The following is a 72,089-nucleotide window of genomic DNA, read 5'->3' on the forward strand; positions in this document are numbered from 1 at the left end:
TGTATCTCCTCGATCTCCTTTTGTTGTCTAATTGCTCTGGCTAGGACTTCAAGTACAATGATGAATAGGTAGGGAGAGAGTGGACAGCCTTTTCTAGTCCCTGATTTTAGTGGGATTGCTTCCAGCTTCTCACCATTTACTTTGATGTTGGCTACTGGTTTGCTGTAGATTGCTTTTATCATGTTCAGGTATGGGCCTTGAATTCCTGATCTTTCCAAGACTTTTATCATGAATGGGTGTTGGATTTTGTCAAATGCTTTCTCAGCATCTAACGAGATGATCATGTGGTTTTTGTCTTTGAGTTTGTTTATATACTGGATTATGTTGATGGATTTCCATATATTGAACCATCCCTGCATCCCTGGGATGAAACCTACCTCTTCAGGATGGATGATTGTTTTAATGTGTTCTTGGATTCTGTTAGCAAGAATTTTTTGAGGATTTTTGCATCGATATTCATAAGGGAAATTGGTCTGAAGTTCTCTATCTTTGTTAGGTCTTTCTGTGGTTTAGGTATCAGAGTAATTGTGGCTTCATAGAATGAGTTGGGTAGAGTACCTTCTGTTTCTATTTTCTGGAATAGTTTGTGAAGAACTGGGATTAGATCTTCTTTGAAGGTCTGATAGAACTCTGCACTAAACCCATCGGTCCTGTGCTTTTTTTGGTTGGGAGATTATTAATGACTGCTTCTATTTCTTTGGGCGACATAGTGCTGTTTAGATCATTAACCTGATTTTGATTCAACTTTGGTACCTGGTATCTGTCCAGAAACTTCTCCATTTCATCCAGGTTCTCCAGTTTTATTGAGTATAGTCTTTTGTAGAAGGATCTGATGGTTTTTTTGATTTCTTCAGGATCTGTTGTTATATCTCCCTTTTCATTTCTGATTTTGTTAATTAGAATGCTTTCCCCGTGCCCTCTAGTGAGTCTGACTAAGGGTTTATCTATCTTGTTGATTTTCTCAAAGAACCAGCTCCTCGTTTGGTTAATTCTTTGAATAGTTCTTCTTGTTTCCACTTGGTTGATTTCACCCCTGAGTTTGATTATTTCCTGCTGTCTACTCCTCTTGGGTGAATTTGCTTCCTTTTGTTCTAGAGCTTTTAGGTGTGTTGTCAAGCTGTTAATGTGTGTTCTCTCTAGTTTCTTTTTGGAGGCATTCAGAGCTATGAAATTTCCTCTTAGAAATGCTTTCATTGTGTCCCATAAGTTTGGGTATGTTGTGGCTTCATTTTCATTGAACTCTAAAAAGTCCTTAATTTCTTTCTTTATTCCTTCTTTGACCAAGGTATCATTGAGAAGAGTGTTGTTCAGTTTCCACGTGAATGTTGGCTTTCTATTATTTATTTTGTTATTGAAGATCAACCTTAGTCTATGGTGATCTGATAGGATGCATAGGACAATTTCAATATTTTTGTATATGTTGAGGTTTGTTTTGTGACGAATTATGTGGTCAATTTTGGAGAAGGTACCATGAGGTGCTGAGAAGAAGGTATATCCTTTTGTTTTAGGATAAAATGTTCTGTAGATATCTGTTAAGTCCATTTGTTTCATCACTTCTGTTAGTTTCACTGTGTTCCTGTTTAGTTTCTGTTTCCATGATCTGTCCATTGGTGAAAGTGGTGTGTTGAAGTCTCCCACTATTATTGTGTGAGGTGCAATGTGTGCTTTGAGCTTTACTAAACTTTCTTTAATGAATGTGGCTGCCTTTGTATTTGGAGCATAGATATTCAGAACTGAGAGTTCCTCTTGGAGGATTTTACCTTTGATGAGTATGAAGTGCCCCTCCTTGTCTTTTTTGATGACTTTGGGTTGGAAGTCAATTTTATTAGATATTAGAATGGCTACTCCAGCTTGTTTCTTCATACCATTTGCTTGGAAAATTGTTTTCCAGCCTTTCATTCTGAAGTAGTGTCTATCTTTTTCTCTGAGATGAGTTTCCTGTAAGCAGCAAATTTTGGGTCTTGTTTGTGTAGCCAGTTTGTTAGTCTATGTCTTTTTATTGGGGAGTTGAGTCCATTGATATTAAGAGATATTAAGGAAAAGTAATTGTTGCTTCCTTTTATTTTTGTTGTTAAAGTTGGCATTCTGGTCTTGTGGCAGTCTTCTTTTAGGTTTGTTGAAGGACTGCCTTATTCCTTATTGTTTTTTCTAGGGTTTGGTTCCTGTCCTTGTATTGTTTTTTTTTTTTTTTTTTTTTTTTTTTTTTTTTTGTTATTATCCTTTGAAGGGCTGGATTCATGGAAAGATAATGTGTGAATTTGATTTTGTTGTGGAATACTTTGGTTTCTCCATCTATGGTAATTGAGAGTTTGGCTGGGTATAGTAGCCTGCGCTGGAATTTGTATTCTCTTAGTGTCTGTATAACATCTGTCCAGGCTCCTCTAGCTTTCATAGTTTCTGGTGAAAAATCTGGTGTAATTCTGTTAGGCTTGCCTTTATATGTTACTTGACCTTTTTCCCTTACTGCTTTTAGTATTCTATCTTCATTTAGTGCATTTGTTGTTCTGATTATTATGTGTCGGGAGGAATTTCTTTTCTGGTCCAGTCTATTTGGAGTTCTGTAGGCTTCTTGTATGTTCATGGGCATCTCTTTCTTTAGATTTGGGAAGTTTTCTTCTATGATTTTGTTGAAGATATTTTCTGGTCCTTTGAGTTAAAAATCTTCATTCTCATCCACTCCTATTATCTGTAGGTTTGGTCTTCTCATTGTATCCTGGATTTCCTGGATGTTTTGAGTTAGGATCCTTTTGCATTTTCCATTTTCTTTGATTGGTGTGCCGATGTTCTCTATGGAATCTTCTGCACCTGAGATTCTCTCTTCCATCTCTTGTATTCTGTTGCTGATGCTCGCATCTATGGTTCCAGATTTCTTTCCTAGGGTTTCTATCTCCAGCGTTGCCTCACTTTGGGTTTTCTTTATTGTGTCTACTTCCCTTTTTAGGTCTAGTATGGTTTTGTTCATTTCCATCACCTGTTTGGATGTGTTTTCCTGTTTTTCTTTGAGGACTTCTACCTGTTTGGTTGTGTTTTCCTGTTTTTCTTTAAGGACTTGTAACTCTTTAGCATTGTTCTCCTGTATTTCTTTAAGTGAGTTATTAAAGTCCTTCTTGATGTCCTCTACCATCATCATGAGATATGCTTTTAAATCCCGGTCTAGCTTTTCGGGTGTGTTGGGGTGCCCTGGACTGGGCGAAGTGGGAGTTCTGGGTTCTGATGGTGGTGAGTGGTCTTAGTTTCTGTTAGTAAGATTCTTACGTTTACCTTTCGCCGTCTGGTAATCTCTGGAGTTAGTTGTTATAGTTGTCTCTGTTTAGAGATTGTTCATCTGGTGATTCTGTTACCCTCTATCAGCAGACCTGGGAGACTAGATCTCTCCTCTGAGTTTCAGTGGTCAGAGCAGTCTCTGCAGGCAAGCTCACCTCTTACAGGGAAGGTGCACAGTTATTTGGCGTTTGAACCTTCTCCTGGCCGAAGATGAAGGCCCAAAACAGGGCCTTTCCCAGAAGCTGTGTTGCTTTGGCCTGTCCCAGAAGCTGTTAATTTCAGTAGTCCACACTCTCACCTGTGCAGACTACTTTCTGCAGAGTCCTGGAACCAAAATGGCTCCTGCGGATCCTGAGGCTAGGGCCTCCCGGGCTGGGCGGACACCTGACCTCTGGCCGGGAAGGTGGCCGGATGTCTGAAGCCCGATAATGGCGATGCCTCAGAAGCTCTGTGGCTCTCGCCTATCCCAGAAGCTGTTAGCTTCTGTAGTCCACACTCTCACCTGTGCAGGCTGCTTTCTGCCGAGTCCGGGTGGCTCCTGCTGATCCGAGTCAAAATCCTAGCCTCCCGGGCCGGGCAGACCCCTGTCCTCTGGCTGGGAAGGTGGCCGGATGTCTGGAGCCCGAAAAAGGTGCTGCCTCAGAAGCTCTGTGGCTCTCACCCATCCCAGAAGCTGTTAGCTTCTGTGGTCCACACTCTCGTCTGTGCAGACAACTTTCTGCGGAGTCCCAGAGTCAAGATAGCTCTCGCAGATCCTGAGGCAAAAACCTCCTGAGCCGGGCAGACCCCTGTCCTCTGGCCAGGAAGGTGGCCGGGTGTCTGGAGCCTGAAAATGGCGCTGCCTCAGAAGCTCTGTGGCTCTCACCTTTCCCAGAAGCTGTTAGCTTCTGTAGTTCACACTCTCACCTGTGCAGGCTGTAAAGCACACACATATATAACAAATGTTGGTGCACTTGCATTTGAGATATCGACGTTCAGAATTTAGATATCATCTTGGTGGCTTTCCTTCAATTCAGTGATATTTTTCATGTCTTTTGATTAATTTGGGTTGTAATTCTATTTTATTATATATTTGAATGGCTACTCCACTTGCTTCATTGGTTCATTTGCTTGGAAAATCACTTTTCAGGCCTTTACTCTGAGGTAATAGCTATCTTTGATGTTGTGATGCCTTTCTTTTATTCAGCAAAATGATAGATCATGTTTTCACATCCACTCTGAGAGTCTTTTATAGGGGAATTGAGCTCATTATTGTTGTGAGATATTAAAGACCAATGATTATCAGTTCCTTTTATTTTGGTGTGTGTGTCTTTTTTTTTTTTTTTTTTTTTTTTTTTTTTTTTTGGGTTGGCTGATGTGCAGTTATTTATTTCCTGTGTTTTCTTTGGTGTAGTTAACCTCCTTAGGTTAGAGTTTTTCTTGTACTGTATACTGTAAGGTTAGATTTGTGGATAGATATTATTTAAATTTGGTTTGTCATGGAATAGCATATTTTTTTCCATCTAGAATGGTTGAAAGTTTTGCTGGGTATAGTAGTCTGGGTTGGTATCTATGATCTCTTAGAGACTGTAAGACAGTTGCCCAGCCCTTTCTGGCTTTTAGAGTATCTGTTGAAAAGTCCAATGTAATTCTAATAGATCTGACTTTACATGTTACTTGGCTTTTTTTTCTTGTGACTTTTAGTATCCTTTCTTTGTTCTGTATACATTTAATGTTTTGATTATTATGTAGCAGGAGGATTTTCATTTTTCATCCAATCTATTTGGTATTTTGTGAGCTTCTTTTACCTTTATAGGCATCTATTTCTTTAGGTTTGGGATTTTTTCCTTATATGATTTTAGTGAAAATATTTTTCCAGACTCTTAAATTGGTAAACTTCTCCTTCTCTTACTATTAATTTTAGGTTTGATCTTTTCACAGTGTCTCAGATTTCTTGGATTTTGTGTCAGAAACTTTTTAGATTTAACATTTACTTTGACTGATGTATATTTTTTTTCTATTGTGTCATCTAAGCCTGAGATTCTTTTCTCCATCTCTTGTATTCTGTTGATGATGCTTGTGTCTGTAGTTCCTCTTCACTTACCTAGATTTTTCATCTCCATGATTCCCTCAGTTTGGTTTTTCTAAGCTTCTATTTCTATTTTCAGGTCTTGAAGAGTTTTATTAATTTCCTTCACCTGTTTGATTGTATTTTCCTGTATTTCTTTAAGGGGTTTTAAATTTCCTTTTCAAAGGCCTCTATCATCTTTGTAAGATTGTATTTAATGTCATTTTATATATGTATATATGTATGTATATTATATATATTTATATTGTATTGAATATTCAAGTCGTGCTGTATTATGATAGCTTTGTTTTAAGATGTGAGTCAAATTTTCTAATACCTGCTTCCCATGCTGGAGTGTTCTGATGATTCCCAGGGAATGCCTGCTGGAGTTGGGAACTTGGATGACAAGATGTATATTATGGGAGGGGCTATTGGAGGTGATATCTGTGTCATTCTCTGGAGATGAAGGCAGACAGGGAAAGAAAGCTGCAATGGGGAAGGTGCTCTGCAACATAGCTGGAGATGAGACTGGAAGATTGGCTTTGAAGGAGAAGAGAGAGAGGTGAAGATCTGTTGTTTGTTTCCTTGCTCCCCTGCCTGGAACAACATTTTTCTATCATCCCCAAAAATCAGAAAACAGAATTTTGTTCATCACTACTGATAGTAAGATTAAATGATGAAGTAATATTTTCTTTAAAAAAATCTAAAATCAAAAAACCTATAGCATAGATTATACCATACTCTCTGTTTCAGTTAGATTTTGAGTAGGTTGGAGTAATAGTGAAAGAGGAAACATTTGTTCCCCGTCCTTTTTGGCCACTGTAGCATGATGAGAATGAATTCTGCTCCATTAAATTAATAGCCCAATTGCAATTTCTGCATCTCAAATAAATATAAGAACACTAAAGTATAAATCCTATGGGGACTAGATTAAACACTAGTAATACAGGTATCCTTAGCCATATTTTTTAAGATCTACAGAGAAACTGAATTCATCTGCCACTGTCCAGTCTAATAAACTCCAAGTGTGTGAGGTAAGAATTATCTGGTTTTTCACTACCTATTCACAATCTTATCTCGACACACACATCCTTTTTAGCTACAAGTTCAGACACTTGATAGTAACCAGGTATTCTAGTTTGCTCTCTGTGGCTATTATAAAGATAATGATCAAAAGAAACTCAGGGAGGAAAGAACTTATCAATTTACAGTTTATATGTCCCTCATGAAAGGAATCTGGCCATGACCTCAAGGCAGGAATATGAAAGCAGGAACTAAAACAGAGGTCATGGAAAAATGCTGCTTCTGGCTTTCTCTTCATAGATCACACAGCTTGCTCCCTTATACAACTGAGGACCAATTGTCCAGTAGTGACACCACCCATAATAGGCTGCCTCCTCCAGATCAATTATTAATCAAGGAAATGCCCCACAGACATGCCTGAAGGCCAATCTAATGGGGGCATATTTTCAACTGATTATTTTTCTTTCCAGATGACTATAGATTGTGTCAAGTTTGCAAAATGACAACAGTAAAAACTAACAAAGAAGGCATGAAAAAAGGTATAAATGAGTTTGTGTGTTGTAAGTGTTCCAGCTCTGAACAGAAAGGTATCTGGCAATCGGCAGCCAAGGAAGACCACAAAGTCACACCACACAGAAAACCTTACACAAGACATTTATTGGGAGGAAAAATCCTGGGAGGCTGCCTGTCTCTGCTAGGGTAAGAAGACAGCAGGGAGCTGAGCAGTAGGCAGGATTTATATATGATTTCTTAGAGAGGGAGGTTTCCATGGCAAGGTGAGGATTGGTGGGATTTGAAATTCTGAGCTTGGCAGAGTGCAGACATTGGTAGGGTTTCCTGTTTAGAGAATGGTGGTTTTTGTGCTCGGGGACTGATGGGTTTCTGTGGCAAGATCAGGGACTGGTGGGTTTTCCTATTCAGGGACTGGTTGTATTTTTCTAGTAGGGTGGGCCCTGGCCATTCTTCCCTCCTGAGACTAGGAATGACAATTACAGCCTTAGAAAATGATGTAAGCATTATTAGAGAAGTCTAGGGCTTGGAGCAACTCAGGTACATGCACACATGGGTGTGTGTGTGTATGTGTCTTATAGGAGGTAGGCTAATTCCCTGCCTTGAGGATTTACAAAGCTTACAAAGGGAGGTCAGGCCAAGAAAGGCTTTCCCTGCAGCTTGAGTGTGAATAAAATGTACCTGTGTGTTTGTATATATTTCATACACACACCCCCATATTCTTTACCTGATTTTATAAGTTTGTTTAGCACTTGATTCTCTCCTCTTCTTGGCATGCATACAAGCTAAGAGGATGGTTCCCTTAAGGCTGATGATAGACTCCTGTCTGACTTGTCAATCTTCTGTTCAGATTTTGTACTTTTGTACTGTGTGTGTGTGGGGGGGGGTGTTGCTACAGAGAAATGAAATTTGTGGTTCAGGTTCTCATCCCTGAAGATGCTTTCAAGGAATGTGGCATTCATACAGAATGTGAAATTTATGAAACTTGGTCAGCTGCATGACAAAAAAAAAAAAAAAAAGAAAAAAGAAAAGACCTCCTCAAACAATGGAAAAAGTATGTCTAACTTCCCTTGTGCTAATTAACAGATTCTATGTGCAGATTTAGATAAAAACACTTCCTGTCGGCACCTCTGGATTTCTGATTAGTGTACAACTAACTGTCCTTAGGGTATGAAGTTAAATTAAGCACACACATATGCTGTGCATTCTTAAGTATTTTAAGTAACTATTGACAAGCTCACACTCATTCTATCATTTGCCCATGTTGACAATAGAGGTGTGTGCACTGAAGTGAATATTGGTGAGTAGTTTTGAGAAGAAAGGGCTACTAATTAAAAACAAAAGCAAAGTGGCTGAGACTTTGTAAAAAACCAAACCAAACAAACAAACAAAAATATCAAACAAAAAAAGCCCCAAAAACGTTTTATAGTCTTATACCTAGATTAAAAAAAAAAATCAGCATTCAGGGCAGTCTATCTAAGCCAAGAGACACCTTTTAAAATTTATTGCTTTTTTTTTTTAATAGAGTGGAAGCTTTTATTGGGAAATGTCCCAATTCTGTTTTCGTTGTCATGATAAAACATTATGACATTAAGCGACTTGGGGAGGAAAGGGTATCTTTCATTTTATAAATTATAATCTCTCATTGAGGGAAGACAAGACAGGAACCTGAAGGCAGAAGCCATGGAGGGACACTACTCACTTGTGTGTTTCTCTGGCTCACTCATCTTTCTTTTTTTTAGACAGCCCAGAATCCCTTTGCAGGAGATGGCAGTACCTACAGAGGATAGCACACTCCTACATCATTAGTAATCAGAAAAATTTAATTCTTCAGTTGAGCTTCCCTCTTCCCAAGGAAATCAAGTCATCCTCAGGATAACAAAACCTAGCAAGTGCAGAGGAAATGGCTTGGAGGCATTTTATGAATCAGAGCCTGCCTCCCACTTACAATATCTGGTAGTTACAGGGAAGATGAGGTAGGGTAAAAAATTAGTTTAAAAGTTTCACTTAGGAGCCTGAGATTGGCTATTTCTAGGAGTAGTCAATTATAGAATTCAAATCAGTGATGGACATCTTTCCTGGTTGGATTTTATTTACAGTTTATAAGTTAGGGCAATTATGAATATAGAGAAACAATTACTTACATCTAGAAACCAAATACTGTACTCACTGAAAATGTCACAGTTTTGGTCTCATTCTGGCTAACATTTCTGAATTTGCTTATTAGATCCATGAAAGAAGTACACAGTTATCCTTATAATTCTCCTAGGCTGGCCAAGAGTGGGTTCATCATTGAGGGTTCTAGTGACAAGGAATTCTTTTTCTAATATAAGGTATTATTTAACCATTTCCATAGGAAGCTGCAGTCTGTGGGTCAATCAAATTTCTCTTTGTATTTATCATTTTCTGTGTTGGTTCAGGCACTCAAAGGAGTAAAATCTAAGATGGGGTAAGATGTGACAATGAACACCTGAGAATGTTGGAGAGAAGAACTTAGATTCTTTTGGGGGGGGGGAGTTGAGACACGGTTTCTCTGTATAGCCCTGGCTGTCCTGGAACTCGCTTTGTAGACAAGGCTGGCCTCAAACTCAGAAATCCGCCTGCCTCTGCCTCCCGAGTGCTGGGATTAAAGGCGTGAGCCACCTCACCTGGCTAAGAATTTAGATTCTTCAAAGCATGGGCCAGATTTGATTTCTGTGGTGGATTTCAATTAGCAGCAACCTACTTTCAGTGAAGGATTGTTAGTGAGGATTTCTCAACCTCTGTCAGAGTTCCTCAACTCTCAGGAAGTTTGACTCACCTTACCCTTCCTGCCTCTCTATTCTTTGAAGGGAGCAGCCTCTTGAAAGGGTGTCCCTAAGACATAGGCAGTGTTTGGTTCAGCAGAGAGGAGAGATGAACACACACGTGGTGGTTTGGAATGACCACCCAACACCCCCCCCCCCAACAGGCTCCTATATTTGAATGTTTGAGGCCCAATTGGTAGAAGGATTAGGAGGTGTGTCCTTGTTGAAGGGGTGTTTTTGACATTGGGCACTAAGGTTTAAGAGGCCCAAGCCAGGGCCAGTGTCACTCTGTCTGCTTCCAACGTTCAGATAAAATGTATACTGCCAGCTACCTCTCTAGCCCCATCCCTGCTTCTGCCACATTCCCTGACATGATGGCTAAGAACTAACCTGATGCCAATTAAATGTTTTCTTTTATAAGTTGCTTCTGTCAGGAAATCTTTCACATCAAGAGAACAGTAAGACAACACCTCATAGCAGATCTATGAGACATAACTCTTGGCAGATTTTTCCTTTTTAAAGTGCTTGAGAATTATAGCCCTTTCTAAAACCGAGACCACTGCTTATGCCAAATAAGTTTTACAAGAGATTCAAATTACATCTCCTCTTACATGTGATTTTGTAAGTTATTCATGCCATTTGAACACAAATATTCCACATGTAGTTAAAATGTTAATTTGAGCTTAGAGATTCTTGTTAAGAGGACTTGTATGGGTGATTATTATGGGCAACTTGCTTATAATGACTGGAAAACTTTGCAATAAGTGTAAAAGTGACTACACTGGGTGACACATGTCCTGACCCTGTCTCCTGCTAGTGCTGGTTTTAATAGGATACCCGACACCCTTAGTTTCCGTTTTCTCATAGGTAGAAGGAAGGATTTCTCTTCTAGATGGCTAATTCTAAAATTGTATGAACCAAAAGAAACTGTGCTGTCAAAGCAGTGCATGTTAAAAATAATGAGGTACATTAATAAGATTTTTTTCTTCATGTATATGGATTTGTGTCTGGTTAAAACTTTATTTTCATATTCTCTTTCTGTTTGAAAATATATAGAGGCATATTTTATTGAAATTAGTTTTATGATATTTTATTTATCAGCATTCTGTATAATGTTCACTTGACACATTTGTTCCAGAGCTTCATGAAGATACTCATAAACACTCTGGCAACAGTATTTTCTTACTCTAGAGCAATTACAAAAGTCCCAATATAATTATTACAGGGTGTATTCTAGAACCATAATGAAAGAAAGGAATGAAAAATTATATATGAATAGGAAGATTAAAAGATGTTTTCAGTACTACTCAAAATTTATTCTAAAAGTATGTAGACAAACACTATGGAAAAATATGTCGCTTATTGGTAGTTCTTGCCTATGGGTAACAGAATTGTGGATGAATTTATTTTCCTCTTTACCTCTCTTTTTATCTTCCCAAATTTTGCAATAGCCAGTGATAATTAATTGAACAATTATTTTTAATGAGCAGGTACTGGAATGAATGATGAACAGGACCTAAACACTTCTTGACAGTTGAAATATTTTTTGAAAATCGAGCTGAAATAAATGATCAAATAAAGAGTGTGAACTCATTAAAATTTGAATTCTATCTTAGCTATAGCACAGACACCTTAGAAATAACAAAATAAATGAATTGGAGAATTCACATGCATGACCCCTATATCATCTCCCCTAGGCATGCTAGCTAAAACATCTGTTTCATCTACCCAGTGTATATGCGGGGATTATTGAGAAGCTGTACATGAAAGTCAAGTCCCTTGTAAAGAAATAAGCCTAATTAATTTCTTTCTTTATATTTGTTTTGAATAATATGTTAAAAGTTTAAGAGTAGTGCATACTTATAAGACTCTACATGTGCCTTTTTGTTAAATGTATGCAAGAAGTGAGCTTATATATGTATTTATATGTACATATATGTATATATATATATGTATGTATGTATGTATATGTATATACATATATATGTGTATATATATATGTATATAAATATACATCTTCACATTTTTGTCTAGATAAAGGTAAGAAGTTATACTGTGCTATTGCAAAGTTGGTTAGCCATAGACAATGATAATGTGATATATATTTAAAAGACCTAGAAAAGAAAATATTTTCAGTATTAGCACCATAAAGCCTATTTATTTTCTTCATGTTTTAAATTCAGTTTTTCAAGACAGAGCCTTTACCTTTGGATCAACATATTAAGCACTCTGCTTAAGGGAAATTTCATCTACAGTGCAACATTCCATAAATATTTTGAATTTAAATTTCTATTTTAATTCTGTCAGTATTTGATCTGATTTATAATGGTATTTTCCAATCATTTTTATCCAGGACATTCACAGTGTCAGGGGACATTTTAGGACTGATTTTACTCATGTAAAAATTTTGTCTGAAGAAATGCAGTATCTCAATTGAGTTATTGTTGACATAGCAAGCATCCCCGTATGTAACCCATGCTGGCCTAAACATAATCCTCCTGCTTCAGATTACCCAGTGTTGAGATTCCAGGTATATATGGTAATATTCAGGTATAAATTTTTGGCTACACGAGATGAACATTTGTCTGTGAACCATGCAGATTCCTGGTGATGTATTTTGAGAGACCAGGCGGCACTGTCCGTGGTGCTGATCTAGCTCTGCTGTGTAACTTCCAGCTCGGAGTCTTATTGTGGAGCCTACCAAGTTCTGTTCCTAGGCATGTTGGATTTTTACCTGAAGAGAGTTGCCTGGCTCAGAGGTCTCACTTCATGTACAGCTTTTAGCCTAGCCTAGAACAAAATAAGAAGTCAAGTGTAATGGTAACAATGCCACTTAAAATGGTAGCAATTAAAGTGGACAAGGTGTTAACAACAATTGGTGTATACAAAATAAATTGAATACTGAAAATCCTGAAAATTACCTTAAATATGCAGCATTTAGTTACTTGGACTATCACATTGGAGTTTAAAGAGCAATGAATAATTTAGGAGTCATCACCAGTTAAGACAATACCTTAATAATTACTAAATTCTTGGGTATAAGTTAATTTTCTACAGTTTGCGGTCTGTCTTTTCAAAGAATAAAAACCTCTTTTGGGTATAATATGTGGAATTTTACCTGGTAGCTTTTGAGCAGACTTGTGTATACCATATCCCATTTCTCTTTACTGTTTATTTTATCATTTGATTCTGTGTGTGTGTGTGTGTGTGTGTGTGTGTGAGAGAGAGAGAGAGAGAGAGAGAGAGAGAGAGAGAGAGAGAGAGAGGGAGGGAGGGAGGAAGAGAGAGGGAGGGAGAGAGGGAGAGAGGGACGAGGGGGAAGGGGAGAGGGAGGGGGGAGAGAGAGATATTCATGTGAGTTTATGAGCATTTGCAAACATGTAAATCAAAGTGCACATATACAGATGCCATAGCGAGATGTCAGGGATCTTTCTCTGTTCCTCCACACCTTTGATTTTAGAGAGTCTCTCATTAAATTAGAAGCTTGACTTCTTAGTTAATGTGGCTGGGTGGGAAGCTTTTGGATCTCTCATTTACTAGTGTTGGGGTTACAGGCACTCATACCCAAGCCTGGTTGTATAGGTGGATGTCACATGTTTGAACCCAAATCTTTAGGTTCTTGTGCTTGCAAAGATAGTGCTTTCACCCGCGGAACCACCACAAGTCGCCTTTTTGTGCTTGTTTTTAAAGAACAAATTAACAAATGAAGATTTGTTTTATGCTGTTATGTTGCTAGAGATAATGAGGATAGAATCAGTTTAAAATATAGGTTAATGCAGAGCATGACAATTATCTTGACATAGCATGTAGATTCCCATTGCTCTCAGGCATGGCCCCACCTGTCATGTTATTTTTGGAAGCAAAATTTCAAGTACATTTGTAAATTCAAGTATTTTATATTTTTGCATGACATTGTACAGATTTGTCATTAATAGGCATAACAAATAGCCGAGAAATTTAAAATTCAAATCTCTTTTTGTAAGGTGCAGAATAATGGAGCTGCAGTATGCTTGGACCCCACAGACATAGGAAATATAACCGTTTGAATTTGAATATTGGAAAATCTGCTGGTTGGAACCTCTGTTAAAATGATTAAATGATCTCAGACATAGTAGGAAGCTAATGTTCTTCCAAGACACCCTGTATATCACCATACAGCCTTTTTTGCAGCTTTGTGCAAAGCTACAGTTTCAGCTACACTGAATTTAATAAGATTCCCTTTACAAGAAAATCAGCCCCAGTAACTTGTACTAATTGGAAGCTGAAGAGAGGAAGTGCCATTAGCCAGACAGCACTGGATAGACAGGCTGGAAATGACATGAGGGCTGTAAGCAGCATCCAGCCTTTGAGATTACATTGCTTCTCACTTTCAGAAGTACACAAATATAATATAGAGTTAACCCTGCTTTTGAAAATCCATCTAAAAATAATCTTCTTACATTCCAAACACAATGAACTCTAACTGTGTTATTGCCCCAAGGCATTTGAAGGTGTGGAGGAATTGAGCCCTGTTGGCTGTTGCAATTTTTTTCCACACTGTTAGAGCTGATGTCTTTACCTTACCACCTCTCACCTCCTCTACTTCTGCCTGGGTTTTAAACTTAGGCAAACACAGCTGAACTACTAGCTCTGTTTGTTGTTTGGAGAACTCAGCCATTCACTGTACAAAGGGTGCCTGACTGGAGCTGAGCAAAAGCCTGTTATTTGGCACAATACTTTCCCAGAGGGATCCAATATGTAATAAATAAATGAAGAGCACCTAGGTTCAAAATTGATATTTTGGCATAATCTTATCGAATTACTTGCTTTGTATGACTTTTCAATAGACACCATGATTTCAGAGAGGTTGGATAAGAGAAGGGTAGCTTTGTCATTCAGTGGGGTCTTGTAAATCTGTCATATGTTACTCAACTAAAAACCTATAATTCAATAGCTTAAGGAACCTGAGTTTAAAAAAAGGTTCCTATCCTCTTTCATCCAGGAAATCAAAAGGGGAAGAAATAAAAGAGCACAGTGAAACATATTCTTCTCTCCTCTCTTACCTGAGTCTGGGAAGTGTTTAGAAATATTTCTATTGAGTTTCTTTTAAAATCCACTTCTTTTAATCCAAGCCAGCTGTTTCTTGTGAAGAGCAGCCTGGGAAAGAAATATTGTTTAGATAATCCTTTTCCAAGCCCATACATCCTTGGGGTTAGAACTGACTGAACCCATGAGTGATTTACACTCCTGTTTATTCCAAGAGCTTTATAGTTTCCCATTAGTCTTCACCCCAGACCCTACAGGGTTTCCTGAGAGGCAACACACATAACTGAGTATCCAGGTGATTTAAATACATTTGGGCTAATGGGTCATTTTTTGTTTGTTTGTTTGTTAAAGTTTGGTTTTGTTGGAATAGTTTCAGTTTTAGAGGCGTCTTATTCTGTATTGCATTTAGATTTAGATGCTCTAGTTGCTTTCTCTAGAGTGAATCAAATACCGTAACTGTAAATAATCGATGTTTCTCCAGAGAAGTTTTACAGTAAGCCCCCATAGGGGGATACAAGCATGCAGCAGCAGCTAACAAAGCACATGCCTTAATACCACTTCGGAATAAAACCGGCAGTGTATTCTCTAGAGGCTTCAGGCCCCATGGCGATGCAGGGAGCGGCTATATTGAAAAGATGGAGGCAGAGATGGAACGTTTCTATTGAGGCCTACTAATGCAAGTCCTTCCAATTTGTCCACAGAGTTGACCTGTATGGTCCTCAAATGTTTTAATTACTTAGCATGTTCCAAATGAGTTCAGCAAATCATGCTAATTTTGCATACCGGGTGTTGTAATGAAGCTTATATACAACTTAGATAAGTTTTCCACTGCAATAACAATAATTTAAACCCATATGTACAGGTCCTTGGCTGACAAAGACTCTCTCTCAGAGTCTTGTCTCTGACCTGCAATTTCCACTTGGCTGTTCCGACGCCTGTCAAGAAAGCAGAGCTGCAGAACTATGCCCATAACATCTATATCTTCAAAAATATGCACATAGCAAGGGGCACAGTACTAGTATGATTCCTAGTTAAATCAAACACTGGACATCTCAAATTGTAAAAAGGTGATAAAGCTTTTATAACCATCAGTAAATATACATTTCTGTAAGAACTTATTGAAGAAGACAGTCTTTCATTGCCAGTTATTTCTGGCTCCACTAGCTCTGCCTCACAAACCCAGAGCTCTGAGTTTAGAATGGTTGCAGGAAACTCTCTTGCCAGAGGCTCACCATGAGGCATAAAAACATTTGCTTCTGCTTTATATCATCAAAAATATTGGAAAGAGGTTTAAAATATAAATAAATATAAATAATATTTTATTTAACTATTTGATATATACATGTGGATTTTGATCATATTCACCTCCTCCTGCTTTGAGGCCTAATTCACACCCACTTGCAATGCCATGTTCTTTTTATTTTATTGCTCACTAACCCACCCACTCCCCCTTCAGCCTCCTTCTTTTCACCCAGTTTCCTTTTTTTTTTACTTCTTGTCCTCTTTATTATTCAATCAATTAATTAGGAAAAAATTCTTCTATAATATTTTCTTGTTTTTCTTCCCTGACTATGTGAATGCCTTCCATGAGAGCAAACATTTTATGATAGTACACCATTTATGTTGATATTTCTGTCATTTGCCCAACAACAAAAGTGTGTGGACTGGGGAGTGAGTATTACAGTTTTGGCTGTCTTCCTGTCTCTAGAACTTTGATAGCACTATTGGAATGCACGCTCTCTCGTGGCATGCTTCAGACCACCGCATCCTGAAGAACTTCCTCTTTGTGTTTCTTCCTAGGAGTTAGTGACTCTCACCCTGATCTTTTTTGTGTACCAGATTTTTACTACATGAAAAACTTTGTTGTATTGACTCAAAACGTTTTGCCCTTATCTGTAGGTATTCTGCAGGCAAGGGCTCTCACCCTAGCGTTCCACGGCTTTTCCTGAGTTTTTAAAATAGACCATGTAGAAAGAGATCTGTGACTAAATGGTAGCCAATTAGACAACTGAGAAGAGGCCTTTTTAGTACACCATGGAAATGTATGCAATTGAAGGAAACAATTGTAAATGAATTTGCTGACTTAGAAGGATAAATGTTACATATTGTCTCTTATTGTGTGAACCCTGGATTTTCTATAAAACCATTATATACATATACAGTATGATATTTGAAGTGAGAATTTTGAAACCATTATGAAACTTAATACATTGGACAATGAATATATTAAAATAAAAGCACAAACAGCAGCTAATTGTAAAAAAGTAACATAAATATTACTTAAATATAATGAATAGGAATGTTGAAATTGTTCTACAGTTTAAAGAGCTTGCTCAGCAATCTGAGTTTGATGCCTGGGTTTCACATGATAGATGGGGAGAATTGACTCCTGTAGTTTGTTTTTTACCCTTTATGTTCACATTATGACATGTTCTCTCTCTCTCTCTCTCTCTCTCTCTCTCTCTCTCTCTCCCTCTCCCTCCCCCTCCCCCTCCCCTCCCCCTCCCCCTCCCCTCCCCCTCCCCTCCCCCTCCCCCTCCCCCTCCCCCTCTCCCTCTCCCTGTGTGTGTCTGTGCTTCTCACACATGCAAATGAATGAATGAATGAATAAATAGTAATGAAATAGTTTAAGTAAACCAATAAATATATTTTGGACCAGAGAAAGGCTTCTTGCCATTTGTCTAGTTGAGTGTCAAAAAGGGAATGTTTTGGTACCTGTAGTGTCAGAGTCCTCTCTCATTGGGCTTTATCATGTGCAGTAGTCCTTCTGTGTGTAGAAACACTGTTTCTTTGTAGCCATCCTCTACTTCATGCTTTTACACTCTTTCTATCCCCTCTGCCACCATGATTACTGAGCAGCAATAAAAGAAGGTGTTCCATTTATGGCTCACCATTCTTCAGTCTCTCACTCTATTCACCCTGGCTGGACACTTCGCTAGTCATCATCTGCTGCAAATAGAAGAGTCTCAGATGAAGCCGGAAGGTGCTTTGATCTGTGGGTAAAATGATAAGCCACTAGAAGTAAGTTTAATATTTTGCCCATTTACCAGAATAACAGTAATAGATTCTCTCATGGAGCCTATAAGAACCTGTGTAGTCACAGGTTCTTTGTCAGAAAATGATGTCAGGCATGGGTAACATTTATTTTGAAGTAGACTTAAATCCAATCAGAAAGTGGTTAGTTCTTCCCATAATATTTGCGCCACTAATGCAGTAGTGGTCATGCCTTACCAGGCCAGCCAATTTTGAATCTTGCAGGTTTCATAGCAGAGTATGACTGAGGATTACTCTTTCTAGTAGTGTACATAGCATCTCTCCTCCCAACATCACTACAGTAACCAGAAAGCATACAGCTTCCAGGCCAGTAGTAAATTTATTCAAATGTTCTACATTTGAAGTACCTATGTATCTTCAGAATGGGGTCTAACTATCAAGTTCTGGAGGATAAACAAGAGCAATAGAAATAGCTTGTAATGTTTGGGGGTTCTTCAAATCTCATTGGTCAATGACTCCAAGAAAGGTAACCTCTTTTTGAAACTGGACATTTTGTTTGTTACCCTGTGATATCTAGAGGGGACATAACTGTTTATGTCTTATGGTTTCTATTGATATGACGAAACACTACAAATAAAAGCAAATTGATGAGGAAAAGGCCTATTTGGCTTACATTTCCATGTTGCTATTCATCATTGGAAGAAGTTAGAACAGGAACTCAAAAAGGGCAGGAACGTGGAGGCAGGAACTAATGCAGAGATCATGAAAGAGTGCTGTTTACTGACTTGTTCCTTATGGCTTGATCATCCTGCTTTTTCATGGAACCCAGGACCAGCAGCCCAGGGGTGGCCCCATCCACAAAAGGCTGGTCAATCCCACATTAATCACTAATTAAAACAATGTCTTACAAGTTTGCTTATAGCATGATCTCATGGAGGCATTTTTTTTCAACTAAGGCTTTCTACTTGCTAACAATTGTAACTATGTCCAGTTGATATGGAGTTAGCACAGTTCAGTTCAGATGTGAAGCTTCTATATTAGTAGACTTCTATATAACTTTTTCAAAAGAGATTCCTTTAGTGTTATTTATTTCTTACAGTATTCCTCAACCCTGACCTCTGTTCTTCCACTCAAATTTAACCTTTCTTTTTCTGTCATTCACTTTTAACTCTTCATACCAGTTTGTTCCACATAACCCCCACTTAAAAATTCTTCCTCATGGCTTCTTGGTACTATTCATATTCTAAAGGAATCTCATATAACTCAAGATTCAAAGTTGACATCCAGACATTGTGGGTTTTGAGGGATACTTTTTCTTTTCTCTGTGTTCCTTTCCCTTCTTTTCCCAACCCTGCTTGTGTTTCTGACTCTCTAATCTTTTCCTGATTTCTTGTTCTTCTTGTTCTTATTCTCCTTGTTGTTCTTCTTGTTCTTGTTCTTCTTCTTGTTCTTCTTCTTCTTCCTCCTCCTCTTCCTCCTCTTCCTCTTCCTCTTCCTCTTCCTCTTCCTCTTCCTCTTCCTCTTCCTCTTCCTCTTCTTCTTCTTCTTCTTCTTCTTCTTCTTCTTCTTCTTCTTCTTCTTCTTCTTCTTCTTCTTCTTCGTCCCCTTCCCCTTTCTATCTGTCCCTCTCATGCTCCTTCAAATTATATGGGATGGAAATAAATGTGAACATTCCATGTCTTTCTGTTTGTCTTAAGCCATGGTTCCACCACTTCCCAATGTGAGTTGAACCTTCCAGAAAGGACTACAGACCCTTTTTCTTTACATTTTGATTTCTAGAAAAGTTTCTTTGGTATTGAAGCCACTGCTTTTCTTCAAATACTTAATTCATGGGACAGCAGCTCTTAAACTCTCCCTCACCCAGTTTCTAAAGGCTCTGGAAAGATATGCCTGGCTTGCCCTCTGCCATCTTCCAAAAATCTGTGAATAGTTTCAGTGGTGAGGTCTAACAACACATATGTGTCAGTTTAATGTTTTTAATTAGAAGTTTTCTCTAGGTTGCTGCCTGGAAGGACTCTAACCGCCAGAGCAGGTGAGGGAGCCATCTTGGTTCCTGGGTCCTTCAGAGACCAGTTTGCACAGGTGAGCATGCAGACTGCAGAAGTGACACAGCTTCTGGGAAAGACCCTGTTCTGGGTTCTAGACATCCTAGCACCTTCCCTGCCAGAGGAGAGGTGGCCACCTGGAAGGGCTCTGACCTCCAGAGCAGGTGAGGGAGCCATCTTGTGTCCCTGGTTCCTTGGAGATAGTCTGCACAGGTGAGTGGGCAGACTGCAGAGGTAACACATCTTCTGGTACAGGCCCTGTTTCAGGCCTTCATCTTCAGCCAGGAAGCAGGACTGAATGCCAGACCTGTGTGCACCTTCCCTGCAAGAGGAGAGCCTGCCTGCAGAGAGTACTCTTACCAGTGAGACTCAGGAGAGAGCTGGACTCCAAGGACTACTGACAGAGGCTAACAGAATCACAGGAGAAAAAAACTCCAGCCAGAGACAACTATAACAACTAACAACAGAGATTACCAGATGGTGAAAGGGGAATGTAAGAATCTTACTAACAGAAACCAAGACAGTTCACCATCATCAGAATCCAGCACTCCCACCTCAGCCAGTCCTGGATACCCCAAAACACCGGAAAAGCAAGATTAGGATTTAAACTCATATTGAATGATGCTGGTAGAAGACTTTAAGAAGGGCATTAAAACTGAAAGCAATACAGGAGAACACTGCTAAACAGGTAGAAGTCCTTAAAGAGAAAACACAAAATTCCCTTAAAGAATTACAGGAAAACACAACCAAACAGGCTATAGAATTGAACGAAGCTATCCAAGACCTAAAAAGGGAAGTAGAAAAAAATCAAGAAAACCCAAAGTAAGACAACTCTGGAGATAGAAACCATAGAAAAGAAATCAGAAACCATAGATGGGAGCATCAGCAACAGAATACAAGAGATGGAAGAGAGAATCACAGGTGCAGAAGATTCCATAGAGAACATGGGCATAACAATCAAAGAAAATGCAAAATGCAAAAAGATCCTAATTCAAAACATCCAAGAAATCCAGGACACAATGAGAAGACCAAATCTACAGATAATAGGATTAGATGACAATGAAGATTTTCAGCTTAAGGGGCCAGCAAATATCTCAACAAAATTATGGAAGAAAACTTCCCTAACCTAAAGAAAGAGATGCCCATGACATACAAGAAGCCTACAGAACTCTAAATAGACTGGACCAGAAAAGAAATTCTTCCTGACATATAATAATCAGAACAACAAATGTACTAAATAAAGGTAGAATATTAAAAGCAGTAAGGGAAAAATGTCAAGAAACATATAAAGGTAAGTCTATTAGAATTACAGCAGACTTCTCACAAGAGACTATGAAAGCCAGAAGATCCTGGAAAGATGTTATACAGACCCTAGAGAACACAAATGCCAGCACAGGCTACTATATCCAGAAAAACTCTCAATTAACATAAATGGAGAAATCAAAGTATTCCATGATAAAACCAAATTCATACAATACAAATGATCCAGCCCTTCGAAGGATAATAAAGGGAAAACACCAACACAAGGAGGGAAACTACACCCTAGAAAAAGCAAGAAAGTAATCCTTTAACAAACCTAAAAGAAGACAGACACAAGAACACAATTACAACTTTAACAACAAAAATAATGGGAAGCGACAATTACTTTTCTTTACTTTCTCTTAACATCAATGGACTCAGTTCCCCAATAAAAAACATAGACTAATAGACTGGCTACAGAAACAGGACCCAACACTTTGCTGCTTATAGGAAATCCACCTCAGGAAAAAAGACAGACACTACCTCAGAGTAAAAGGCTGGAAAACAATTTTCCAAGCAAATGATCCAAAGAAACAAGCTGGAGTAGCCATTCTAATATTGAATAAAATTGACTTCCAACCCAAATTTATTAAAAAAAAAAAGGCAAGGAGGGGGCAATTCATACTCATCAAAGGTAAAATCTACCAAGATGAACTCTCAATTCTGAATATCTATGTTCCAAATGCAAGGGCAGCCACATTCATTGAAGAAACTTTAGTAAAGCTCAAAGCACACATTGCACCTTACACAATAATACTGGGAGACTTCAATACTCCACTCTCAACAATGGACAGATCCTGGAAACAGAAACTAAACAGAGACACATGAACACTAACAGAAGTTATGAAACAAATGGATTTAATATATATCTACAGAACATCCTAAAACAAAAGGATATACCTTGTTCTCAGCACCTCATGGTACCTCCTCTAAAATTGACCATATAATTGGTCACAAAACAGGCTTTAACAGATACAAAAATGTTGACATTATCCCATGCATCCTATCAGATCACCACGGACTAAGGCTGATCTTCAATAACAGCATAAATAATAGAAAGCCAACATTCAAGTGGAAACTGAAAAACAATCTCCTCAACGATACCTTGGTCAAGAATGAAATAAAGAAAAACACTTTTTAGAGTTTAATGAAAATGAAGCCAAAACATACCCAAACCTATGGGACACAATGAAGGTGGTCCTAAAGGGAAACTCATAGCCCTGAGTGCCTCCAAAAAGAAACTAGAGAGAGAATACACTAGCAGCCTGACAGCACACCTAGAAGCTCTAGAACTAAAGGAAGCAAATTCACCCAAGAGGAGTAGATGGCAGGAAATAATCAAACTCAGGGCTGAAATCAACCAAATGGAAACAAAAAGAACTATTCTAAGAATCAACCAAACGAGGAGATCGTTCTTTGAGAAAAACAACAAGATAGATAAACCCTTATCCAGACTAAATAGAGGGCACAGGAATAATATTCTAATTAACAAAATCAGAAATGAAAAAGGAGACATAACAGAACCTGAGGACATCCAAAACATCTTCAAATCATACTACAAAAGGCTATACTGAACAAAACTGGGAAACCTGGATGAAATAGACAACTTCCTAGACAGATACCAGGTACCAAAGTTAAATCAGGACCAGATTAAAGATCTAAATAGTCCCATTTCCCCTAAAGAAATAGAAGCAGTCATCAATAGTCTCCCAACCAACCAACCAACCAAACAAACAAACAAAAACCCCAGGACCAAATGAGTTTAGTGCAGAGTTCTATCAGACCTTCAAAGAAGACCTAATTCCAACTCTCCTCAAACTATTCCACAAAACAGAAACAGAAGGTACTCTACCCAATTTATTCTATGAAGCCACAATTACTCTGACACCCAAACCAGATAAAGACCCAACAAAGATAGAGAGCTTCAGGCCAGTTTCCCTTATGAATATTGATGCAAAAATACTCAATAAAATCCTCGCAAACCGAATCCAAGAACACATCAAAAAGATCATCCATCCTGACCAAGTAGGCTTCATCCCAGGGATGCAGGGATGGTTTAATATACGGAAATCCATCAATGTAATCCACTATATAAACAAACTCAAAGACGAAAACCACATGATCATCTCATTACATGCTGAGAAAGCATTTGACAAAATCCAACACCCATTCATGATAAAAGTCATGGAACAATCAGTAATTCAAGGCCTATATCTGAACATAATAAAAGAAATCTACAGCAAAACAGTAGCCAACATCAAACTACATGGAGAGAAGCTGGAAGCAATCCCACTAAAATCAGGGACTAGACAAGGCTGCCCACTTCCTCCCTACCTATTCAACATAGTACTTGAAGTCCTAGTCGGAACAATTGGACAATAAAAGGAGATCAAGGGGATACAAATTGGAAAGGAAGAAGTCAAAATAACACTATTTGCAGATGATATGATAGTATATATAAGTGGACCCAAAAATTCCACCAGAGAACTCCTAAACCTGATAAACAGTTTCAGTGCAGTAGCTGGATATAAAATTAAACAAATCAATGGCCTTTCTATACACAAAGGAGAAACGGGCTGAGAAAGAAATTAGGGAAACAACACCCTTTACAATAGTCACAAATAATATAAAATTCCTCTGTGTGACTCTAACTAAGGAAGTGAAAGCTCTGTATGATAAGAACTTCAAGTCTCTGAAGAAAGAAATTGAAGAAGATCTCAGAAGATGGAAAGATCTCCCATGCTCATGGATTGGCAGGATCAACATTGTAAAAATGGCTATCTTGCCAAAAGCAATCTACAGATTCAATGCAATTCCCATCAAAATTCCAACTCAATTCTTCACTGAGTTAGATAGGGCAATTTGGAAATTCATCTGGAATAACAAAAAACCTAGGATAGCAAAAACTTTTCTCAACAATAAAAAGAACCTCTGGTGAAATAAGCATGCCTGATCTCAAGCTGTACTACAGAGCAACTGTGATAAAAACTGCATGGTACTGGTACATCGACAGACAGGTAGATCAATGGAATAGAATTGAAGACCCAGAAATGATCCACATACCTATGGTCACTTGATTTTTGTCGAGGGAGCCAAAACCATCCAGTGGAAAAAAGACAGCATTTTCAGCAAATGGTGCTGGCACAACTGGCGGTTATCATTTGGAAGAATTCGAATTGATCCATTCTTATCTCCTTGTACAAAGCTCAAGTCTAAGTGGACCAAAGAACTCCACATCAAACCTGAGACACTGAAATTTATAGAGGAGAAAGTAGAGAAACTGGAGAAACTGGAAGATATGGGCACTATGGGAAAAAAAATCAATAAACAGAACAGCAATGGCTTGTGCTGTAAGATCAAGAATTGACAAATGGGACCTCATAAAATTGGAAAGCTTCTGTAAGGCAAAAGACACTGTCAATAGACAAAAAGGCCACCAACAGATTGGGAAAGGATTTTTACCAATCCTAAATCTGATATGGGACTAATATCCAAAATATACAAAGAGCTCAAGAAGCTGGACTCCAGAAATTCAAATAAACCCATTAAAACATGGGGTACAAAGCTAAACAAAGAATTCTCACCTGAGGAATACTGAAGGGCTAAGAAGCACCTAAAAAAATGTTCAACATCCTTAATCATCAGGGAAATGCAAATCAAAACAACCCTGAGATTCCACCTCACACCTGTCAGAATGACTAAGATAAAAAATACAGGTGACAGCCGATGCTGGCGAGGATGTTGAGAAAGAGGAACACTCCTCCATTGCTGGTGGGATTGCAAGCTGGTACAACCACTCTGGAAATCAGTCTGGTGGTTCCTCAGAAAATTGGACATAGTACTACTGGAAGATCCAGTAATACTTATTCTGGGTATATCCCCAGATGATGTTCCAACTGGTAATAAGGACACATGCTCCACTATGTTCATAGCAGCCTTATTTATAATAGTCACAAGCTGGAAAGAACCAGATGTCCCTCAACAGAGGAATGAATACAGAAAATGTGGTCCATTTACACTATGGAGTACTACTCAACTATTAAAACAATGAATTTATGAAATTCTTGGGCAAATGGATGTATCTGGAGGATATTATCCTGAGTGAGGTAACCCAATCACAAAAGAAGTCACTTGATATGCACTCACTGATAAGTGGATATTAGCCCAGAAACTTGGAATACCCAAGATACAATTTGCAAAACACAAAAAAAATCAAGAAGAGAGAAGAGCAACGTGTGGATACTTTATTTCCCCTTAGAATAGGGAACAAAATACCCATGGAAGAAGTTACAGAGACAAAGTTTGGAGCTAACATGAAAGGATGGACTATCCAGAGACTACCCCACCAGGGGATCCATCCCAAAATCAGCCATCAAACCCAGACACTATTGCATATGCTAGCAAGATTTCGCTGAAAGGACTCTGATATAGCTGCCTCATGTGAGGCTCTGCAAGTTCCTGGCAAATACAGAAGTGGATGCTCACAGTCATCTATTGGATGGAACACAGGACCCCCAATGGAGGAGCTAGACAAAGCACCCAAAGAACTGAAGGGGTCTACAACCCTATAGGTGGATCAACAATATGAACTAAGCAGAACCCCCAGAGCACCCAAAGAACTGAAGGGGTCTACAACCCTATAGGTGGATCAACAATATGAACTAAGCAGAACCCCCAGAGCTCGTGTCTCTAGCTACATACCTAGCAGAAGATGGCCTAGTCGGCCATCATCGGGAAGAGAGGAACCTTGGTTTTGCAAACTTTATATGCCCCAGTACAGGGAACACCAGGGCCAAGAAGTGGGAGTGGGTGAGTAGGGGAGCTGGGTGAAGGGAGGGTACAGAGAACTTTTGAGATAGCATTTGAAATTTAAAAAAAGAAAATATCTAATAAAATTTTTTCTATACTTTAATAATATTCAATTAATTGATTTTATGAGTTAATTTTATTTTTTTGTAAAATCATTTAGGCTTTCCAAGAATATATAGTTCATTTAAACTAGCCAAACAGTTCAGAAAATGTTTAAAAAATAACTATTACAATCTGTATTGATTAGCTTGCAAATATATATATCCTTTATAGTACTATTGGATTTAGTAATTTTACCTATCTGCTGGTATTATTAACTATAATTCAATCAATAAAGTGAGCAAGCATGTTCCAAAATAAGGATCTGCTTATAACATTCTCATAAAATATTATCCCTGTTGTTTATAAGAAAAAGCCTTTCTCACCCAGAACATTAAGACTCTTAAAAGACTTCTCAGTCTTTTAAGTCTTTAGCCTTCTCTCCTGACATTCCTATTATGGCACTTATAATACATCCAGGCTGTTATTTCACAATCATTCCAGGCTGTTGGATCCTTTACCAGAGATAGCCCTCTTCCTCACCTTCTCCATCTGGTGAAACTCTCCTCCTTTGCCATCAGCAGCTTCTTGCCTGTCAGGGACCAGCGAAGATGTCAGTTTTCTAAAAAGCTTGTTCTGATGGCCTCAGGCAAAGTTATTCACTTTCAAATTAAAGCAGCAGTAATTGTATATTATAATTGTCTGGGTTTATACCTATAACCCCACTAAACTGAGCTTAACCTTAGGGCAGTGACCTAGGTGAATATATTTCATCTCCAGCATCTAGCATGAGGCATACATATACATTTGCTCAAGGCATGTTTAACATAATTTAAACACACGCACACATGCACACACACACACGCACACACACACACACACACACACACACACACACACATATATATGAAAATAAAAATAAAGGCATAAATTAATAGATGAATGAATTAATAATATAATAAATGAATAAACATAATAAATCAGTACAATTTATTAAATCATTTGGATTGTTGAAGGTTTCTAATTTCTAACAGGTAAGATGGTATTATGCTAACTTTATCTCTATTCCTGCAAAGGAGTCATTAATTTATTGATACTTTCTCAGGAAAGTTAGTAGATACGTTTTTTAATTTCCTTTTTCATCTCTGATTTAGTTATTTCACTTGTTTTATTTTCCCACTCATAATTTGAGATACTGAGTTCATTTAGTTCAGACATGTTCCAGGAGATAGTACTTATATTAATAAACATCATTTTGTATAAAATAACTTCTATGTTTCTGAACCTTAAGAACTAAAAGTCATAAAGCTAAAAAACATTTGGCCTTTTGACTTGCTAATTGTTATTTATAAAAAATGAGTATCAGTTTTACATTTAATTCCAGGTTGATTGATTAATTACTTATGTGATTAAGACAGTAAAATGGGAAAAATGTATGTTCTATTTATCAAGAAAAAATATTTCATATCCATATGTCAATGAAATTTTACTTAAGTATTTCTCTCTTATTCTACAGCCCAAGGTTTTGGATGATATAAGCCTTCATAACACTTTAAGTCACAATGCAATTCTATATTACTGTCAGCCATGCAGCAGCTGGTCAGCTGTACTGGCTGGTTTTGTGTGTCAACTTGATACAGGCTGGAGTTATCACAGAGAAAGGAGCTTCAGGTGAGGACATGCTTCCATGAGATCCAGCTGTAAGGCATTTTCTCAATTAGTGATCAGGGGTGGGGGCATTGTGGGTAGTGCCATCCCTGGACTGGTAGTCTTGGGTTCTATAAGAGAGCAGGCTGAGCAAGCCAGGGGAAACAAGCCAGTAAAAAACATCCCTCCATGGCCTTTGCATCAGCTTCTGCTTCCTGACCTGATTGAGGCCAGTCCTGACTTCCTTTGGTGATGAACAGCAACAGCAATGTGGAAGTGTAAGCCGAATAAACCCTTTCCTCCCCAGCTTGCTTCTTGGTCATGATGTTTGTGCAGGAATAGAAACCCTGACTGAGACATCAGCTTTTCCACACACAGGCCAGCATGAAGAAACAGTAACCTGAGTTACTTGTTCAGCACTATTTCTGAGGAGGGTGACTTTTACCACAGTATCACATATACTACCTAAGTAGAACATTTTGTAACCATGGGATAGTTTTGGGTTTTTTTGTTTGTTTGTTTTGTTTTTTAGCTCTGTATGTATTTTTTAATCAATTTTAACTCCTTTTTATTCAGCATTTACTTTTCATAGCAATCTGCTACTCAATAGACTTTTTAAAATATTCAAGGGATTGCATTGTCTTCTCCAGCACTGCCTGGATTTCTACATGAGAGTTTCCATGACAAGCATGCACCCTTGCCTCTTGTGGAAAGTGTAATCAAGGGAGGTTATCCAAGAAAAATCCTGACTTTACAGGTTACATACAGGGAAATAACATCAAGTCCCATGATGTCCTTCCTCATAAGGAAGGAAAAAACAACAAGGGGAGACTTCAGACCTGGTCAGCAGCTATCATTCTGAAAATGAAAGGACTCTCTGGTGACAGGCAGGAACTGCACTCACTAAGCACCTACTATGTACCTGTTGTGAAGAGAACACTGCACACATCAATGCCTTTGTTCTTCACAGTAATTCTTTTTTTGGGGGGGGGGGCGACAATAAATTCAGAAAGGCTGAGTGATATGCTGGAGATCACAGGACCTGCAAAGGCAGACCTGGATCTGCCTTCACAGCGGCGAGAGGTTTTTTGTTTTTTGGGTTTGTTTTTTGGTTTTTTTGTTTGTTTGTTTGTTTTGTTTTTTTAGAAAGATTTGAACTAGGAGAGAAATACTGCTGACATGTTCACACGGGCTCCTAGTTATCTGAAGGTGTCATTGTTCCTGGGTATTTTTAGAAGCAGAAACTAACAGAGTTGTATTTTCAGTAGTATCACCTAAACTCAGACCCTGGTTTTCGCACATACCAATTGAATTCTATGTGAGTGAATAAATTATTCTGAACCTCAAATTCTGTGTGCATGACAGTACAGTAGACATGAAGGTAAATGAAATACTATCCCTGTGCTCTGAAACTATGATTATACTACATTAGGGTTCTATTTGTCACTCTGTGTGTGTGTGTGTGTGTGTGTGTGTGTGTGTGTGTGTGTGTGAGCAAATGCAGCACCCAGAGGATGGTGTGAGATTTCCTTGGAATTACAATGATGAGCACTCATCTGGGTGCTGGGAACCAAACTCTGCTTCTCTGAAAGAGCAGGAAGCACTTTTGACTGCTGAGCCATCTAACTCAGTTTTAATTAATAACAACTATTATTATTAATTAGTTTTGAGGCTAGGTTTGAAGTGTAGGGATAATGATTACTGTCACAAGGACATAGACCTCTCATTGTACCTCATTTTCCTCTTACATGACTCAATAATGTTGTAGTTAGAGGTACAGACAACTCATTAAATGTCCAACGACATACTCATAGTCCAGTGCTGACAATAGTTGCCTCTATGCGTTCCTCTTCTTTCCTGAAGACAAAACAATAGACAATATAATGTGAGGGAATTTCAGAGGGTTAGCTCAGTTTGATTGTCATTTGAGCACTTTGGACAAACATCAGCTGCACCATCAAAGGTTGAAACAATGGGAATATCTATTGGGGAATATTCTTGAGGAGGACATAAGCTCTCAACCACAAACCAAGTAAAAAGCAAAACCAAAATCCACATTCTATAGATCTCATACATGATCCTGTTCATAATGCAGAGACAAGTATTTAAGTGATTGTAATGTATCCAAAATATTTCTGTATCAGAGACTGCAGATGAACCTAGAGAGCTAGTTTCACACAAAAGCGGGTTTAATGTGTTTCTGCTGAATTGCCAAGTACTTTATTGCACAGTCTTTTACCTTTAAAACTTTCACAGTAATTTTATAACACAATACCAGATTTTGTACCTTCATTCTTTTATTCAATTCCAGTAACCTAAAATTTCATTCACAACTGATAAACATTTTCCCTCTCCCTCTCCCCGTGTCTGTGTCTGTGTCTGTGAATATATACATAATCAGGAAATTCTTACATTGACTCTTCAAATTTGGTGTCTTCTAGTCAAGACTATGAAGCATCTTTAAGTGAAATTCCCCTTTCAGGCACTTCACCTTAATTACCTACTCGTATAAATCACAGCTTTCTGTCTGTCATTTTTCAAAGGCCCACTGGGAATGCAAACCAGGTGACTGTGTGGCTATGCTGGAAAGTATATTGACAGAACATACCTGAGCTTCCATTTTGCTCAGGGTGGTGATTACTAACGTGCGAAATCCGGAGTGCTGTGAAGTGGCCAGAGTTTCAGCAGAATTTATTGCTTACAGCTTTAGGGTCCCTTGGCCTTTACCAGCTGTTCTACACCTGGACATGGAGAACAGAAACATCCCTCTTCAATTTATCTTTTCTGAACTTGTTGCTTATGGGATTCAGATGCCAGGTGACAGAACTGGGAAGCGGCAGTGAGAGCCTCCACCTGTATAACACCGAATTCCCCCAAGAGCTCTTGTTCTGAGTGAGTGTGGTGTAGATACCAGCTCTAACCGTGTGGAAGAGATTAAGTCTTGGGGGCAGTGAGCTCATGTAGGCTCGTTTTTCTATTGTATGAGCTTTAGTCTTATGTGAGATACATTGATTAAGTGAGTAAGATACTAGAAACTCTTGAAAGGTTTAAGGACTATGTCATCCACAAGACAATTTCCTCCTGCCTTGTAATGCTGTGAGCTTTGTGGCTATTACATTGACCATCATATATGAAGTACTAAGGAAAGGTTGTTCACATACTAAATGAGGAACGAATGAATGAGCTACTGCCTCTTTTACATTTAAGATGTACTACATTTCAGTGGTAGAAAGCAGACATTGGAGGGAAAAGACCTAATATTTAAGTATTCTATCTCATGTTAGTGTTATGACCACACACTCAAGTCTCAGTTTCTACATCTGTGAAACAAAACTGATACTAACCACATTATAACTATCTTTAAGATTAGATGGGATGTTTTCACATGAGGGGGATTTCTTTGGCCCAGTGCCCAACATTAGACTGGCTTTAAATAGGTCAGGGCAGCAAGTAAGACAATTTAACCTAGGAAAATATTGAAAATGTACAAATTAATGCCAATCTTGCAATGTCAAGAATGTGATTTTATTTTGCATTATAAGTAAGCAGCCTTGCTCTTCTCCATTTTTTTCCTTTCACTCTCAGGATCAGCCTTGCTCACTGAGGAAGTCCGTAGATAAGAATGACTGTTTTATTTAGGGGCTTTAATGTGTAGGAGAGAAGTATAGAAAAACCATTTAGGACATTTTCAATGTCATCATGAACTCTAGTTAAAATATGCCACTCAAACTAATGCAAAGCTACCATTTAATATAACATTTTTCTTTGTTAGTTCATCATCTAATCTATCTATCATCTATCTAAATTTGTCTGTCTCTCTGTTTCTGTCTCTGTCTCTTTCTCACACAGAGACATGCATACACACACACACACACACACACACACACACACACCTCTATAAACTCATAATAAAAACCACAAACATATCTACATTCCATGTCATTAATAGTGACTAACTGCTCCATCAGAAGACATTTAATCTTCAGTCTCTTCTCCCATGCTTATGTCTTCAACTGTTCTCTGGAAAAGGGAGGAGACGCTTGCTGTGGTTCGGTTTACCAGAACAATGTTCCTGGACACACACTCAGCTGGGAGGCCTTTTAATTTATAACTTACTTTCAACAACATTGCTTTTTACTGGCAACACAACCGCACCCTAAAGAAACACAAAGAAGGAAAATTAGACCACTTTTATCCAGGACCCTGGTTCTCCTCACTCTGTTGTGAACATATCCCCTAGAGCAGGGCCATGGAAGGATTGAGCCAGGTGACCTGCAGTCTTCTTAATATGCTCAGTGGCCCAGAATTATTTTTGATGTAGTAAACTAGTGACTTAGCTATGGCATCAATAATGACAACCCTAAATCTAGATGTATTGTATACAAAGTAGCACATTTTACACTGTTTTACCATGGAAGGGGGGGGGAAGGGTTGGGTAAAATTTAACTCATAAAGGCTATCTGCCTTTATGTACTAGTGAAATCTATTATTAAAACTCAGTGTGATTTTTCAATATTAAAACACACTGTTTCTTAAGCCAAATAGTGTTCATCTTCAGTGTGAAACTTAACTGTAAAAACTGCTTGTATAATATCAAAAGATTATAGAAACATTATTAATAAAATGGACAGCAGCCTATGATTTTTTTAAATAAAATAATCCTCGATATGTTTTTATTTCAGCAGTAACTTCTTGGTGACATAGGCATAATGGAACCCCATGAGAATGCAGACAAATACTTTGGCTACTTCATCTTGCACAGAAAAAGCTGTGAGAATAAGTTTAAATTGATCAGCCACCTCTTTTTCCTTCCCTAGGTTTAGTGAAACTAGAGACAGATGATTAACTAATCAAACACATTTGACAACATTTTTATTCAAATTAAGAGTAAATGTATTCTGATATTTTATGAGTTCATTTAATTAGTAATGAAAATAGGCTTAATTTAGACTTATGCAAACTAATTTTACACACGATAAATGCTTCACCATTCAGCAAACTTCTTGTTTTGAAAAGTGTGGCTTAAGAGCAGATTCATCCTAAGATCTGTGGTTGCTAGACAGAGACCACTGAACCCCATGTCAAGAGCCAGCACCAGTGGACTTCAGAAAGAAAACGTGAGACAACACACCACAGACATAACATCCAGCTCAGAATAAAAGACATTTTTGCTCTTTGTCCCACTCTTAAAAATAACATGAAGATTGGAAATTGATACTCATCGAAAGTAAATCAAATTTACTCTATGTTCTTTCATGAACTTGAAAGGCCAAGATAAACATGTGGTAATGGGAAGGAATTTGTAAGGATAATGCCCTGCCACATTTACCAATATGAAGAATAGCAAATAGTCTGTCTACTCCATTCAACGTTAGATACATTTCTGGTATGATGAACGAAATCCATCCCCTACCAATTATCTGCTGTAGGAAATTCTTCAGGAGCTACTTGCTCACCTGTATTGGCTCACCTTGACAACATTTCCCTCAGCACCTTGCTCTGTGCCTGTGCAAAGTCATGCTCAATGTTTACTAGAGGAATAAATAAATCAAAACAGAGAGCTGCACAAAGATGAAGCTTCCTCCCCTGGTCTTTGCAACTGTTGAAGCTGGAAGAGTTTCTTCCTGCTTGAAGTCATATTCAATTTCAGTTCCCTGTGGCTTTTCTCCAGCTGTTTTTCTAGTAAAGACATCCTTGCTTCCTTCCTCTTCATGAAGCTAAGTGCACTCCAGTAACTACACTCCAGGATTTGACATGTGTTTCAATTCTTTCACAAAGGGCCATCTTTGCATCAGTCAACTACAGCTCCTTTGCTCTCAAATTTTATTGCATGTTTAGAGGGATATGTGATTTATTAGAATTTAACTTATTCTAAACCAGTAGGTTGGAAGCTGCTTGTGAGTATCCATAGTCTTTAAATATCAAAGTTGGTTGAGAAGGAATAGAGGGATGGAGAGGATGTTTATGGGAGATGTGTGCAAGGGGTGGGAGAGAAGGGTGAATGTATTCAAAATACATTGCACCAAATTCTCAAAACATTAACAAATTATTGTTTAAAAAATTCCCATGGCATAAATGGCACCCTTAAGCTTGAATGCTATGCTTTTAAAATTTATTCTTTCATCTACTCTGAATCTATAAAACCTTGTTTTCAGATCTATTTACTATTTTACAATGTAAACACAATAAATATTATTGCGTTGTTTTTTGTTTGTTTGTTTTCCTTTTTCTCTAGAAACTAGAAAGCTTATTGACAGAGTAGGAGATGCTCAATGATTATACAATTATTGATAAGTTATGAAGGTCACTGACCCATTTTGATTGAAAACAAGACCTACTATACAGGTAGGAGCTCATGCCTAGTGCTGTAAACCTGGTCAAGAGCCTATTATTACTGAGGCCATAGACTCTAAGGGAGAACCTAGTAATGCTAAGTACTTTTGACTTTTACTTCTTTAGCAAGTAAAATGCAATATTTACCCTCAGAATCAAGACTGGTACTTTACTTCTTTGTGAACCCTGATTGTCAGTTTTCAGGTGACAAGGACAGACCTCAAAGGACAAAATATCACCGTATGAGGCACTGGAACATGGTGAGGTCTTTGCAAGTCCCCTGACAGTAAGGAAAAGAGCGCTGTTTCTTTTTACCTAGAATTATGGGATTTTTACCTGATATGCTAATTCCCAATATCATAGTTCTTTTTTTATGGACAATTAAGGGACATGTTTTGGAGATGTATATGCAAAATATAAGTGTTTTCTTAAATGCTATCATCCGCCCCCTTTACCTTTGCTGGTAGTTAGTTGCATTGACTTGGTAGTTAGTTGACCTGAGCATGGTATATTTGTTTCTTACTTTCTAAAGTCATTAAACAAGTTTCACCCATATGTGCTGGTGACTGAACTATTGAATAATGTGGCACTGACCTGTTGCTCAGTTCAGTCCACTGCTGAAAGAGAGAGAGAGAGAGAGAGAGAGAGAGAGAGCAACAGACACTGAAAATATTGCCTCTAGCCCCTCAGAATGGCTGGCCTTATCTCTGGCTTGTGTTTTAGCTTCTAAATCTAAGACTGTTTAGGGTCACTTCCTACCAATTGCCTATGTTCCCACTTAAATTGCTGAAATAACAACTTCATTTCTTTTTTAATTTTTTTATTACATATTTTCTTTATTTACATTTCAAATGTTATCCCCTTTCCTAGTTTCCCCTCAGAAAATCCCCTATCCTCTCCCCCATTCCCCTGCTTTCCAACCCACTCACTCCTGCTTCCTGGCCCAGGCATTCCCCTATACAGGAGCATAGAACCTTCACAGGACCAAGGTCTCTCCTCCCATGGATGACGGACTTAGCCATCTTTTGCTGCATATGCAACTAGAGTCACAAGTCCCTCCCTGTGTTTTCTTTGATTAGTCCTAGGGAACTCTGGGGGAACTGGTTAGTTTATATTGTTGTTCCTCCTAGGGGACTTCAAACCCCTTCAGCTCCTTGGATACTTTCTCTAGCTCCTTCATTGGGGATGCTGTGCTTTGTCCAATGGATGGCTGTGAGCTTCCACTTCTGTATTTGTTAGGCACTGGCAGAGCTTTTCAGGAGACAGCTAAACCAGGCTCCTGTCAGCAAGCTCTTGTTGGCATCCACAATAGTGTCTGTGTTTGGTAGTTATTTATGGGATGGATCCCCAGGTGTGGCAGTCTCTTGATGGTCATGCCTTCAGTCTCTGCTCCAAACTTTGTCTCTGTAACTCCTTCCATGGGTATTTTGTTCCCCATTCTAAGAAGGATCAAAGTGTCCACACTTTGGTCTTCCTTCTTCTTGAATTTCATGTGTTTTACAAATTGTATCTTGGATATTCTGAGCTTCTGGGCTAATATCCACTTATCAGAGTGAATAGCATGTGTGTTCTTTTGTGATTGGGTTACCTCACTCAGGATGATATCCTCCAGATACATCCATTTGTCTAAGAATTTAATAAATTCATTGTTTTTAATAGCTGAGTAGTACTCCATTGTGTAAATGTACCACAATTTCTGTATCCATTCCTCTGTTGAGGGACAACTGGGTTCTTTCTAGCTTCTTGCTATTATAAATAAGGCTGCTATGAACATAGTGGATCATATGTCCTTATTACATGTTGGAGCATCTTCTGGGTATATGCCCAGGAGTGGTATTGCTGGATCATCTGGTAGAACTATGTCTAATTTTCTGAGGAACTGCCAAACTGATTTCCAGAGTTGTTGTACCAGCTTGCAATCCCACCAGCTATGAAGGAGTGTTCCTCTTTCCCCACATCCTCACCCACAACTGCTGTCACCTGAGTTTTTGATCTTAGTCATTTTGACTGGTGTGAGGTAGAATCTCAGGGTTGTTTTGATTTGCATTTCCCTGATGATTAAGTGTGTTGAACATTATTTTTAGGTGCTTCTCAGCCATTCTATATTCCTCAGTTGAGAATTCTTTGTTTAGCTCTGTTCCCCATTTTTAATAGGGTTATTTGGTTTTCTGGCGTTCAACTTCTTGAGTTCTTTATATATATTGGATATTAGCACTCTATCAGATTTAGGATTGGTAAAGATCTTTTTCCAATCTGTTGGTTGGATATTGTATAGTTAGACTTGTTTGTCAGCTTAGCTTAGAATAAGAATTCTCTAAGAGTGCTTGAACACTCCAAGTATGTCTATGGGTTTGTTTCTAGAGAAAACAGACACGAAGGACAATGCCTGTGGGAGATGCTAAGAGAGCAATACCATGCAAAATCTCCCAGATAGAAGGAAGACAGAGAGGAGGAAGCCAATGAGCATGCTCAAGTTACTTCTTTTGCTAAATGTGTTTATGCTAGCTGCCATTACTTATAGACAGACTCCAGGGAGATTCTAGGCCATCAGCCTTGATTGAGATGACTGAAGTGTCTAGATTCTTGAAGTGAGTGGCCATCATGTTTGCTGCCCTTTTAGCACAAAAATAGCTATTTTAAAGATGTTTGTACTCCTACCACATAAGCAATATATATGATACACATGTATGTTATTAATCTTTCCTCTATGAGGCCCTGGTTTAGAAAAAACCCATTAGATAATATACATGTAACTTGAGGAAAGAATGTATCTACAGCCTTTCCGCGCTACCTGGGGGCAGGTCCATATGGCGTTTTGATTCCCATTGTAACTTAAAGTGAAACTTACACAATGTCTGGAGGGAAGGATGTCCTCAAATTTCTTGCTGCAGGAACCCACTTAGGTGGCACCAACCTTGACTTTCAGAGGAAGCAGTACATCTACAAAGGGAAAAGTGATGGCATCTACATCATAAATCTGAAGAGGACCTGGGAGAAGCTGCTACTCACAGCTCGAGCTATTGTTGCCATCGAGAACCCTGCTGACCTCAGTGTCATCTCCTCCAGGAACACTGGCCTGCGAGCTGTGCTGAAGTTTGCTGCTGCCATGGGAGCCACTCCGATTGCTGGCCGCTTCACACCTGGGACCTTCACTAACCAGATCCAAGCAGCCTTCAGGGAGCCACGGCTTCTAGTGGTGACCAATCACAGGGCTGACCATCAGCCACTCACAGAGGCCTCTTATGTCAACCTGCCCACCATTGCTCTAGGTAGCACAGATTCTCCCCTGCGCTATGTGGACATTGCCGTCCCATGCAACAACAAGGGAGCTCACTCAGTGGGTCTGATGTGGTGGATGCTGGCCAGGGAAGTACTCCGCATGCGAGGTACTATCTCCCGTGAGCATCCATGGGAGGTTATGCCTGATCTTTACTTCTACAGAGACCCAGAGGAGATTGAGAAGGAGGAGCAGGCTGCTGCTGAGAAGGCTGTGACCAAGGAGGAATTCCAGGGTGAATGGACCGCACCAGCTCCTGAGTTCACTGCTGCTCAGCCTGAGGTGGCCGACTGGTCTGAGGCTGTGTAGGTTCCCTCTGTGCCCATCCAGCAGTTCCCCACAGAAGACTGGAGTGCGCAGCCAGCCACTGAGGACTGGTCAGCGTCTCCCACAGCAAAGGCCACTGAGTGGGTTGGAGCTACCACTGAGTGGTCCTGAGCTGCTGTGCAGGCACCTGAGCAAAGGGAAAAAGTGGAAGGAAAATAAAGTTCCTACAAGCTGAAAAAAACAAAAACAAAAACAAAAACAAAAACAGAAAGCATCGACAGTAGCTGCACAATTTTGTATCGAGTTTCTTCTAGAAAATCAGCTGTCTCCGCTTTGCTACTCAGTGGTCTTTGATAGGGAATCACGTGATGCTATTCCACCAGGTAGACTTATCAAGCAGGAGAAAAAAATGAACAATCTTCATTTAAGTATGGTTGAGTATTACTGATAGTACCAAGTGCTGCCCATCCTTCTCGTCCTGTCCAGAGAGTACATGTGTGGTTCTGAGGGTTAGAGTTTTGGACAGATGCTGAGATATGATCGCTTATGAGGTAGACCTAGAAATAAAATGTTAAACATTTGCATCTTTATAAACTTACAAAAGCTTCAACTTTTAGGTCCTTTTTATACCAGCTAACTGATTAATAAGTACAAATGCAGCTGAAAGACAAAACTGGAGACAGAGACTTATTCTGGAGCTGTTGAGTGCCTGCAATTCATGCTTCCCCCTGCCCCCAATGATAGCACTAGTATCTCACAAATATTAGTTATGCTTATTTAGTTTCCTGGACATTTATTTCATTTTTTCCCCATATTTTCTTTTTGAAAAATTTAAACTTGGCTTCACAGTCTAATAACCTTTATGAGAAACAGTGGGCATTTTACCACTACCATTAAACATAAACTATTTTATAAAAGTGTCTGTGCAAAGACAATATTGAAGTTCCTTACATGTGTATCAGCAAGGAAGAAGCTCAGTCATATGAACTTAGTATGATGACCTGTTTATCAATGTGTCGCACATGTATTATGGGCCTACAAGACAGAAGGGTCAAAAATGATTTCTGTATATAACCTGACAAAATGAAAAAGCATAAAGAAATTTTAGTTAAATCCTCAAAAAGTATGTATCTTAATGATTTGAAACTACTCTTTAAATTTTTTAAATAATATTTTTGATAATAATATCATGTAATATATTTGTATTAATTGAGAATTCTATACGATGTACTTTGAGCATGTTTATTCTCCAAGCTCCTCACAGAAGCCCATCCCCTCCCTACTCAGCAAAATGCTTTATTTTATGAAGTGGTTAAAATTACATTTATTTGTGTGTACATGTTTCTAAGTACATGAGGACATCAAAGGACAATTCACAGGAATCAGTTTTCTCCTTCTACCATGTGGGTGCTGGGAATCTAACCCAGATCATAAAGCTTAGCCAATGACAAGCCCTGAAACCACTCTTGAGAACACAGACTCCTCATCTCATGTAAACATTTTGTTTTAGGCCATTACCATAAGTTGCTTGCCTTGGCATTAAACAGGAGGTGCCTCAACATAGCAGTGGCCCTGCTAACTAGTTGTATCAGAGTAAGTGACTTGAGCGACAGTATTCCAAGACTCCAATCATAATTTTTTGGCAGACATTTTACTAATTTACTTGATGTATGTCAAGCAACTCTAAACTACAGGTCAGCCCATGTTCCAGTTACAACTATTTCTTCCCCAAGACACCCCCAAGACACCTCCAAGAGGTAACATTGTTTAAAATTAGATATCTTGTAGACAAATAAATGCAGTTTGTGATAACTGGCTTGTTCACTTTCCAGATAAAATGACCATAGTTATATTTTATATTTTCAAAATATGAAAAACGGGGCCTCTGTAGTCTTTTCTTTGGGAGGTGTTTTCAGAGAATCTGGAATCCTTTCTCAGGAAAGCCCTCCTCTTTTCTCTAGGGTTCTTTCAAGCATCTTGGTCTGATGCTGTTGGACTTATTGTTCGCCATCTGGAGAGTGAAGCCAGGACTCTACACATGCTGAGCAAGAGTTCTCACAGATAAGCTCCAGCACCAATTTGATGTTTATTCAGATACAAATACAATTTCAGATCTGTTGTTAGGTGAAATTCAGACAGTATTATTTCAATAAAATACCTCACTCTTAAAGCCTGTAATTTCTACAATGGGCTACTCAGATCTGAATTATTACCATTCCCTAAATTTAGCAAAATAAGATCTGCAGCCTCTATACAAGCCCCACTGAGTTACAGCTTGGGGCTGAACCAGCTTTTCAGGTGATCTGGATGAGGGTTAACACTCAAGGAGCTCCTACAGTCCAGTTCTTGACATTCTTTTAATTAGATTGGTTTTGCATAAGATGAAGTTGACTGCTGTTAACTTTGAATTTAAAATGTCCTAACCGATACACAAGTTATTTTGTTTTAAATGAGTCTCCAACGTTTCTATATTTTTTGACATGGGGTATGCAGCACTTTTATGGTCAGTAAAATAAACTTATTTAGAGACATATTCTGGCTTGGAACCTGGGACCTATGACTTTAGATCCCGTTGCTTTAAAATGGTGTTTGTCGGAAATTTTTTCATTTGCATAAAATATCCCTTCCTGTTTTCTAATGAAGAATCTCTTCTGTCTGCATACGAGGCAAGCTAAGCACCTCCCAAGGACTGGTGTTTATGTTCACACAGAACTGTCCCTCTGACACAAGCATCACTATCTCAAAATGTCTTGTGCACAGAATCACCTGGATCGCATCTTCGTAAGATCTGTGATGCTCGAAATCAGAACAGCTCAGGTGAGTTCCATGATTAATTATTACTTTCCTTGCTTATGGTGAGTAGCGGTGCTGGCTTCCGGGTCACCAGGGAAGTTCTCAGAATGTGGGCTTCCCTCCATTCATCCCCTTTGGTATCACTAATGGTGAATTACAAACCAAAAGCATCTCATCATCAGAATGTGCCCTTGAACTTGTAAGCACTGAACAGTGCCCAAACAGGCTGACTTAATAGCTCTGTGCACTGTTTAGTGGCCAAGCAATATACACTATGAAATTCAGTCTTGTTTAACTATCCCCTTAACTTTTTCATTTTGGACTACTTCTTTTTTTTTTAAAGTTGTTGTTCCTGATATCTTTATCATTCAACAGTGTTCATTCAAATTGTCCAGACAGTGAAAATATGTATTGTGTACCAAGCATGCTCTGTGTTAGGAGATGCACCACTGAAGAGGCAGTGCAGTCTCTTTGCCTCTTTGATCACTTCCCTACAAGATTTCAACTCTTTCAGTTCTCTGAAAGAAGGGTTGGCTTTAGATCAGTATGACAAACCAGCTCTTAAAACCACAGATACTGTGGAATAGGATGGATGCTCTGTGAGAAAGTGCATTCCTAGTCTTCACACATTCAAGGAGAAGATGGTGGTAGACAGGTGTCTTAAATAGTTGAAGCCTCCATTAGTCTATTACTATGGTGTCTTTAAAATGTGAAACTCTATCACAAATAGAATATAGCTCAGGTAAATTAAAATACCAAAGCAGAATTTGTGGCACATGCTTGTGACCAGAGCTACAAGAGAAGCTAAGCTGGAAGAATTGCAAGTTCAAAGGTAGCCTGGGCCACAGGTCTAGGTCAACCTAGCCACTTATCAAGACTTTGCTTCCTATGTCTAGAATGGAAAGTAGCTTTTAAAAAAGAAAAACTGTGAAACAGAAAATTGTTCCTACTTCATCATAGGCTATAGGTAGATGAATGAGCAAATCTCTGAATTTCTCCCTCTCTCCCTCCCTGCATCCATTCTTTCCCCACTCCCAAAAGACACCAGCTGATGAAAGCAGTTACCATTTCAGATGCAAATTTGTCTCTTTGCCATCTGTTGCATTATTCTGTATTAACTGTAGAGGACCGGGGCATTATGGCAAGAGACAGAGGCAGAAGCCCAAGTGAACATGATGTACTTTGCATGTTCAGGACAAGGACTGGGAGCTGTAGAATGGAAGATGAGAAAGCAAGGGCAAAGTTTGCAGGAGTTGGGAGAAGAGGGAGGAAGAAGACATTTTTGCTGAAATAGGTTGCTTTTGCTCCCTATGGGGAAAACCCATATTCCTATCACCTGACTTCTGGAGTTGTGCCTGATGCTGCCTGGCACTTGCCAAACATTTCCAGGTCAAGGGCATATAAAAGCTAAAAGAGTCATAGTCATCCCCAATGTATAAATGTTCACAGTACTTCAGCCATTACTATGAACAGAGTCCATTACAATGGTAGTATCTGCCTCTCAAAGCACACTTTGTTCCCTTCCTGTTCTCTATCAATTAGCCCGCGCATTCCACTGACTAAAAATGCTCTCAGAATTCATATTGCCTAGAAAAACTTTCTGTGAAGAAATCCCTGGGTCATAACATGATTCTAGAATCCAACACTGGATTAATCTTCCTCTTCTTCAGCCTATTCGCTGTTTCTTTTCTTTACTCCAATAGCCATAGATAACCAATCAATAATGATTAATAGTTACTATTCTATTGAGGAAAGCATTTTGCACTTATTAGTAATTTGAACCTAACAAAAATGTGGGAGAGAAGTATTGTTATGTACACCTTTCAAATGAAGAACTGAGACACAAACAGAACAAATTAACTGTTCAAGGTTGCAGCAAAGAAGCAATATTCCTGGCAATGAAGCCCAGCTTCACCTTGTTCCTGTGATTGTGTCTGGACTGCACATCACAGGGAAAACAGCACAGCTTTATCTAATGCACCACCTAGGAATTTGCTTGCTGCTTACTCTGCTTCTGTCTCTGAGCAATCTTTGCATTTTAACTTTGGATTTTACTTATATTCCTTGTGCAAACCTACTCGTTCCACCGTAGAGGAAGGCCAACAAGATCCTGAGAGTTACCAGCTATTCAAGTTCTTAAAAGTTCCTTCTGGCATGCCAAAGAGCAGGAAAAAGCATATAGCGACAGGCACCAGGTCCCAGGAGACAAACTCTGACAGCAAGATACCATCTGTTTCTACTCCTATCTACTTGGACCATCTGCTATTGCTCAAAATACTGCATGACTGCTACTTGGGGTCATTTAAGGTCAGAAGATTCATCAACTCTTCAACTGTGTCTATTCTAGCCTCTACGTTGTCTTCTGCTGTCTGCTATGCCTGGCTCACCAAAGCCCCATACTTCACTGCCCAGACCCACACCTAGCTTTGACAATTAGATAGATCCCCCAAAATTGTGGTGGAGAAATTTGGATTACCCGTTTGTAAGAAAGCTGATCAAATAGCACACAAAATTGAAAACCTATGGCTGAAAATTAGCAAAGGAAGTCCCCTCCTCTCCAAAATAAACATAGATTCCGAATCATGGGTGTGTAGGACCAGAGGCATAATAAAAACACACTGAGATTATGTTTCATCTACTCTGTATAAACCTCGGCACCATCTGTTAAAATTTTACTCACCTTCTAAACCTAGTCCCAAAACTTAGCTAAAATCCCAAGCAACTCTTCAGGAACCCCCTTGTTTCTTCCTGTCATTTATTTGTTCCCAGTCCCTCTCCACTCTCGTGTGCCTTTACAGATTTGTACGCCAACACCACGTACTGCCTCAAACCTTACCAGACACAGAGATGCTTTGGAAGCAGCAGATGCTGAAACAGGGTTTACAGTGGATGAACACCTGCAGAGGGATGGGAGGAAACTCAACTGGACTGAGGGAAAAATTAAACTGTATATAAAAGTAAAGCCCCAGTACTCCCAACTCTGGGCGCAATTGTCCATCACAGTTGTTACTCTGTCACAGTGGGCTTCCTGTCTTCTGCAGGGTTCAGTTGGCCTGTGATAGTTTCTCTCTGAATGGACCATTTGGGTGATGCAGTTTTAGACAATTGAGACAGACCCTCACTTAAAGGAGATGCTGCTGGGGGAGCTGTCTTGAATACTTTCTGTATGTCTAGGCAGCACAGCTTCCAAGAAAGTCATCACGGTGGCTCACCACTGGGTCCACATGGTTGCCTTCCTGCTGTTGTTATCCAAGGGATTCAGGGTGGGATTTTTTCCTCCGAGTGTTGTCCCAGACCCCTTTCACATTGTAATCACTGAAGACTCCACATTCTGGGTCCTAGTTTTAAAAATGCCTCATCTGGGCTTTAAGTCTAAAAAAGATGAACTCTTTCTGGTTAGTGAGTCCTGTTTTCTGCACCCAGAGGGGCTCTTAGGATGACACCTCATTTTCTAAGCGTTATCAGAACTTTCATCATTACTTAGTGCCTTTCTTGATTACTATTCCCTTGAAGGGATCTGGTCTTTCCCTTCTTCCAAAGCCCTTCTTTAGTCTGTTCCCTTAGCTTGTACACTCCTCCACTGCCCACCTTTTAGTTCTTGGGTGACTCTTTTCATACCTGGTCCATTGTATCTCTCACTTTGCACAAAAGAATTACTGGCTTCAGAGTAGAAGCCTATACTCCTGGGCTTCCCCAAATAACAGCTCAGAGCCACTTCTTCTATGCACAGAATTTCTTTGAAGTCTCTGCATTTTATCTTAAAATTTCATGTGATTTTTTTCACTCCACTATGTGAACTATGTGTGCTAGTTTTAATATTAAAATACTACTTTAAATTACTTACTAGTGAATAAATTTATCCAGGAAGACATACTAATGTATGCATGGTTTCACATACCTTCTGAAATAACCTTGAATATATCAGCTTTGAATTTATAGAAGTAGGAAGCCATCCTTTCTGATACTTGCTTATAAATATGGCATGCAATTCTAGAAAAAGACTTTAGAATATGTTTTTAATACTAACTTACATGCATTAAATTAAGTTTTTACAATGCTAGTTATTTTATGTACATCCAAAATGAAACTATAAATGAAAAAAATCAACATATTTCTTCTGAAGAGAGATAGAGATGATCCCATCAAAATATAAAATACACTCTCAGTTCAATTAAATGTCAGTAAATAATATTGCCAAGATATAGTACATAAATTGGAAATATTATTTAAACACAATCCATTAGAAATATGTATATTAGGACATAAATACAACATATTTTAGCAGTTCTTTGATGGTATGACTTAAGGATATAACTTATAGTTGTAGTGCATGTAGAAATGTCTAAGATATCAAGATGATAGACTCTACAGAAACAAATTACACCGAGTTCAGAGCAATTTCCTTTACATTTTTTACCAACAAGTGAGTCTTTCAAAGAAGCAAACAGAAAGCCTTTACTTAGTTACTAACATGTGGATTACTCAGGACCAGCTCTGTAGAAAGCTCTATACAAGGTGCAGGCAGGGAAAGATACCAGGAGGGGATAAACCACCTTTGAGCAGTACCTTTTGTAGACACCAGACTTGGAGAGAAATGCACCCTAGAATTTAAAGTAGTGAACTGGGGCAAGGATCTAGAGTGCAAGCATACTGAAATATTGATGAAAGGCAGGTCCTTGTGCTTTGAGCATCATTCACTGGAGGGAAGACTTTGAATTTTAGTATAAACACCAAAAGACCGAGAAGTTGTTTAAAAAGGTGATGCTTTCGCCATGCACTTAGATGATTTGAGAATACAGTGAAGTTAAATATAAAACTATTTTTCCCAAAGATATTAGACTAGTCTAGTTAATTGAATGCCCAGTGTGCATTTATTATGGAAGTACTCTGGAGGATGTAAGATGCAAAATAAAATGACACAGTTTGAGACTGTTGCCTATACACTCCGTACTCCCCACCATAGAACTCACAGCTAGTGAATAGTGCAAGAATGTTTAAATGCTATGCTTTCACATTTTTGGCCTTTTAAAAAAATTTTATAGGATTTATTTTCTACTACCCATTGTCTGTTCTTTGAATGTAATGTACAGACCTGGTTGTGTAGCAGAAAAGCAAAATGAGCCATTATAAGTGGGCCTCTGCTGCTTCTGATGCCGGTGTTACAAAGAAGACAACTCACAGTTAAAATCAAACACTGCCAATCAAATAGTGTGTTACCATAGCAACAATAAAACTAGCTCTTCCAGGTGGAATGTTTAGGGAAGAATTCAGTTATGGTGACTTTTAATCTGAACTATAAATGATAAAGGTTTAGCTCTGGAAAGATGCAGACACTAAGAAAGGCATATGCATTTGCTCCTATGTAAGAAGCCCTCATAAGGTTTGAGGGACAGAAATAATGTTAGCATGATTGGAACTCTGTGGAAGCCATAGGCCATGGTAGGGTGAAAATTAAGTGACATCCAGACACAATTAGTAAGTTCTGTGCTCATTTTAAATTTAATTATGATGTTGTTTAAGACACTTAAAATTCAATTTAAAAACTCATCAAATGTTGCCTATGTAGAGGTTCTATACAGGTGAAGGAAGGAGAATAATGTTTTTGAGATGTTACTGAATTCAGTCCTAAGAGTTTGACTGTAACTTGGACCTGTAACCAGAAGAAAAGCATGAATTCAGCTTAGAGATTAGTGTAACTGGCACAAATTGACATGAACAGGAGAGAGAAAGACAGACTTTTACAAATATTTTTAGTCTGAGTTCCTTTAAGTGGAACCAAATATGAGTGTAGAAAAGATAGGAATTGTTCAAATTATTTTTTAATTTTTACATGTATCATAATAATCGCGCCAACAGTTGAGGATTTGGCTATACAAGACTAAAGAAGACTGAATGGGACAGGGGCTGGAAAGATGGTTCAGCATTTAAGAGCTCTTATAGAGCCATGGTTCAGTTCCCAGCATCCACATGGTAGCTCACTAACATTTATTACTCCAGTTTCAGGAAATCTGACCCCCTCTTCTAACTTCCACAGGCACCAGGTACATACAAGCTATATATACAATGTGCAGTGCAAGCAAAACACCCATACATGTAAAATAAAAATAAATCGTAAAAAGAAGACTGATTTTTGACCTGAAAATTGGGGAATCAGGAGCATAAAAAACAGGGATAATTGAGACTACTTCTGGGGCATAGAAATAGTGAGAAGGGACACTAAGAAACATCAATATTTAAGGTTCAGAAACTGCTGGGTGAGACAGTAAGTAATTCATGCAAGGAGAAGCAAATCAAGAAGGGACGTATAAAAATAAAAGTTATCTTAGTACTTATCTCAAAGAATAGAATCAAATGTTTGATCTAGAAGAGGGTGATCAACATCACTGAATGCGCCAGTGAACCTGAAAAGGAACAAATAAAAGTGTACATTGGGTAATTAATTTCATCACTTGATAAAAGCATAGCCAGTGAAACCACATAGGAAATTCCATACAAGTGCATGGAAACCACAGAAGGATAGAGAACAATGACCAAAATGCTCAGGAGAAATCCACTTACCTCTGAACATAGAAAGGCCGCCTCTACATGTTCAATGTCTCTGGATGTTTTCAGCAACAGGCAACAGAATGACGAGGCAAAATGTGAACAGATTGCCAGAGAATGCGATTGCATAGCTGAAGAGTTAGTGTAGCTGTGCTAATGAACATACAGTCTGGAGACTTAGTTACAGGTAACTTTTCTGTGGCTTCCTAGGATCAGAACTGTGGGAAAATTATCCAACTACCTTGTGCATTTGTTTTTGCATCTACAAAATAGGAATACCAGCTCTTTCTCAGGGATTTGTGACATAGAATAGCCAAAGTATTTTGGGCAATCTGTAGTAAATGTTCAAGAATTAGAATTGTTTTGCTGCCAATATAGTATAGTATACAATTTCCACATTGTATAATGTAATAGATGAAATTGTAAAGTAAACATTGTATTATTTTATTAATAGTGTGGCTAAAAAAACCAAAACATTTTACTGTTTCACATTATAGTCAACAGGCAATTTAACACTGGAAAGAGAAATTTGAGATATGCAATGATCATAATGTTCTGATTTTTTACCCTCTTTACACAGTAATAAGGTCTACTTTTGCCTTAAAAAAGTCGCCTCTGCTCCTAGTTGAAATTTCATAGTAGATGGAAATTATTTTGGGTTATCTCTGCTACTAAGGTTTTAAAGGAAGATTTATTTTTATGTGTTTCTGTCTGTGCACATGCCATTTGTATTTGGATACACTTGGAGGAGTGAGAAGGGCACAGATCTGGAGTTATCTGTGGTTGATGACTGCCTGACATGAGAGTCAGGTGGCAAGTTGGGGTCCTGTGTAAAAGCAGCAAGCATTCAACCAGAGTCACTGTTTCATGACCACCACAAGCTTTTATGACACATAGAAGCTAACATCTTGAAAACGTAGTGACGATGGCTTCAAAACAATGTAAAAGCTGTAAATTGTACTAAATTCACTTACATGGGTAAAATGTTAACTTTATGTTTATATATATGGCTTTGTGTACTACTATTTCTCCCATTGTAAGAGTGTTTAACAAGCTCTACTCTCTTCAGGAAATGTCATGGACAGATTAGAGCATCATTTACTGGGGAGTTGTATTATATAACTGTGGGACTTCTTTCTGGTCACTGGAATTCTGTATCTTGCCCTTTTCCCTTCATGTTATTCCTTAGTATCCCAACTGGTTTAATTTCATCATGTAAGCTGTATCATACTCATTTGTCTCTCTCTGACTGGCATTCTTCATTGAGTATAATGCCTTCTAGGTTCATCCTTGGGATTGTGGGATTACTCTCAAGCTGTCATCAGTTTTAACCCGGCTTCTGGAGACGCCATGCAACTTTACAGATGTTTGGAAGTTATTTTATTCATATGAAAAGTTGAACTGCTATTTATTTTTATTTCAATACAAAGTGTGTTTCAATACACTTTCAAGTTCTGTAACTACAGTGGACACAAAAACCTTGGAGCACAGCTCAGGGGTAGAGTGTTTGCCTAACATGCATGGGGCCATAGGCACTACAGAAAATGACAAAGAAAACCCTAAGAAATAATAGTGTCACGTTCTTGCAACTTAGGTATAGTTTAAATGGTGCATAAAAGATAGGAATGCCAGGAATATGCTTTATCATGAATATAAAAATCTTTCCCAATTATTTTCATATAAGGTAGATACAAACATTTATGCTAAATTTCTCTTACTAATCTCACAAATGAAATTATGATTCATAATTGTTTTGTCGTGAGGAGCCGAGAATATAGTAGCCAGTGGGTTCATATACATTTTAAAGTTAAATTGAATAAGCTTAAACTAAAAAGAAATCTAACTTTTCTGGTGGTGGCCCATGGCTTTAATTCCAGCAGAGAGGCAGGTGGATCTCTGAATTCAGAGCCAGCCTGGTCTGCAGAGTGAGTTTCAGGATGGCCACAGTTACACAGAAAAACTCATGACTTGAAAAACAAAAAACAAACAAAAAGAAGTCCAGCTTGTCAGTTATACTCACTTTATTTCAAGTATCTAAAAATCCTACGTAGCTAATGGACTGGTTAACAACATTCCTGAAATTAGCTATCCCTCCTCACAGGATATATATGTTTTCATATGGAAATGTTTTTATACTCACAACAAAGCATTTTCCGGGCATGCCTATCTCTTGTGCACTATTTAAACCATACCTAGGTTGCATGAATGTGAAACTATTATTTCTTAGGGCTTTTGTTAGTGTTCGGAATCAAACCCAAGGCCTCTTGCATGTTAGGAATATATATAATAAATCAAACTATGTAATTGTTAATATATTCACATATGAATATACATGGATATCCACATGAATTCCTACATGAACGTGAGTATATATGTGTGTGTATATTCACAAAGGTTTTTCTTATCTATTTCTTTACCAAGTTGATTTATCTTTCAAATATTATCTCCAGTCAAACCTGAAACATATGCTAGAGTGTACCCTGAGAAAACAGGCCACATTGAGCTGTCATCTCTTCTGTGCATGTGTTAATTTTTCTCAGGATATGCACCTAAGGGTAGCTTCAAGCTGAAATTGTCTATGGCAAATTTTTTCCAGAAATGTTACTCTTTAATTTGAAGCATTTTTTCAATGACTCCTGTTCCTTTTTTATTTAATTACATCTATAAAATGTGAGATCATGAAGCTCTACAAGAAGAAAGGAGAAGTTGAAGAACTGCCACTGTCATCACGGACGTGTTTGAACGTAGACTGTGTAAGCAAGGAGATATGACATAATCTCATTTGGCTTATGATATGACAGAAGCCAGTCATGGTTTAATTAATTCAGGTTGTTTTCATTTGGGCTGCATGGGACAGATCTGTTAATAGAAACAAAGCATAAATAAAGAAGGTCCAGAAAAGGATGTTGAATACCAAGCAGGGGATTGGAACTGACAAGAACTAAGGTCTGCAGAAAATCATCTTTTCATGAGAGACAAAAAACTGGCTGCAGACAGATGCTTGTGAGACCCAGGTTTTGTTGAAGAGGACAGCTTTATAAATAGATGCCCAATAACAGCAGCCAGCTGCTCAGAATAATTGCCAAGCGATGTTTGGTGATGACAACCTGAAGAAAGTCATCAATGCAATTATTTCACACCAGATCAGTTCAGCAGATCTGTTGAACCCTCTTGCCTGCTGTGAGCGAGATACTCATTATTCCTGAAATGCCAATGGAATTTGTTCATTTTTTTAATAATAAGCAATGACTTCAACCATAATTATATTATTCTATCATTATTAATAATTTGATTGGGGACAGTTAACTAGTAGATTAAGGTTTCAATGTGTGAGGTCAGATGCAACTTGTGTTATAATCCAAGTCTAATATGATCTCCTTAATTCTCATCCTAGTTACATATTTTACAGTTAGAAGTTTCTGTGTGCCTGTTCTGAGTCTTGACTTTTAGTTACCTCTGCGGTTTTCCCTTAACAATTATTATCACTGCCATTTCTTTCCAAGCTCTCTTTTGGTTCCTTATTCTCTTCTTTATTTTCTTTCAGACATTCCCCTCTTCTTGTTAAAAACAATACAATGGAAATATCAGAAGGACTTCTCAGCTTCCAGGCACAACAGTTTTCCTTTTCTCTGTTCTTTCCAAATTATAATAAGTCTTTTCAATAAATATTATCGTTATCACCTCTACCACTACCTGCCATCACTTCTAGGTACGTTTTCATTAACTCCTTACTATGCACCAGAAATTATGCTGGTATGTATATGCCTTACTCTATTAAAACCATAAACCTTACAAGGCTTGTTCTACTATTGTAGGTTAATGCACAGTGTTCAAAGCAACTCTAGCTAGGTTAATTTTTTACGACAGTGACACTGGATCGTAATTCTTAATCACAAATCTAATCATTTAAAAAAATAGGAAAATACATTTTTGAAAGAAATCTTACAATTATCTCCATTCTGTACTTAAGGGTTAAAACCCAAATTCTGTTTGAGGAGAGGAAATAACATTATAAAATATTTCAGACTAACATGGAAATTAAATTAAAGCTTATAGCTGTAAGATGGACTGTCTTAGTTAATGTTCTATTGCACGAAGAGACCGCATGGCCATAGCAATTCTTATAAAAGAAAGCATTTAACTGGGGCTGGCTTATGGTTCAGAGGCTTAGTCCATTATCATCATGGCAAGAAGCATGGCAGTATGCAAGCAGACATGGTGCTGGAGCTTTAGCTGGAGCAAAAGCTAAGAGTTCTACATCTGTATCTGATGGCAGAAGGAAGAGAGAGACACTGGGCCTGGCTTGAGCATCTGAAACCCAAAGCCCACCCCCAGTGACATACTACTCCAACAAGGCCACACCTACTCCAACAAGGCCATACCCCCTAATGCCTGTAAAGTAGCACTATTCTCTATGACCAAGTATTTAAATATATGGGCCTATGGGGGTGATTCCTATTCAAACCACCACAATGGCTGTTACCAAAAATGTATAAGGTAAGTGTTAGGAGAAATGTGGAAAAACTGGAAGCTGTGTCCCTTCATGGGAGAGATGCAAAATGGTGCAGCTACGAAAGAATCATGAATACAACTTTATCAAAGAATTATAAGGTCAATGACTGTATTACCTTGCAATAGTATTTTAGAAGTACAGCTGCCATGTTATATAGAAATCAGCTTCTTCAATATATATTCAAAAGAATCAAAATTATTATCTCAAAGAAATGTCTGCTCAGCTGTGTTTATAATGCCTCTCTTCTCAATGGTGAAATCATATAGAATAACATTACACTTTGCTTATTAAAAGATGAATAGACAAAAATTTGCTACATGTTTCCAAATAATAGAATTTATTATATAGAAGGAATTCCTGCCATTAAAAACAACATAGATTAACTCAAAAGATATTTTTGAAATAATTTGGAACATTATTGGGAAATAATCAAGTTAAAGAAGAGGAAATATTGCATGTGTTTCTTTCTGTTTTAATTGTATTTAATATATATATGTATATACATATACGTATATAGTATAAGTGCTCTTACCAACTGAGCCATCTCTCCAGTCCTCATGACTTCATTTTTAAAAGAGATCTTTGTCAGTTTCTTAGGAACCAACAATCTATTAGTGGCTGTGGTGGTTTGTATGGAAATGCCCCCTATAGGCTAATAGGGATTGGCACTATTAGAAGAGGTGGCCTTGTTGGAATAGGTGTGGTCTTGTAGGAGAAAGTGTGTCACTGGGGTGAGCTTTGAGGTTTCAGAAGCTCAAGTCAGACCCAGTATGTCTCTACACCTGCTGCCTGCCTATCCAGATGTAGAACTCTTGGCTCCTCCTTTAGCGCCATGTCTGCCTGCATTCCACTGTGCTTCCCACCTTGATAACAAAGGACTAAACCTCTGAACTGTAAGCCAGCCTCAATTAAGTGTTTCGTTTATAAGAGTTGCCATGACCAAGGTGTATCTTCACAGCACAGTGGCTAACAAGAGCTAGGTGAGAAAGTACAGAGAAATTGTTCAATGGTTCTAATGCTTCAGTTACCTTAAGTGACCTGTTTTAAGAATCTGCTGTTCAAGGCAGTACCTATAATTAATAATATAGCAGTGCATATTCCAAGATTTAAGAGACCAGACCTTCTATTAAGAGTTGTTTTAAGAAAATAAAAACATGGGAGTGCAAGGAAATTCTGGAATGTGTTAGATGTCTTATCTTCAATATGGTGATGGGCTCATGAGTGTTTGCATGTATTCCAGCTTATCAAATATGTATACAGTAAAATATGCAGTTTTTCAAATCAATTGTGTTCAAATAAAAATGTTAAATACGTTTAAAGAGATATGCCTTCAATGCACTTGCACTCTATTGAGAGAAATATATGGCAAATTCTGAAATAAAAGAAAATACATAGCTAGCTGTAAAGTATGATAAGTGCTAGCCTAGACTGCATGAAAGTGTGGGTGGGTTTGATCTCAAGCACCACGTACACCAATGTAATGCTTAGTTACATAGCAAACTTAAAGGCAGCCAGTGCTATATGAGACCGTTCCACAACAATGATGGGGAAAAAACAGAAGAAAATCCTTAGCCCAATTTCTCTCTCTTCCTTCTCTCTTCCCCTCCCATCCTCCCTCTTCTCACCTTTTCCCTCCTTGCCTTCCCTGCTTCCTCCTTATTAAACGCTGGACCCTATGGTAAGCATCACAACTGTGCAGATACATAGGTGATAGTACTGGCATCATTTTTGTTCACATGGAACTCACAGCATTCATCTGTTTCTTCCCTTCCTGCTTTCCAATGAAGAGCCACAGCATTGAACAGAAGAAGGACTTTCTTTTTGGATGGATAGTAAAAGGCTGCTCCATGGAAAGGGAAGCTGGCCCAGGCTTGGAAGAACAGGAAAGAGTATTGCAAGCTCACCCTGGTGAGCCATGAATGCAGGGTCCAACAGGAAATGATAATAAGTCAAAGAAAAGTAAGTTGATGACTCTTTGTGGTCAGACTGCATGAAAATTGTGGTAAAAATCTTTGTGAAGGACTTGATTCAGTCAGTTTCTTTCAGAAAGAAAGTTTGATTGCTGGTTTTGCTTCATTGTTTGCTTTTCTTCCCCACCCCAGACATATCTAGCAACAAAAAACAACAACAAAAACAGACAAAACAAATTGATAAAATAACCTAGCATTAAATACAAGGGAATGCTCCAACTAGGCACCAAACTAGTACAAACTATTTGAACTCTAGAAGAAAGGTTGATTTTAAATGTGTGTAGCAATTCAGAATATTTTTCTAGATGGCCAAGAAAATGAACAGCCAAGTCTTAGGGGAGCACATGAGATATTGTGTGATGGCAAGTACTCATTTCCAGCTCATTGACAACAGAAACGTTGGATGACAGCTTTAAGAAATGTGCTTTAAGCCACAATCTCTTCCTGGTCATTTCTTAACAACTGGTATTTTGTTTTATTTCCTCCTTCTAACTCTAAAATCATACTACTTTGAAATCTGTATGGAAATGCCAAAGATTGCCCCAATTGTCTTAATATTCTCTCTTCTTGTAAATTTTCAAAGAATCATGAAAGAATTTTGTTGATGATACCTGACAAATGCTCATATATATGTTTGCTCAGTGAGATGCTGGGTTAGATTCCTCGGTCCCGCTCTCTTTCTATTCACAACAGGCTTGGCTCCATGGCTGCAGATAGTCTTCTAATCCATCTAGTCCAAGAGTGTCTAGGAGTGGTCACCAAATTCAGGGGTCAACATATAATCTCAAAATTGCATGAATTGTGCATTTTTCCAAGGAGAGAATCACCAGTTTGTATTGGGTTTTCAAAGAGGTCTTGATTTACCAAAACTTAATTACCATTAACAAGAGTAAAGAAGTTTTTGGCCTTACTCTTTCTTGTTTCATACACAATGGAATTAAAGGCATGTGCCACTACTGCCCAGCCTTCATACACAATGGAAAGTAGGTTTTTGTTTGGCTATACAGCATAAAAACACATATGAAAAAATAGCCTTTAACTTAATGGAAAAACCAAGATACTGGGAAAGGAGCCTGCACTCAGCTTACCAGTGCTAAGTCTTCCCATTCAGTTGTGGGATGGATGATTCTAAATTCCCCAGAAATCACCCCAGGCAAAATTAGGTATTATTTCAGGAAAGATGACAACTAAAAATTGTGTTTCCCTGTAATATGTATAAGTTGATGTGAAACAAAATGTATGTGTATTAAAAATAAACATATGTGAGCATATGGTAAATACTGCCCATCTTAGCACTTTTGAGAGGAAAGAAAACAAGAAACACAGTTTGAAAGCATTAGCACATTCCATCATGGACTGGGGCATCCAGATTATCTGGTTTTGTTCTTGAAAACCAAGATGGCACACTTCCTCTTTTACACTACCCTTACATACATCTGGTTGGAATTTGATCTCTGCTGCTCAGAATTCCACATCCATGAGTGACTCATTAACTTAATTTTGTTCCAGGAATGTCTACATGTTTTCATTATAAATTCCCACAGTTTGCTTAACCTCTGCAGTACACTTACTATTTAAAGCTTTTTAAATTCTTCTTTTCTATGTGGTATCTGTAATATGATAAACAGATATGAATGTTGTGTGAATCCCTATTGAGTCTATATTACAACCTTTAAAAGAATGTCCCTATACAAACTTGGTGATAATCATGTGAGGTCCATTCTAATTTCTGACACATAACACATTCTGAAATTCTAATGTTAAAAGATCAATTGTTGAGAAACATACCTTAAGGGCACTAGACTGATATTACGTATAATACTCAATATTTCATCTTGGTTCAAGTTTTTATATCACATTTATATATGTTTTCCCCTTAGTTTTCATATAATTTTTGATTGCTAACAAGCCAATATTTTGTCAACATTACTATTTCTCTTATATATTAAAAAATAGAATATTTTGAAATCAAACAACATTTGTCTCTTTCAAAGAATTGTAAAGCATTTTACACACATTATGGAAAGGCATATAATGTTCATGTAATCTGAAATATTCACTTGTAGAAGTACTGCTGTTCTCAGTGGTGATTTGTGCAAATCAGTATACCTGAAGCATGCTCTGAAAATCATGAATGTTGCTCATATTTCTTACCAATGAATTAAACAGGCTATGAATCTAAACATCTTTTTTTCTCTGTGTAAGAGGTACTCCTGGGGCCAATAAATTTGTGATACATGTGCCCTACATTTAGAATGACCTGCCACAAATTATAGGCATAATGTTGTTTGTAAAAGTCCCATGAGGAAGGGTACAAAGGAAGCCTGAGCCACCTCATGGGAGAAAACAATGAAGCACTCAAAACCTAATGGAGAAGTGTCAAAAGGTGACAGAAATCAGCCTGAAGAGATGTTCGCCAGCCCAAATCGGGTCATTTGAGAATGGATGAGAGTCATGACTCAAATAATTGAAAATAATAAAACATGTAAATTGTGAGTCTAAAGAAGAAGAAAAACTTATTTACTTAATTGGAGAATTTTAAAAATTGGTAATGAAAGAAAAAAATAGCCTTCTTCCACAATCTTTCTAAAAAGAATATAGTTTGCTGCAGTTGATGAGAAAATTCATCTTTATAGGTCATATAGTAGTTGTGTCTGCAAAGAATGATTCAGTTAGGAAAACCTAACAATTTATAGCCTCAAATGTCACAATGTATTCAGAAAGATCATCAGTGGATACTAAAGTCATTGATGGAATCCAGTTAGGACAGTGAGCAATTCACCACTGCAGAAGCCATAGGTTACTTGCCAGCTTCAATGAGATAAACCATACCTATACAATCAGAATACTGGTCCTCCCCACCCTGACCAAGAGATGGAATGCTGGACTAGACCTTATGCTATGTACAACCAAAACGGTGCTTGTACCTATTACACAACACAGTGCATTAAACATCATTTCAAACATTTTAACCAAATTTTAATCATTACTATAGACTACCTACAACTTATATAAAAGAAATGGAAAAATAAATTCAGTGTCAATCAGAAATTTTTACTGAATTTAAAGTGTGACTTATTTTATAAGCTAGCCAGCCTGGTTTGGCCATGAGGAGAGAGAGAGAGAGAGAGGGAGAGAGGAGAGAGGTAATTAGCAGGGGGATTATTTCTATAAAAGACACTCGCAAAAAAGGCAAAAATATCCATATACTATATGAAATGTTATTTATCCTGGATTTTTTTAGACAATAAAATCTATTGTCGGCCTAAGCAGAGTAAATTTGAATGTAGGCCACTATTTAGATGATACTATGAAAAATGATACTAAATTCTGATTTTTAAATGGCAATGGTATCCCAGGCTGCAAGGGAAAATGTCCTCTTCTTTAGGAGACATCTGCTGAAGTATCTTGATCTTAACTTGCTTGCATAGCACCCTCTAAACACACACACACACACACACACACACACACACACACACATGTATAGCTACATTTACTAATTATGGTAGAAGTTAAAATTTATTGAATTTAGATTTTGGCCATATGTATATCCATTGTTCATTTAAACATTTCAGTATTTTAAAATATTCAATATAAATCTGGAATAGAGAAACATGGCATATGTGTTTTCTTTGTTTGATTTTGTGTATATGTAACTTAATCTCCAGAAATTCAACAAAACTATTTGCTCAGAATTCCTTGTATGTTCATATGATGCTACTTTCTATTTGGGATGGTGAACCCTACTTTGTGAAGCAAAGTAGGCTCATTTTGCATGGAAGTGCCCTCCCTCCCTCTAAAATTTGAAACGTATGAACAGAATCAATGTGCTGTCGGCAGTGTGATGGATGGTCTCAATACTATGAAGGAATTATAGACATATGTTGCAATCATAACTCTATAGGCTGCCATGGGATGAGAAAGAACAGGGCACAGCAGTGAACCTTGGGATGAAAGTAGAGATCAGAAATTCAAGAGCAGAGAAAAATTGTCAAAGGGTTATATATATATATAAAGGGAATTCACAGAATGGAGAACATAAGGAGGCAGGATGTATGGAAGCCATGTGGCAGAAGAATGTGCCAGATGGTAGAGGAAGGTGGCAGAGAAAGGGCAAGTACCCTGAAGAGATGATGAAGGCAACATCACATTGACGAGGACCAGGTGGAGGTCAGATGCGGCATAAGTGGGTGGCATTCCTATCACAAGATGATGGGAGGCCTAGAAACAAATCAAAGCTATCTGGATGGTTAAAATAAAGGAATAAACGTGCCCTAGTAAGTGTGTGTGTTGCAGATGGGGTACAGGCAGTGCTTGAAGTCAGGAGTCACGTGATTTAAAGCTAAGAAAAAGTGGAACAGTGAAAACAGTGTGATCTTTGCAATCAGGTGAGTCTAATTTGAAATTTGCACTCTGTTGGTTTTCTAAGCCCCTGAACTTGGGTAAATCACTCAGAATCTCAATTTTATTTAAACTGTTATTTTAGAATTTTGAATGAAACTTATTAGAAAATAAAATCAGCAAGGAATGAACAATCAGGTTTAATTTTTCTTTTTTACTTCCATGAACTTCATCTGAATGTTATATGTGTGCACCATGTGCATGCCGTCCCTGAGAATGCCAAGAGAGAGCATCAGATCTCCTGGAACCAGAGTTGCAGATGTGGGCAGACATGTAGATGCAGGGAATCAAATTCCTGTCCTCTATAGGAACAGCAAGTGCACTGAACCACTGAGCCCTAAACGTTCAGTTCTAGTCACAGGCTATTCAAGCAGGTAGGGTAAATCGATCACATTTCCTAATTTGATTTTTGTGTATTGTGATTCCCTAAATATAATCACAATTTAAAGAGCTTCATATATTCAAGAATTTATTTTTCATTTCACATCAAAGAAGGTAATGGTTCAGTGACGTAAAGACCATCATTTTGGTGGAATAATGTCCACTGACTTGAATCCTATTCATCATTCATTCATCCATTCATGCTTTTATTCCACAGACTACCACAGATATAAATAAAATATTATTTAAGGTTTTTTATATTTTACTTCTCTTGAAAGTAGATTTTCTCCTCATATAGCATATCCTAACTATGATTTCCCCCTTTCTCTCCTCCTTGCAGTTCCTTCTCACCCACCCTGCATTAGAATCCCTCACCCCCTTTCTGTCTCTCATTAGAAAACAAATTGGCTTCTAAGGGGTAATCATCATTTTAATAATTTTAAAAGGCATGGGATGCATAAATTATGTTAACATTCAAATCTTGTAATCTGTTAAACTATAAAAATGGCAAATTCTGAATTTTTCTAGAAGTCTTAAATAAAGTTCAAAAAAAAAAAAGAAGCAGATATCACATGTGCAATCCAAAATGTCAGCCTGGGAAATAAGACTGGGGAACCTCAGTGGAAAAAGTCGTATTGGAGGATTTTTATAATTGGGTAAAACTGCAAGGGATGGAGAAAGCAAATAAATTTCTCTTGCCCAGTGAATAAATGACCAACAAATGAGTGGATGAGTGGTCTTAAACAATGGGAAGCCATTCTTTCACTGTTCAGGAGAGAAGTCTGAGAAGAGGGTGATGACACCTTGATTGTTCCTGGGGCCTCCAGGAGACACAGCTGCCAGTCATTAATGGCCCTCCTTGTGATTCTTTGTCTTGTGTGTTTATTATTTTACTTTACGTTGATATCTGCACATGACAGTAGTGTCTGTAGTGTCTGGGTCTTCTTTGCCATTTTTATATGAACACCAATACTCTGAGCTATAGAGCTTATACATATTTTCTACTAAGTCCATCTGCAAAACCCAACCAACCAACCAACCAACCAAGAACCTTTCCAACTAAAGACTCATTCTGAGGTTTATGTGCACATGTGTTGTGGTATAGAGCACTGTTTAACATATCTCATGTGGAATGGGAGATCCTCTGTTTGAGAGACAAGGTTATTCAAACCTTTTTTAATGAGATGTACTCTGGCCTTTATGAAGACTGTAGAAAATATAGGAAGAGGGAGAGAAATTTGGCTATCAAAACTCCTTCACTCTAAGTTAGTGTTATATCTTTACTAACACTCATCTGAACAATCCTTTTTTTTCTGTCTCCAGAGAACAAGTTACAGATCTTTTTATGTTCCTGCAGTCTTGGTCTTTGTCTGTGTGATGGCACTCATCATAAACTCACTAAACACAAAATTTACTATGCCTTTTTTTTCATTTTTTATTAGATATTTAGCTCATTTACATTTCCAATGCTATACCAAAAGTCCCCCATACCCACCCACCCCCACTCCCCTACCCACCCACTCCCCCTTTTTGGCCCTGGTGTTCCCCTGTACTGGGGCATACAAAGTTTACGTGTCCAATGGGCCTCTCTTTCCAGTGATGGCCGATTAGGCCATCTTTTGTTACATATGCAGCTAGAGTCAAGAGCTCAGGGGTACTGGTTAGTTCATAATGTTGTTCCACCTATAGGGTTGCAGATCCCTTTAGCTCCTTGGGTTCTTTCTCTAGCTCCTCCATTGGGAGCCCTGTGATTCATCCATTAGCTGACTGTGAGCATCCACTTCTGTGTTTGCTAGGCCCCGGCATAGTCTCACAAGAGATAGCTACATCTGGGTCCTTTCAATAAAATCTTGCTAGGGTATGCAATGGTGTCAGCGTTTGGATGCTGATTATGGGGTGGATCGCTGGATATGGCAGTCTCTACATGGTCCATCCTTTCATCTCAGCTCCAAACTTTGTCTCTGTAACTCCTTCCATGGGTGTTTTGTTCCCAATTCTAAGGAGGGGCATAGTGTCCACAATTCAGTCTTCATTCTTCTTGAGTTTCATGTGTTTAGCAAATTGTACCTTACATCTTGGGAATCCTAGGTTTGGGGCTAATATCCACTATATTGTGTGAGTTCCTTTGTGAATGTGTTACCTCACTCAGGATGATGCCCTCCAGGTCCATCCATTTGGCTAGGAATTTCATAAATTCATTCTTTTTAATAGCTGAGTAGTACTCCATTGTGTAGATGTACCACATTTTCTGTATCCATTCCTCTGTTGAGGGGCATCTGGGTTCTTTCCAGCTTCTGGCTATTATAAATAAGGCTGCTATGAACATAGTGGAGCATGTGTCCTTCTTACCAGTTGGGGCATCTTCTGGATAAATGCCCAGGAGAGGTATTGCTGGATCCTCCGGTAGTACTATGTCCAATTTTCTGAGGAACCGCCAGACTGATTTCCAGAGTGGTTGTACAAGCCTGCAATCCCACCAACAATGGAGGAGTGTTCCTCTTCTCCACATCCACTCCAGCATCTGCTGTCACCTGAATTTTTGATCTTAGCCATTCTGACTGGTGTGAGATGGAATCTCAGGGTTGTTTTGATTTGCATTTCCCTGATGATTAAGGATGTTGAACATTTTTTCAGGTGCTTTTCTGCCATTCGGTACTCCTCAGGTGAGAATTCTTTGTTCAGTTCTGAGCCCCATTTTTTTAATGGGGTTGTTCGATTTTCTGAAGTCCACCTTCTTGAGTTCTTTATATATGTTGGATATTAGCCCCCTATCTGATTTAGGATAGGTAAAGATCCTTTCCCAATCTGTTGGTGGTCTTTTTGTCTTGTTGACGGTGTCTTTTGCCTTGCAGAAACTTTGGAGTTTCATTAGGTCCCATTTGTCAATTCTCGATCTTACAGCACATGCCATTGCTGTTCTGTTCAGGAATTTTTCCCCTGTGCCCATATCTTCAAGGCTTTTCCCCACTTTCTCCTCTATAAGTTTCAGTGTCTCTGGTTTTATGTGAAGTTCTTTGATCCACTTAGATTTGACCTTAGTACAAGGAGATAAGTATGGATCGATTCGCATTCTTCTACATGATAACAACCAGTTGTGCCAGCACCAATTGTTGAAAATGCTGTCTTTCTTCCACTGGATGGTTTTAGCTCCCTTGTTGAAGATCAAGTGACCATAGGTGTGTGGGTTCATTTCTGGGTCTTCAATTCTATTCCATTGGTCTACTTGTCTCTTTCTATACCAGTACCATGCAGTTTTTATCACAATTGCTCTGTAGTAAAGCTTTAGGTCAGGCATGGTGATTCCACCAGAGGTTCTTTTATCCTTGAGAAGACTTTTTGCTATCCTAGGTTTTTTGTTATTCCAGATGAATTTGCAAATTGCTCCTTCTAATTCGTTGAAGAATTGAGTTGGAATTTTGATGGGGATTGCATTGAATCTGTAGATTGCTTTTGGCAAGATAGCCATTTTTACAATGTTGATCCTGCCAATCCATGAGCATGGGAGATCTTTCCATCTTCTGAGATCTTCTTTAATTTCTTTCTTCAGAGACTTGAAGTTTTTATCATACAGATCTTTCACCTCCTTAGTTAGAGTTAGGCCAAGACATTTTATACTATTTGTGACTATTGAGAAGGGTGTTGTTTCCCTAATTTCTTTCTCAGCCTGTTTATTCTTTGTATAGAGAAAGGCCATTGACTTGTTTGAGTTTATTTTATATCCAGCTACTTCACCGAAGCTGCTTATCAGGTTTAGGAGTTCTCTGGTAGAATTTTTAGGGTCACTTATATATACTATCATATCATCTGCAAAAAGTGATATTTTGACTTCCTCTTTTCCAATTTGTATCCCCTTGATCTCCTTTTGTTGTCGAATTGCTCTGGCTAATACTTCAAGTACTATGTTGAAAAGGTAGGGAGAAAGTGGGCAGCCTTGTCTAGTCCCTGATTTTAGTGGGATTGCTTCCAGCTTCTCACCATTTACTTTGATGTTGGCTACTGGTTTGCTGTAGATTGCTTTTATCATGTTTAGGTATGGGCCTTGAATTCCTGATCTTTCCAAAACTTTTATCATGAATGGGTGTTGAATCTTGTCAAATGCTTTTTCTGCATCTAATGAGATGATCATGTGGTTTTTGTCTTTGAGTTTGTTTATATAATGGATTACATTGATGGATTTTCGTATATTAAACCATCCCTGCATTCCTGGAATAAAACCTACTTGGTCAGGATGGATGATTTCTTTAATGTGTTCTTGGATTCGGTTAGCAAGAATTTTATTGAGGATTTTTGCATCGATATTCATAAGAGAAATTGGTCTGAAGTTCTCTATCTTTGTTGAATCTTTCTGTGGTTTAGGTATCAGAGTAATAGTGGCTTCATAAAATGAGTTGGGTAGAGTACCTTCTACTTCTATTTTGTGAAATAGTTTGTGCAGAACTGGAATTAGATCTTCTTTGAAGGTCTGATAGAACTCTGCACTAAACCTGTCTGGTCCTGGGCTTTTTTTGGCTGGGAGACTATTAATAACTGCTTCTATTTCTTTAGGTGATATGGGACTGTTTAGATGGTCAACTTGATCCTGACTCAACTTTGGTACCTGGTATCTGTCCAGAAATTTGTCCATTTCGTCCAGGTTTTCCAGTTTTGTTGAGTATAACCTTTTGTAGAAGGATCTGATGGTGTTTTGGATTTCTTCAGGATCTGTTGTTATGTCTCCCTTTTCATTTCTGATTTTGTTAATTAGGATTTTGTCCCTGTGCCCTTTAGTAAGTCTAGCTAAGGGTTTATCTATCTTGTTGATTTTCTCAAAGAACCAACTCCTCGTTTGGTTAATTCTTTGAATAGTTCTTCTTGTTTCCACTTGGTTGATTTCACCCCTGAGTTTGATTATTTCCTGCTGTCTACTCCTCTTGGGTGAATTTGCTTCCTTTTTTTCTAGAGCTTTTAGATGTGTTGTCAAGCTGCTAGTATGTGCTCTCTCCCGTTTCTTCTTGGAGGCACTCAGAGCTATGAGTTTCCCTCTTAGAAATGCTTTCATTGTGTCCCAAAGTTTTGGGTACGTTGTGGCTTCATTTTCATTAAACTCTAAAAAGTCTTTAATTTCTTTCTTTATTCCTTCCTTGACCAAGGTATCATTGAGAAGAGTGTTGTTCAGTTTCCACGTGAATGTTGGCTTTCCATTATTTATGTTGTTATTGAAGATCAGTCTTAGGCCATGGTGGTCTGATAGGATACATGGGACAATTTCAATATTTTTGTATCTATTGTGGCCTGTTTTGCGACCAATTATATGGTCAATTTTGGAGAAGGTCCCGTGAGGTGCTGAGAAGAAGGTATATCCTTTTGTTTTAGGATAAAATGTTCTGTAGATATCTGTAAGGTCCATTTGTTTCATAACTTCTGTTAGTTTCACTGTGTCCCTGTTTAGTTTCTGTTTCCATATCTGTCCCTTGATGAAAGTGGTGTGTTGAAGTCTCCCACTATTATTGTGTGAGGTGCAATGTGTGCTTTGAGCTTTACTAAAATGTCTTTAATGAATGTGGCTGCCCTTGCATTTGGAGCGTAGATATTCAGAATTGAGAGTTCCTCTTGGAGGATTTTACCTTTGATGAGTATGAAGTGTCCCTCCTTGTCTTTTTTGATAACTTTGGGTTGGAAGTCGATTTTATCCGATATTAGAATGGCTACTCCAGCTTGTTTCTTCAGACCATTTGCTTGGAAAATTGTTTTCCAGCCTTTCACTCTGAGGTAGTGTCTGTCTTTTTCCCTGAGATGGGTTTCCTGTAAGCAGCAGAATGTTGGGTCCTGTTTGTGTAGCCAGTCTGTTAGTCTATGTCTTTTTATTGGGGAATTGAGTCCATTGATATTAAGAGATATTAAGGAAAAGTAATTGTTGCTTCCTTTTATTTTTGTTGTTAGAGTTGGCATTCTGTTCTTGTGGCTGTCTTCTTTTTGGTTTGTTGAGGGATTACTTTCTTGTTTGTTCTAGGGCATGATTTCCGTCCTTGTATTGCTTCTTTTCTGTTATTATCCTTTGAAGGGCTGGATTCATGGAAAGATATTGTGTGAATTTGGTTTTGTCGTGGAATACTTTGGCTTCTCCATCTATGGTAATTGAGAGTTTGGCCGGGTATAGTAGCCTGGGCTGGCATTTATGTTCTCTTAGTGTCTGTATAACATCTGTCCAGGCTCTTCTGGCTTTCATAGTCTCTGGTGAAAAGTCTGGTGTAATTCTGATAGGCCTTCCTTTATATGTTACTTGACCTTTCTCCCTTACTGCTTTTAATATTCTATCTTTATTTAGTGCATTTGTTGTTCTGATTATTATGTGTCGGGAGGAATTTCTTTTCTGGTCCAGTCTATTTGGAGTTCTGTAGGCTTCTTGTATGATCATGGGCATCTCTTTCTTTATGTTTGGGAAGTTTTCTTCAATTATTTTGTTGAAGATGTTTGCTGGTCCTTTGAGTTGAAAATCTTCATTCTCATCCACTCCTATTATGCGTAGGTTTGGTCTTCTCATTGTGTCCTGGATTTCATGGATGTTTTGAGTTAGGATCCTTTTGCATTTTGTATTTTCTTTGACTGTTGTGTCGATGTTCTCTATGGAATCTTCTGCACCTGAGATTCTCTCTTCCATTTCTTGTATTCTGTTGCTGATGCTCGCATCTATGGTTCCAGATCTCTTTCCTAGGGTTTCTATCTCCAGTGTTGCCTCGCTTTGGGTTTTCTTTACTGTGTCTACTTCCCTTTTTAGTTCTAGTATGGTTTTGTTCATTTCCATTACCTGTTTGGATGTGTTTTCCTGTTTTTCTTTAAGGACTTCTATCTGTTTGGCTGTGTTTTCCTGCTTTTCTTTAAGGGCCTGTAACTCTTTAGCAGTGCTCTCCTGTAACTCTTTAAGTGACTTATGAAAGTCCTTCTTGATGTCCTCTATCATCATCATGAAAAATGCTTTTAAATCTGGGTCTAGATTTTCGGTTGTGTTGGGGTGCCCAGGACTAGGTGGGGTGGGAGTGCTGCGTTCTGATGATGGTGAGTGGTCTTGATTTCTGTTAGTAGGATTCTTACGTTTGCCTTTTGCCATCTGGTAATCTCTGAAGCTAGCTGTTGTAGTTGTCTCTGTTAAGAGCTTGTACTTCAGGTGACTCTGTTAGCCTCTATAAGCAGACCTGGGAGGGTAGCACTCTCCTTGGTTTCAGTGGGTAGAGTATTCTCTGCAGGAAAGCTCTCTTCTTGCAGGGAAGTTACCCAGATATCTGGTGTTCGAACCGGACTCCTGGCAGAAGTTGTGTTCCACTCACTAGAGGTCTTAGGATCCCGTGGGGAATCCTGTGTGGGCCCTTGCGGGTGTCAGGCGACTCTGCTGGCAAGGAAGCCCGGGGCTTGAGTGGAGTGGAAGGGGCTTTTGTCCCGGGTCAGGCCCGGGCAGTCTGCTTCCCTATGTACCACAGTCTCAGGTTCCGCGCGATTGGATTGGGGCCGGCGCTGTGTTCAACTCACCAGAGGTCCTTGGATCCCGTGGGGAATCCTGTGTGGGCCCTTGCGGGTGTCAGGCAACTCCGCTGGCCAGCTTACTATGCCTTTATGTATCCATGTTTAGCTTTGGTAGAATATGATCAACAAATTTATTTACTTTGGTATTTCTAAGTTCTAGCACACTGCTATATACTAGAATCACTCAGTGAGGTCTCATGGAAGACAGAAAAGAGAGAGCTGCGAAAGAAAGGATACAGAGGAAGACGGATGAGATAGCTGATAGGACCATTAGTTGTATTAGCGCTGAATTGTTGAGAACTGTGAATGGTAGGTTGGGAGTTTTATTACATAATGAAGTAGGGTCTCTATAGAGATTCCTGAACAGGGAAATAATACATCAGGACATGTTTAAAAAACAAAATACCTGACAGTTGCATTACATATGGATTGAAAAGGGGACCTCAAAGCTAAATCAAAGAAATCAAAGCAGAAATCAAAATTTTATGTCAATGAAATGAAGCAAAGACAGGAAGTGAGGATCTGGAAGAGGATCCAAACCTTAAAGACAAGAAGACATGTAAATCGTGGCAACATCAACAAATCTACTCTGTTGGCTGTTGTAATGACATTAATGAAAATATTAGCTAGAAAGAAATAACTTTTGTTTATAAATAAATATTTTGCATTAGGATGATCTAGGTAGAACATTCCAGGATCCAGGTTTTACCATCCTTCTAGATGATATGTATGGCATGAACTTGGAGAAGCAGAGCTTGAGGCTTTGGATTGGAAGTGCTTAAAAGTGACAGAAGACTTAAGAATGAGATTGTGGGTTGAGACATTCTAAAATGAGGGGAAGGAGGAGGAGGTTGCAGGAAAAAAGAACCTTAAATGTCAGTTTGTTGGGGAATTAAAGAGGAACAACCTTCAAAGGACTCAGGAGCACAGACAGCGTTTTGCCTATGTCCCTGCCACAAAGAAAATGTTAGTTATGTCCCTTGTCTACCTACCTAATCAATTACTGATTAAAGATTTTACAGTTTTCATGAAATGGTCATTTTATACAATGAACAAAAATATCTAAAGATTACTTGCTTCTGTAATTTTAAAAATGCATTCTTGTGACTGACATACTATGAGTAGCAAGTCTTACGTACATTGTTATTGGCATTTTTTAATCAATAAAATCACTGTTCAGTTTAAGATCTATTTATGTTGTAGAAGACTACCTAAGAAGGTTGGAAATTCAAGAAGGCACAAAACAATTGTGTTTGTAGAGGGTTCTACATAGAGCCGTATTTTAGAGTTTCTTTTCTTGACACACTCCTCACTCATGTTCTTAGAAACCTTCCCTGGCACTCAGCAGGGAAAGTAAATGGAGTAATTCACTCATCAAAAAGATTCTGAAGACATACTCTGCAAAGGAGCAGCATGTACCAGCTCTTTTCCATCTGATTCCAAGACAGACATCATTAATCAGAAGTACTGAGTAGTCTCCCTGAATTATTTCTCAGAATCCTTCAGAATGTCGTGTTCCAGGCCATCAATAGTGGCAAATGGGTATGTAGGAGGAAAAGTTAGCACTGATGGTCTTACAGGGCCAAGGACTGCATACAAAACAGGGAGCACACCAGTAGAAATACTAATGTCAGATTAAGTTTTAAATATCTCCTAATAAGAATGTGTTGGAGCATAGTTTCAAGAAATAGAGAAATGCTCTTACTGATTGCTGGGTCTCAGATGAGACAGTCTGCATGGATACACACATGGATACATGCAGGGAAAGAAGGAGGAATCAAACAGAAAACATAGTTAGGCCAACAATCTTATTCAAGGCAAAAATGATGTTAAAAGTTAAAAAATTGAAAAGTTAAATTGTCATTGGACAGAAAAATACAGAATTCTGAGAGCAGGGAGAGAAAGAAAAGGAAGAAAAGCAGGACAAACCAAGATGAATGAGCATGGAACCCAAAGAAATGGAGACTATGGGAGAAGCTAATTCTTATCCTAATAAGAAAAGCATATATATTTTCTTATGGCCACTCTGAGTCTCAATATGTAAATCAAGACTTAATATATTTCATTTTCAAGATTGCCAAAATCTGTGTATATTTTTATTGGTTATTTTATTTATTTGTATTTCAAGTATTGTCCTGCTTCCTGCTGGGGCATCAGGCTCCAAAGGATCAAGGGCCTCTACTCCCACTGATGGCAGATAAAGCAGTCCTCTGCTACACATGTAGCTGGAGCCATGGTCCCACCCATGTTTACTCTTTGCTAGTTTTGTTCCTGGGAGCTCTGGGGGGATCCAGTTAGTTGATATTGTTTTTCTTCTTATGGGGTTGCAATTGCCTTCAGCTCCTTCAGTCCTTCCCCTAATTCTTTCATTAGGGTCCCTGGGCTCAGTCCCTGGGCTGTGAGTATCTGTATTAGTCAGGTGCTGACAGAGCCTCTCAGAGGACAGCTCTACCAGGCCCTGTCAGCAAGCACTTCTTGGCATCAGCAATAGTGTTGGGGTTTGGTGTCTGCAGATGGGATGGATCCCAAGGTGGGGCAGTCTCTGGATGGCCTTTCCTTCAGTCCCTGCTCCATTTTTTGTCCCTTTGTTTCCTTTAGATGGGAACTGTTGAGAGTAACTTCTTGTCAAGGATCCTCACTTACCAGACATGTTTGACCCCCTCTTCCTTTACCCGGTACAGATCAATGAAAACCACAGTAAAAGCACATGTTGGTTTATGGTCTATTTATGTTGTAGAAGGGTAGCTAAGGAGTTGGAAAATTCCAGAAGGCACTGATTCCTTTTTAAGGGTTCTCACTTCCTAAAGAGACTCTGTGATCCTTACTTTCACTTTTCCTGTTTATTTATTGCCTTATGTAAATGCTCTCTCCTGACTGTAACTGGAGAGGGAGACACAAATCCTCTCTTCTCAATGTGATGTTAGCCTTTCCCCCACTGCATCCATGCGCAGCTCCAATTGCTCTCTATGCTTAGACTTAATAGAAGAATTTAACAATCCAGTCTGCTACCCTGGTGTTTTCTAGTTGCTCAGGGCTGGCTGTCAGCAACTCATTTGGCAACCTGGTAGGAGAGGTTAATTAGCTGGGAAAGTTGAAGAGTACTGCCCAGAGGGTGCAGGAGTGCTGTGCCCACTGGGATGCTGGAAGGCAAGCAAAGGAGTTGGGAAGTATTTATTTTCTCAGTCGGGAAATCTTTTTCTCCATGGGGACTTGAGTTCAAATAGAGGCCAGCACCTTGTTGCCTCCACACGAGAGACACAGAATCAAAGTGCCCTGAAAGTGAATGATAGTTAGAAAGGGTACCAGAGATTTGACTTACGGTCAGGAAGCCAAAAAGGTTTTTTTTTTTACTCTCCATAGTAAGCAGCTATTGATTGTCACAAGAAGAGGTTTGCTGTTTCCCAAGGTTTAAGTTTCTTCCACCTTTTAACCTCCGAGAGGCTCTTGTGGTTAGGAACTACTATAAAACCTAGCACTTGTTTAATATAAAATGGATTATGTGAGATGAATCATGACAGCTTTCTCTGCCAAGGGCAAGGTAGGGTACGTTACGTAATGCAGATGCTTCGAAATGGCAGTCTGGGAGGAGTCATGGCCCAGTATCTGTGAGTTTAGTGATGTGTGTTACCCTCACACTGACCGACTGGGCATCTGGACAACAGACGTTTCCTGTACAGTTCAAGATATCACCATGATACTATTCATCCAGAAAGAGGAGGGAACGGTAGTCTACCCAGGTGGAGTAAACTAGGCTTGTAATCACTGATACTTGTGCCTGTGAGACATCATATTATTCTATGGAACACCTCTGTACCCGTGGTAAGGGTGTGGTGTTCACAATGCTAACCAGACTGGATCAGAGATGGTGACTGATCGTCTATCCCACAGCTTGTTAGATAGTTTATGTAAAATGAATGGATGTTGTATTCAGATTTCAAAAAGGATTCTTAGGAATAAACTAGTAAGATTTTATTAGCTGGACAGCTGAAAATAAGCTTCATGGCAATATTTTAAAATTTAATGTTAATATTTATTTATTAAATATTTAATATTTTAATAATTGCTGTGCTTGTATGTAGATATATGTTCTATTCATTTATTTAATTCTCTATTTATCCACATTATCCTTCTCATGTGTTAGAAGCATATATGTACTAATTTTTTTCTCCAACTTTTTATGTAGGTGAGGACAACTGTGCACTTGTGACCCTCTTGCCACCTGAGCTCTAGGTTATAGGTGCATACCATCACACCCAGGATATATGTGCTGCTATGGATGAGACTTGAGGCTTCATGAATGTTGGGTAAGTGCTCAACCCACTGAACTACATCCCCAAGCCTTCTCCTAGTTTTCAAAGCTCATTTTATTAAAATGGAATATGTGTTACAATTTTCCTATTATTGGGTATAGCTGTAATGAACAATATTTAAGTTACTTTTATAATTAAAATGAGTCGTATTTCTATCCTGTGAGATGAGACATTGTATCACCATAGCTTTTCTTCACACCTGCGAGTTCTTTTTTTTTTTTTTTTTAATGAAATGCAGGATTTACATCCAGAGAATGACTATAAAATTAATGATCGGCTACTGTACATTGTGTTTCCTGGAGTTAATGCCTGTGCAGTAGGATGGGGTGGCTTATTGGAAACCATCACTAAGTTTCACTGTGTTTACTATTGCATCACTCAGATCTCCTGCTTCTGACCTAATGTAGCAATGTTGTTCCTGTATCCTTTGCTCTCCCTTTCTGGTAGTCAGCTGGTGTACACTGGGCAGAGATAGGTGGGTGGGGTACAACCCAAGTCTTTGTACAACTCAGAACATCTGCTGTCCTTATCAGAGGAGTCACCAGAGAAAGGAGTCTTGGAAAAAGCCTCCTCATTCTGAGCTCTCTATAGGGCATTGCTAGAACTGACAGCATCTGCTTTCTGGTGTTTTAACCACAGTGTTCATGCTTCTCTCCCCGAATCCATGAAACATTTCTTCCAAAGATATTTGCATCTTCAGAGACTCCAAATCTTCTTTGTCATGATGAAGTTTTCCCCCACGTGTCTTCCTGACCATAACCTTTGCCTCCTGTCATCTACTGTTTGTATATGAAGTTGTTTTGTGGAGGTTGAATCTCTTGAAGCTGCACATTGGATCCTATTTGTTTCATCTCATTGCCTCTAATTTTTGAAAATAATTATATCCCCATTACAACTTCAATAATTTGATTTTCTGGAACAATGCCAGATTTAATTCTGGTATTTACTATTTTCATCATGATATTTAGAAATTATTTTTAAGCCTTTTTTTTTTTTGCCTTGTTATTCCAATTTTTCTTTATTCTTACAGGGGAAAGGACCATGTGGATTCAATGACAGATTAGCATACATCTCTGATAAGAGATTTCTGTCACCTTTTGGAACAGGTGACTGAGTCCTAAATAAAGGGAGATTATACTCCTGTTAAATTATAATACCTGCTCAGGAAGCCTGTGGTTATGAGAAGAGGGAGCCAAGGCCATTTATAGCTAGGGTAGATAGCCTGCTGTGTGCTCCATAGCTTTCCATGGGCTGGGTAGCCCATCTGTGTGCTGGATAATCTGCTCCTGTGCTGGGTAGCCTAACTGTGCAGAAATTCTCATTCCTTCTTTGTTCCTTTATGCTGGCTGTAGCCACTGCTCAGGTCCAGGCAGCAACATTGCTCTCTTTCTGTCTGTAAGGAGTATCTGGGCCAGAGCAATCTGTAGCTCTGCCTTACAACTTTGCTTTCAGGGGGGCCTGTGAGCAGGGCTTTATGTTTTTCCATGACTATTCTACATACATTCTCTGTGACATGAGTCTAGGCATTTACAGAGGCTGACTTTTCTGTTTCTAGCTGATTTTATACTAGCTTCTTTTTTTGTAAACAATGATGTTTCTCTGTTCGATGCTGGGGATTGAATAAAGGCCCTTGTAAATGCTCTGCCACTGAGCTATGCCACCTGTCCTTAGTGACAATATTACAAGGATGCAAACTTCTTAACCCTCGATCCAAATCTATGTTTATCTGAAGTTTAATTGACATCCTGTGTTTTATCTGGAAGTCCTGCCCCGTAACCACAATCTGCCCTGGTCTTTGTTGAACTGAGGCAGTCTTAGGGCAGAAATATTCAAGGACTCTGCTGAAGTCTTAGGACATCTTTCTTTCAGGTGACTACAGGATGCTGTTTTTCAGGTCTCCCTATTCTCGACCCACATGTTCATTCTCTCTAGTGCAATAGGAAGATGTAGAATTTTTAGTGTCAAGAGCTGCAGCAGAACCACTTTCATATTCTGCTGGTGATGTCTGTAAGATGCTGAGAGGGTATATGTGTGCCCATTCGGTGAGGAGGTGAACAGGATAGTTAAAAGTGTCCACATTATCACTGTACAAACACTGTTTTGCTATGCCTAACTCAACTTTTTAGGGCTCAGTGGCTAGCCATCTAGTAGCACCCCATTTAAAAACAGTTGCTAAATCAAATGGGACAGAATGAGTTATGTGGTTGGATAAATGAGTCCATCTTAGGCTGGAGCTGATTTAATAGACTGAGAAGAATGGCTTTCCCCAACATATCACCATGGAGATTTATTTTCCCATCCCTTCATTCTATTGTTTAC

At 38.6% G+C, this 72,089-nt stretch overlaps 1 pseudogene; it reads left to right on the forward strand.

The window, feature by feature from the left end:
• Gm11824 (predicted gene 11824) lies at positions 36,599-37,599 on the forward strand (annotated as a pseudogene).

This window comes from Mus musculus, chromosome 4, assembly GCF_000001635.26.
Source record: "Mus musculus strain C57BL/6J chromosome 4, GRCm38.p6 C57BL/6J".
In the NCBI taxonomy this organism is placed as follows: Eukaryota; Metazoa; Chordata; class Mammalia; order Rodentia; family Muridae; genus Mus; species Mus musculus.